This window comes from Chionomys nivalis, chromosome 11 (genome assembly GCF_950005125.1).
Source record: "Chionomys nivalis chromosome 11, mChiNiv1.1, whole genome shotgun sequence".
NCBI lineage: Eukaryota > Metazoa > Chordata > Mammalia > Rodentia > Cricetidae > Chionomys > Chionomys nivalis.
The window spans coordinates 56,228,596-56,300,684 of NC_080096.1; the positions used below are offsets into that span (position 1 = coordinate 56,228,596).

General features: G+C 44.1%; 1 protein-coding gene and 1 pseudogene across 1 annotated transcript; one reads left to right on the forward strand and one right to left on the reverse strand.

The window, feature by feature from the left end:
• The first annotated feature begins 2,907 nt into the window (after nucleotides 1-2,907).
• LOC130884093 (40S ribosomal protein S2-like) lies at nucleotides 2,908-3,740 on the forward strand (annotated as a pseudogene).
• Nucleotides 3,741-15,085: 11,345 nt separating this feature from the next.
• On the reverse strand, nucleotides 15,086-57,182 carry Mtap (methylthioadenosine phosphorylase). The gene is made up of 8 exons (XM_057785493.1): nucleotides 57,050-57,182; nucleotides 46,078-46,164; nucleotides 44,990-45,048; nucleotides 40,009-40,176; nucleotides 26,554-26,656; nucleotides 25,502-25,741; nucleotides 20,058-20,180; nucleotides 15,086-17,852 (listed from the first exon to the last, which is right to left on the reverse strand). Exons 1-8 carry the CDS (start codon nucleotides 57,080-57,082, stop codon nucleotides 17,814-17,816), a joined length of 852 nt encoding a protein of 283 aa, XP_057641476.1. The 5' UTR covers nucleotides 57,083-57,182; the 3' UTR covers nucleotides 15,086-17,813.
• Between the last annotated feature and the right edge of the window lie 14,907 nt (nucleotides 57,183-72,089).

A 72,089-nucleotide genomic window follows, 5' to 3' on the forward strand; every position in this document is an offset into this window, starting at 1 on the left:
AACATAAACATATGAACAACACTAAATAAACTCAGAATGTTGTACTTATATATTTAAACATACATTTACATATATAAGAATATATAACAATAATAACCAAAGGAGAAAAGAGGACACGGGTGAGAAAGGATTGTAGGGATGGGAGGAAGGGGAGAAATAATGCAAAGACAGTACACATATATGAAATTAAATTTTAAAAAGCTAATTTTTTTTTGCTGCCTCCAAGTAACACATCAACCATCAATGTCAGATACCACCCTAGGGTAAAAAAGTAAACATGATCAGTACACCACTCAGCCTTTATCAGAGAAGCTTCTTCTTGTTGTAGATGGTGATTAACACAGACCCACAATTGAGCAGCAAGTATACAATACAATAATTCAGAATACTCAGCTCTAAATGAGATGTTCCTCCACACAAGGCTCAAGAAGCTGTATAGAAGAGGGGGCAGAAAGAATGGAAGAGCCAAAGGTGGTGGATGACTTCAAGGAAATAGATACACAACAGGGCTGATGTACATATGAACTTACACCTGTTGTGATAGCCTGCCCAAGATCTGTCCAAGATTAAGCCAAACAAAATTCCATCATTCAGGAGGGATGATGGGCATTAAGTACTCCTATAGCTTAAGAACTATTGGTTTTTGATTGCTGCTGGAAAAGGGAAAGTTAGTTGTTTTTTTTAATGGTGTGACACCTGATATATTGGCCATACTCCAGGGCAGGACTCACACTTAGGAGTAGTTGACCAACACAAACTGAACTGGGACTGTGTTGCAGGGGTTGGCCGCTTGTTCGTCCTGGCCACCCAGAACCGAAATAATCACACAAAAACTGTATTAATTAAATCACTGCTTGGGCCATTAGCTCTAGCTTCTTATTGGCTAACTCTTACATCTTAATTTAACCCATTTCTATTAACCTGTATATCGCCACATGGCAGTGGCTTACCAGCAAAGATCCACCTCAGGCAGTGGATCCATGATGTCTCTCTCACTCCACCCTTTTTCTTCCCAGCATACAGCCTAGATTTCCCTGCCTAGTTCTGATCTGTCCTGCCATAGCTCAAAGCAGTTCTTTATTAACCAATGAAAGCAACATGTAGACAGAAAGACCTCCTACACCAGGACTGGATGGGGGGGGGTAGAGGAGAAGAGAGATAAAGAGACAGAGAGACAGAGGCAAAGAGACAGTGACAGAGGGAGATAGACACACAGAGAGAAGTTAAGTGGTAAGGAAGGTGGGGGAGGTTCTGGGAAGAGTTGGAAGAAGATAATGAATATGCTCAAAATACACTGTAGAATGAGTTATCATATAGGGGAAACAGAAAGGGGGTTGCCTTAGGAAGTGGAAAAATGAGGTAAATACAGAAGACCGAGGAAAGAGGTTAAAAAATAACAATGAGGATGTCTAAAAAAAAAAAAAAAAGCCACAGGAAGTATTTTAAAAAACCCCAAACCTAAAACCAAGCCCATAACATACATAATTCTGTATATAAATATATAGTTCCAATGAACTTCTCTCATCTGGGCTGACAGTGCTCATCTCAAGAGCCAAAGACCACCTAAAAGAAATCCCTAATACCAGACATGAGAATCCATCTTTTGAGTTGTTGTCCAGGGCTATCCAAAGACTCCCAAAACATATAGCCTATTGCTATTGCCCTTGGTTGTCCCTAGAGGTAGATGGTAATTCGCTATTGCTGAAGACACTATGCATATCAGAGACAGGGCACAGGAAATCCTAGAACTGGAACTCCCTGAGCTGCCTCCTCCCTGTGATTGATACCAGAAGGTACCATGCAAGCTTCTGAAGGAGTCCTACCCAGACATAATGCCTCAGAACCACATCAATGACCATCATGGCACAATAACCTAAAGGGCGCAGTAGTGGCACACATACCTAGGCGGTAACCAATAGCTCTCTAATTGAACTTACGAACTTCTCAGTAAGAAGTAGACCATGCTTGGTATTGGAAAGTAATTAACTACTCAGTGCTAGTGAAGACATGGTTATTGAAGAATTTACAAGCACTAACTACTCAGCTAGCATAATACCTAACAATACATAAACATTTGTCTTTATATCTACAAGTAAGTGTAGTCTTAACCCCAAATCAAGGAAAGAGATGGAGATCATTAAAGAAAACCATAACCAAATGCAAAGATGTGAAGCCCAGTCCCCATGAAAACATCTACAAAACACTCCCTTATTTAAGGTAATGTCAGAAGCTACAACCATAAATCCTTATCAATATGACTGCCCCCAAATGAACTGAACAATGTCACCAGTGGACACGCCAAAGTAGACAAGGAAAAGTCCACGAGGTCTCAACTATACACAAAGAACTATAGAAAACTGGATAAAGCAAGAAGGTGGAAAGGTGGTCTTCACTGGGAAAACCATATCAATTGATTATCCACTGTTAAACAGTCCTAAAAACACACATATAAATAACACTGTATGGACTGAACAGGTTATATTCAGGAATACATGCATATACATATACTTATGCCATAACGATTAACAAAAAAAAAAAAAAAAGATGTCATGAGTTTGAAGGCGAGGACAGAAGAGTATGTGGTAGGTTTGAAAGGAGGAAAGGGAAGAGGAAAATATTGCAGTTATGGGAAAATATTGTAGTTATATTATAATTTCAAAAATTAAAAAAAAAAAAAGCTTCATTTTCTTCTGGAAAACACCAAATGGCGAGTGACGCCAGTGCAGTGGGAGGGCCCAGAGGACCCGGGGGCCCAGGATTAGGAGGCCATGGAGGCTTCCGCAGAGGATTCAGCAGCGATCTGAGGTGCCACGGCCATGGTCGAGGCCGCGTGGTCAAGGGTGAGGCTGCAGGGCTCGCGGAGGTAAAGCTGAAGACAAGGAGTGGATTCCCATCACCAAGCTGGGCCGCCTGGTTAAGGACATGAAAATCAAGTCTCTAGAGGAGCTCTACCTGTTCTCCCTGCCCATTAAGGAGTCTGAGATTATTGACTTTTTCCTGGGAGCTTCCCTAAAGGATGAGGTTCTGAAGATCATGCCCGGTGCAGAAGCAGACTAGGGCAGGCCAGCGGACCAGGTTCAAGGCTTTCGTGGCTATTGGGGAGTACAATCATCATGTAGGTCTCTGTGTTAAGTGCTCCAAAGAGGTAGCCACTGCCATCCGAGGGGCCATCATCTTGGCCAAGCTTTCCATTGTCCTTGTGTGGAGAGGCTACTGGGGGAACAAGATTGTCAAGCCCCACACTGTTCCCTGCAAAGTGACAGGCCGCTGTGGTTCTGTGCTGGTGCGTCTCATCCCTGCCCCCAGAGGCACTGGCATAGTCTCCGCTCCTGTGCCCAAGAAGCTGCTGATGATGGCTGGCATTGATAACTGCTACACATCAGCCAGGGGCTGCACTGCCACCCTGGGCAACTTTGCCAAGGCCACCTTTGATGCCATCTCTAAAACCTACAGCTACCTAACCCCTGTAAGGCACGAAATAATCCCACACCAGTTAGGATTTAAAGGGGTATTTATTTTGAGGGGTAAAACTCACGAAACATCAACCGTCAGGAAAGGAGCCTAGTCGCTGGAGTAGGAGCCGGAACCAAGCGCCGGAACCCCCCCCCCACTGCCCCCACCTCTAGAAAGAGACTGTGTTCACCAAGTCTCCTTATCAGGAATTCACTGACCATCTTGTGAAAACCCACACCAGAGTCTTTGTTCAGAGGACCCAGGCTCCAGCTGTGGCCACCACATAGGGTTTTTATACAAGAAAAATAAAAGTGAATTAAGTCTGTTAAAAAAAATAAAAAAAAATATTGCATAAAATTCTCAAAGGACTAATAAAAGCATTATTCTTTTAAAAATTATTACTGAGCATTAGTGTTGTGTGACAGACTTTTCCCAGGGTTATACAACACACATACACACACAAAACTGTATTCATCCAGAAAGGGAGCTTATGACACCAAAGAAGTAATAATTGCACCAGTCTCAAGATCAAGATCAAGAGTCTTTCTAGATTTTGTTCTTCTAAACATGTGACCTTTTGTTTACCTCCTGTTTACCAGGGGAGCTCATGGACCTCCTCTCCCCTCCTGGAGGAAATGTTTCAAGTTGGAGAGAATGTTGTAATGTGGAGGAACACGCTACACAACGAACGACTAAGCAATCTCATGCATCGGATAACTCTCTTGTTTTCATGATAGACAGTGACTCATGTACAGTGCCCGTGGCTCCTCGGGCAAGAGCAATGGAGAAAGGTGCAGAGAGGAGTCCTGAGTGCCCTGGGGAGGTGGCAGCAGTGAATACAGCTGTAAGGACTTTCCTTGCCTGGTGGTTCTGGTCAGGGCTCTTCACCTCTTCCCTATCCAGTTATTCATCTCAGGTCAGTTTTTAAATTCCATGTCTCATATTATCATCAAGAATATTCTAGATACTGGTGCAAAATTGGGGCTGAGATATATTCATTCTCCCTCTGACTTAAATGTTTCAGAATAACAACCATAACATCCAAACATTACCATTCTGAAGCAAGTCTACACATGCCTTCCTTACCTGTGATACCTGGCAATAACACTCGAAACATAGTTGAAAGGGTTTTTCCAGCATCTTGGCAGTTTGGAGCCAAGGGATACCAGGAAGTCACACCACACAACAAACGTCACACATGAAATTTACTGAAGAAAGGCACAGAATGACGGCTACCACTGAGACAGAAGAGAGATGGCAATGGGATGAGCAGAGGGGCGGGCGTTTACAGGGTCTTAGAACATGAGCTGGGAGCTACTGGAAAAGTACAACGTGGCCCGAAGTAATACTTGGCCATTAATGCTGAGTCAGAGGTGCAAGGATTCCCAAGTCTCCAGATCAGGGGCAGGCCAGGGGCAGGCCTGTTTCCCTATACTAACACCTTCTAAAATGGTGTATGATAGAAATCTAAGGCAGCAGGCAGCACCCAACACCTGAGAAACAGGCAGCACCCAAATCCACCATCCTTTTAGTCACTGTACTTGGGGAGAAAGCAGCAGAATCCTGTCTGAGGATATTTGTGCTTTAGTGAATTCATCTTCAGCATAGCTTTTCTATCATGCTTGCAGTTTACCATTTTAATTATCTGTCCATATGCATTTGTATCACTTACATTTTTATGTCTTGGCGCCTGAGAGATGACTCGGCAGTTAAGAGCGGCGCTGCTCTGTCAGGCGTCTTGGATAGATTCCCAGCACCCACATGGCGACTGACAACTGTGGCAGGATGAGGAAAAATCCAGAGACAGATATTGGGGTTCAACCTGAAGGGTCAGAAAAGCAAAACAGCCGGCCACTGGTTCTTACCTCTGCCTCAGTCTAAATGGTGATCCTGCTTCCAGAAATCTCAGAATGAGGCTGAGTCTGTGAGGTGTCTCCTTCAATCTTATATTCCTCTCCAGTGCTGGGAGTAAAGGCATGCACCACTACCGCCTGGTTTCTATGGCAAACTAGTGTGGCTACTGGGATTAAAGGTGTGTGTCACCACTGCCTGATCTGTAAGGCTGACCAGTGGGGCTGTTTTACTCTCTGATCTTCAGGAAAGCTTTATTTATTAAAATACAAATGAAATATCACTACAGACAACAGTCTTTAACTTCAGCTCCCGGGTTCCCAATGCCCTCTTCTGGCTTCTGCCCATCAGGCATATATGTGGTACAGACTCATATGCAGGCAAAATACCTATCTTAGAGTCATATTGCTGTGAAGAGACACCATGACTGCAGCCACTCTTATAAAGGAAAACATTTAATTACGTCTGACTTACAGTTTGGAGGTTAATTCCATTACTGTCATGGCGGGATACATGATGGTATACAGGCAGACATGGTGCTGGAGAAGGAGCTGAAAGTTCTTCATCTGGACTGTAGGCAGCAGGAAGAGACAGCCCCTAGGCCTGGCTTGAGTTTGAGCTTCTGAGACCTCAAAGCCCACCCCCATAGTGACACACTTTCTCCAAAAAAGCCATACCTACTCTAACAAGGCCACACCTTCTAATAGCATCATCCCCTGTGGACCTATGTGGGCCATGTTCAAACACCACAGTACCCATATACATAAAATAAAGATTAAGAAATACTTTTGGTGGGAATTTAAATGTGTACTCATGTCATAGATAATTTATTTTAAAGTAAGTAGGGTGTGTTATGCTTTTTTTTTCTTAGCCCTAATCATTTGCTGTTCTAGATGATGAATTCGGAAAGAATTTTTACTCTACCCACTCGTGCAAATATTTAAATTGATCCCAGAAACCTGTTTTAAATGCTATTGCTAAAACTAGACGATAAATACAAGGTTATTACTATGTGACTGGCTAAAATATAGTTAGGTTCAAAAGTCCATATTTGTACAAGTAACAGTTTGTAATCCCAACTCACTTCATTGATTATATAACCCACCTAGAAGTGAATTATGTATGTATGGTAATTATCAGGACATTTGTCATGCATTTTGAGTGCTCTATAAATACATTACATGTCTGGGAAATTTCTCAGAGCAGAGTGCTATCCCGATTAGCTTTTGAGATCAGATGAGGCCAGGTGCATTCAAACCTAACAAATTTGTTAAGCTTCTCATCTTACAAATATCAGTGTATACATCAGCTGTCCTGTGTGCGCTTCCGTGTTGAACACTTGGTCCCAGCTGATGGTGCTATTTGGGAAGATTGTGCAATTGTTAGGTGTGGAGCCTAACAGGAAGAAGTAAGTCACAGGGGGTGGGTCTTGAATTTTTATAGCCTGTCCCCATGTCCCATTCACTCTCTGCTTCCTGAGTGTGGATAAAATGGAACCAGAGCTTCCTGCTCTTACCACTATGCCTGCCTTCCACAGTGGCTGCCATGAAGAACTCTATACCCTAGGAAGAATAAGCCAAAACCACCCGTGTCCCCTAAGTTCTTTGTTAGGGTAATTTACCAAAGCCAATACAGGTACCGGCACACGGTTTAATCTTGCCTGCCAGTAACTGGCAGGTGGGATTTGACCATCCAGCAACATGGAAAAGAATTTGAAAGACTATCAGGCATAGCAGTGGGGATGGCAGTTTCTGTTTGCACCAGGGGGACTAACTTTATCTCAAGACCAACCCTGAAAGAGGCTCCAGTGAATGTCCCCAGGGGCTTAGCCTGAGTCTGTCTGTATTTCTTCTGGTGGATTCTGTAAAATTTCAAATGATAAGACTTACCTACATTTTTTTTTTCATTTTTAAAGTTTAGTTTGTATTGTGGTTAGAAAATAAATATAGCACAAATTCTATTGGTCTTAATAAAAACCCAGAGTCAGATACAGGGGTTAATGTTGAAAGATCAGAGAAGCACCCAGTCATAAGTTCTTACCTCTGCTGAATCCTTAGGCCAAAGGGGAGATCCTGTGCCTAAAAATTCTTAGACTGAATATTCTCTCGTTGAATCCTCAGACTCTCTCTCTCTCTCCAAAACTTCAGACTGAATCTGAGGTCATGTCCCCAATGTCTTATATTTCTTTTTCTACCCAGTCATATCACGCCTGTCGCCACCTCCCTAGTGCTGGGATTAAAGACATGTGATCCCAAGTGCTGGGATCACCTTTGTGTGATCTCTGTTTCTCTTTTAGACAGATTCAGTCTAGCCCAGGGTGGCCTTGAACAATACAAGTGACAGAGCACAAGACCACTGTCCCACAGCATCCTGCCCTGTTTGAGTTCCTGTCCTGACTTCCTTCAGTAGTTAAACAGCAATGTGGAAGTGTAACCTAAAGAAACCCTTTTCTCCTTAACTTCCTTTATGGTCATGCTGTTTCTTCACAGCAATAGAAATCCTAAGACAACTAATATCCTCGAATTCTTTTTAAAAAAAATCAAGCTAAGTTAACCATCACACCATCTAAGATGTATCTTTATGTTTCTGTGTGAGTGTGCACCATATGTGGGAAGTCATCTGTAGCACTCACAAGAGGGTGTCCGATCTCCTGGAAGCAGAGGCACAGGAGGTTGTAAGTCACCTGAAGTGCATGCTGGGAATCAAACTCTTAACTACTGAGGCATTTCTCCAGCCCCATTATATCACCCCCCCATTTAAAGTATTTTAATTAAAATATAAAAAAAAAAAGAAAAAGAAATAGGATTACATTTCCTTTCCTCCTCCAGCTCCTCTTAGCTGCTGTCCCTCCAACCTCTCTGTTTCCCCCAATTCTCAAACCTCCTTTCATTGTTGCTATATACATTTATATGCATGTAGGTATGTATACGTACAAGTATATATAAATACAGTCTGTTGAGTTCATTTGTGTTGTTTGTGGGTATATAGTTTCAGGACTCACCACTGTCACTACTCTGTACTGGACAACAAGGAGTCTCATCCCTGTGTGGGGCTCATTCTTCCTCCCTTAGCAGTCACTAGCTGCCTGTAATTCCTTGTCTCGGGCTGGTATCCGTCCACAGATTCTCTTCTGTCCACATTAATATGTCTGTTGATGTTGCCATTGCTGTTTCCTTTGTTCTCCGTTTTGTTTTGTTTTAGGAGAGACTGTTTCACAGCAGACTTTCTGCCATTCTGGCTCTTATAATTTTTCCACCTGTGCTTGCTAGTTCATTGTCAACTTGACAACCTATAGTCATCTGAGAGGAGAGAACCTCAGGTGGGAAGATGCTTCCGTAAGATTTGGCTATAGGGGTCTTCCTGGTGCCGTCTGGCTCAGGCAAGTGAAAGACTCATGATCCAGTCTGGGCCCTTGCACTCCGGGCTGGCTGAAGGCCTCCACAGACTCAGAGCCTCGTGACATGGGGGTGGGAAGGTGCCGTCAGAATGAACAATGGAGAAACGGGAGGGAAAAGAGAAGCGGAATAGTTCCTGTGCTGTTGTAAGAGGCAGAACTGAAGAAGTGAGGGTGATATCGGGTCCTGAACTCCAGCCAAGGGCCATGTCTGGGTCCCTGATCCTACAGCAGCCAGGATCTGTGCTGACACACCAAAGGCCACAAGGATGCCTGGGGCCTGGGCTGCCACCTGCGGCCATGTTAGTATCTAAGGGCTGTGCTGCTACCGGGGCCAGGCTGATTATGAGTGGCTTGTGCTGCCATCTAGGGCCTTGATGATATCAAGACCCAAGCTGCTGCCAATGGCCATGTCTGGGTCCGTGACTCTATTGCAGGCAAGGTCTGTATTGATGTATGTGCCTCCTGTTACCACCAAAGGCTGTGCAAATACCTGGGGTCTGGGCAATCACCTGAGGCTAGGTGGGTGTCTGAGGATCACATTGCAGCCAGGGCCATACACATTTCAGTGGCCTGGGCTGCTGCAAGATGCCATGGTGACATCCAGGCCTGGACTGCAACTGAGGGCCATGTCTGGGTCCATGGCCCCTACCACAGCCAGGGTCTGTGTTGATGTCTATGATTCATGCTGCCACCAAAAGCCACACAGAAGCCCAGGATCTAGGCCATAACCTGTGGCCATGTTGGTGTCCAAGGACCATGCCACCACCAGAGCCATGCTGATCTGAGTGGCTTGTACTGCCACCAGGGGCTACAGTGCTGTCTGGGCCTGGGCTACTGCCAAAGGTCAAGTCTGTGGCCTTACCATAGCCAGGGTCTGTGGCTCCTGATACCATCGAAGGTTTTGGCCAGTCACCTGAAATCATGTTGTTGTTCAAAAGCCACGCTGCTGCTGAGGCCATACTGATCTAGGTGTCCTGCACTGCCACTGGGGTCATGGTGACATCTGGGCCTGAGCTGCTGCCAAGGTCTGTAGCTGGGTCCATGGTTCTGCTGCAGCTGTGGTCTGTGTTGATGCCCATGGCCTCTGTTACCACAGGGCGTCATAGGAAGCATGCATGTTGAAATTGGAGGACCATGCTGAGCCTGCCCCACCCTTCACTGGCCCTGGGATACCCGGCCTTTTCCCTCACTGGACACCACAGTGGGAGGCTGGCCCTGCCTTTCATGGGGAAGTTCCCTCTCCACCTCAGCACTCTGGGGAGTTGGCCTCGCCCCTTACCGTGTGAGAGCTGACCCCTGATGACAGGGGCCTGGGAGAGCTGGTTCCACCCCTTACCTGAGTGGGGCAGTTTTAGTATCCCAGAATGACCAGCTCGGCTACCACCTGGGCCTCAGGTGAGGGCCCACCCTAATATCTCCCCCATCGATGACCTGCTGTAGCTTGTGAGGGGAGCGGCCCTGTGGAACAACAGCTGATAGCCGCGTGATCCCCATGACTCAGGGCAACAGCCAGATATCCGAGAGGAGTTTCAGTGAGGGTCTGGTGATGACGTGTGCCAGAGAGGCCAGAGGCCCTGAACCATTGCTAATGATGCATAGCAATGAACATTTGTGGGTGGGCCGATTGGACAAAAGAGAATATATACTGCGTGACATTCTGCAGCTCCCGATGACACAGAATGAATAAAGACGTGTTGGAGAGATGGTGTAAGGTCTCTTTTTTTTGGTTTATTTTGTTTTGAATTAAATTTGGGGACATTCTTTTGGGAGAGATGCTGCTGGGGTGAGGGGTGGATATGGAGGGACTGGGAGGTGAGTGGGATTGGGGTGTAATGTGAAATTTCCATAGAATCAATAAATATATATATTGTATATATATGTATATGTATATATGTGTGTGTATATACAGATCTGGCTGTAGGCAAGCCTGTAAGGCATTTTTTATTGTTGAATTTTTATTTAATTTTTTATTCATTTTACATACCAACCAGTTTCCCTTCCCACCTCTCCCAACTACTCCTTTAAAAGGGTAAGGCCTCCCATGGAGAGTAAACAAAGCAAGCCAGGTAGATTAAGTTGATGCAGGATCAAGCCCCTCCTCCCTGCATCAAGGTGGAGTAAGACATCCTAAAGTAGCAAACGGGCTCCAAAAAGCCAGCTCATAAACCAGGGATAGCTCCTGGTCCCACAGCCAGGGGCCCCTCAAACAGAGCAAGCTATACAACTGTTTCCCACATGCAAGGGGCCTAGTTTGGTCCCTTGCAGGCTCCACAGCTGTTGGTCTAGAGTTCATGAGTTTTTACAAGCGTGGCTCAGTTGTCTCTGCAGATTTCCCCATGATCTTTTTTTTTTTGTTTTTTTGTTTTTCGAGACAGGGTTTCTCTGTGGTTTTGGAGCCTGTCCTGGAACTAGCTCTTGTAGACCAGGCTGGACTTGAACTCACAGAGATTCGCCTGCCTCTGCCTCCCGAGTGCTGGGATTAAAGGCGTGTGCCACCAACGCCCGGCAAGGCCCCCATCGTGATCTTGACCCCTCCTTGCTCATATAATCCCTCCATCCTTCGACTGGACTCCCAGAGCTCAGCCTGGTGCTTGGCTGTGGAAATTTGCATCTGTTTCCATCAGTTACTGGATAAAGGCTCTATGATGACAGTTAGGGTAGTCAACAATCTGATTAGAGGGGAGGGCCAGTTCAGGCACCTTCTTCACTACTGCTACAAGTCTTAGCTTGGGTCATCCTTGTGGATTCCTAGGAATTTTCCTAGCCCCAGGTTTCCCCCTAACCCCTTAAAGACTCCCTTTATCCAGCTCTCATTGCTCTCCCACTGTCCTTCCTGCAGCTCAACCATTCCATTCCCTCATGTTCTCATCTCCATTGCCTCCCCTCAACCTTCCCCACCCCCAGTTTACTCAGGAGATCTCATCCATTTCCCCTTCCCAGGGATATCAATGCATGCCCTTCTTAGGGTCCCCCTTGATACCTAGCGTCTCTGGGGCTGTGGGTTGTAGTCTGGTTATCCTTTGCTTTGCATCTAGTATCCACTTATGAGTAATACTGTGTTTGTCTTTTCCAGTCTGGGTTACCTCACTTAGGATGATTTTTTTTTTCTAGTTCCATCCATTTGCCTGTAAACGTCATGATGTTATTGGTTTTATAATCTAAATAGGAAGTACTCCATTGTGTAAATGTATCACACTTTCTTTATCCATTCTTCGGTTGAGGAACATCTAGGTTCTGGCTATTATGAATAATGCTGCTAGGAACATAGTTGAGTAGGTGTCTTTGTGGTAGGATTGAGCATCCTTTGGGTATATGCTCAAGAATGGTATTGTTGGGTCTCGAGGTAAGTAATTCCCGATTTTCTGAAAAGCTGCCACGCTGATTTGCAAAGTGGCTGTACAAGTTTGCATTCCTACCAGCATTGGAGGAGTGTTCTGCTTACTCCACATCCTGTCTAACATAAGCTGCCACTTGTGTTTTTGATCTTAGCAATTAAGACTGGTGTAAGACTCGGTGTCATTTTGGTTTGCATTTCCCTGGTGACTAAGGATATTGGGGGAATTCCTTCAATGTCTTTTAGCCAATTGAGATCTTTCCTTTGAGAATTCTGTTTAGATCTGTACCCATTTTTAAATTGGATTGCTTGGTATTTCGATGTCTAGTTTCTTAAGTTCTTTTTCAGTTCCCTGTTTGCAGGGTTCTCCAGCAGATAGGGCTGAGCGGGATAGTGAATGTCGAGGACCCATATTCTTCACCCCCTCCAGAAACACACTGGAGAGTCAGGATCTCGTTTCATTGCTTCAGGCAGGAATTTATATAGGGCTGAGATAGGAGGTGGGAGTCTTGGGATGGGGTGAGGTGGAGAAAGGAATAAGGGCCAATAATGTCCTGCCACATTACTGGTGATTGGGCAGAGGCGGGTTTAGGTAGGGCTGTGCTGAGTCACCCATATGTGGAAGTTCTGGCCAGAGACTGGTAGTCAAACTCGAGTTAGGCTCAGGAAGTTACACTGTGCCTCATGAGGCCAACACCTGATGAATTCTGTGAAACAGGACTGTAACTACAGCTCTATTTCTTTCCATGACTATTCAGATTAAACTGACTGATGTGCAACTTTTTTGTTGGCTGCTGGATTCGTCCATTTGGGCTGTTATAACAAAATACTGCACATGAGAACACAAATAAAAGTGTATTGCTCATAGTTTTGGAGAGGTGAAGACCAATATCAAGATTCTTGTTGCTTCATAAAATGGAGTCTTCTAGCCATGTTCTCACAGGGTTGAAGGGGGCATTTAGAGCCCTTTGGGGTGTCTAAGGACCTTCATGACCTAACATCTCTTCATTCCTTGATACCACTGAACAATGAATTAACTTTCTACACGTGCATTTTGGGAGGACTCATTTTCAAAATTTAACAGTTGTTCTTAAGACTAATGCATATGTTGGACAACTCAAAATCTAATAACTGGAAACCCCAGTTTGTTCTATTCTGGGTACTTCATGAACACAAATACTATTTTTTACTCTGTAACTCTACCAAATTAACAAGATACAAATTGAAAAAAAAGAATAGGGTTCTGGCAAACAGTAAGATACCAACATGAACAACTGGCTAATGTGAAGAGACCGAACATACTGGAAAAGATGAATTTTTGGTTTCTGTCACACCAGGGCACCATTATAACCTTTATTGAATTTGTTGACAATTTCATACACATAAAGTACGTTCTGATCACTGTACCCCCAACTTCTCCAATCTGCCTCTCATCACCTTTCGCTCCACTCCTATAAAACTATGGCCTCCTTTTTGGTCTGAGAGCCAGGATTTAATCAGAATCATCAATATGATGATGAGCTTTGAGATATTCAACTGGGTCAGGCTCAAGGTACTGAGAAGTGACAGTTGAACGTTCAGCCCCAAAGAGAACACTTACATCACACATCACTATCTCTAAGGCTCAGGGATAATTGTGTTAGAAGGGTGGGGAAATGTGGACCAACACAAGACTGGACCCATCAACAGTCAGCTATGGATTGGTGAGAGATCAAAGGGGCTCTATGCCTCTCCACTGAAGTATCCACCATAATCTCTTGTCATGAATTGAATTGTCACCGAGAGCAGGCACATCCTGGACTGCCTCCAAGCCTATTGTTGAGACTCTGGTTCCTACTCAATCACTGTCTTCAAATATGTAAGAGAGACAGGAGAAAAAGTGGTTAATGCTCACTGCATACTGCACAGGGCAGCTTCTGAAAGCAGTTTACCCTTTTCTTCTTTAGCTTAACAACAAAAGAGGCCAAACAAAACATGCCAAAACCAAAGAGTTTTTCTTAAAGAATTACTTAAGATCTGGCTCATACGTAAAAATGACAGAAGTGAGGCCTGTGATTAACATTTGGTGAAGGTTGAGGATAGAGACTTTCCCTGTATCAAAGGGATAGACAACCAACTAAATGAAGCTGAAGATACATGTGACAGGCCATGTCTGACCGCCTGAGTCTGATCCCTGGAATCCACATGATAGGAGAACTGGCTCTTCTCTGACTCTACATGCTTGCTGTGGCATGTGTGCACCTGCACACACACTAAAGTCTACATGCATGTGCGTGGAGGTGAATGTATAAACACACAAATGACATTCTGATGATCCACTATGGGCACAAGAGGCCAACAAGGCCTTCAAGAAGGAGGGTTTTTTCTTTTTTAAAAATAATGATCAAAACCTATAACCAAAGGATTAAGAACAGTTTTAAACATCAGAGTTTGAAAAGGAAGAAAATGCTTCATCCATTTATTGCAGGACAATATTAGTAGGCACAAAACTCAAAATCAGGGAATATATAAAATAACTCATTGAGTTTTTATTACTTAATACTTAAGCCATTTTCTTTTTCAGAATTCCTGTTTTTCCAATTTTTCATTATCTACTTGGAAGACAGAATATGTACATAGCTTTATGTTGTACATTATGACAAATGGTTCTTGGGTAACACAGACTCCAGGTGGCCTGAAAATGCACAGGATGAACTATTTACTCTGGGCACACCTGATCAGGGTTCTGGAACCAGTGATTCCAGCTGGAAATGGAAGGACGGCTGAAATATGATCAGGCTGAAATTTCATAGACTTGCACAATTATTTATGAAGTACAAAAAGTACCGCTTCTGCGTTAGTCACTGTGTCAAGAATCTATGGATACAGCCGGGCGGTGGTGGCGCACGCCTTTAATCCCAGCACTCGGGAGGCAGAGGCAGGTGGATCTCTGTGAGTTTGAGACCAGCCTGGTCTACAGAGCTAGTTCCAGGACAGGAACCAAAAAAGCTACGGAGAAACCCTGTCTCAGGGCAAAAAAAAAAAAAAAAAAAAGAGAGAGAGAGAGAGAATCTATGGATATGAAAGTGAAGATAGCCACACCAAAGGACAATGAAACAGGAAAGTGTAACAGTGTGACAAGAGAAGGAAGTGTTTGGGAAGGACAGAGGATGGGCTGTCAGAGAGTGAGCAGATTAGATAAAGGGGAAGGTAGAACAAAGGAGGGGGGGATGGTGTCAAAACCTGAATAGAATCTAAAAATAGAAGCTAAAGAATGGAGAACAGGTATAGCTGTGATGCTTAACGTTAGTTGTCAATTGATGAGATCTAGAGTCGCCCAGGAGATGAACTCTGGGCATGTTAAAGATTATACTGATTGGGTTTACAGAGGCGGGAAGACACACTCACTGTGTGTGTGTGTGTGTGGGGGGGGCATCCTTATGCTGGGATCCCGGACTGTGTAAAAATGATAAAGTGAGCAAACTCTCCACTCTTCATTGTAGATGCAATTGTGTGCCGGAATGACGTAACAAAGAGCAAGGAATAGTTGAGATAAAAGCACAATGGATCAAGTAATAAATGTCCTTGATGAAGTCCGAGGGCTAGAATCTGTCTAAAGGACAACCAGACAGAAATGGTTCAGGTGGAGGTTTCCCAAATGGAGTTTCTATACTAATAGCAATAGCCAAGACCCAACCCAAGAGCAGGAGCATACTTTGGTCATTTGAGAAGTCTGCAAACACATGTTTATTGAAACACTATTCAGAACGGCCAAAATCAGGAATCAGCCAACATGTGCATCAACAATGATGGATAAAGGAATTGGTATGCATACACATTGGGATTTTACTTAGTCAGAAAAAAGAGAAGAATTATCTCAACCTGTAGGAAAATGGATGGAGCTGGAGAGCACCATGCTAAGACAGACAGACTTAGAAAGGCAAACACATTTCTCTCATATACAGAATATAGATTAGATGACATTAAAGTACGGGGAGCATTATTTGGGAGGTGGAGCACAAGAGAATATAACGTGGGATAAATGACGATGCATATGATATGTATATAAAAATGACAGAATAAAACCCATTGTTTTGTATTGAATACACCCGAAAAGACAATACAAATGTATTTTCAGCGACACTTAAGTAGCTAAGAAGGTAGATAGTGTAAGTTTATATGCAATTCCAATCGCAGAGAAGGATTCAGGAAGAAGCAGCCTGCTTATGACGATGCTGGAAAAGGCCACTGAGGAAAAGCACTCTTCCACACCAGAGGCGACAAGAAAAACGTCCACTCCCCAACTCGACAACCGGGCACACCCCAGGGAAGTAAAAACTACCAAGAGCCCGGTCAGGACCCGCGAAGTTTCTATGCATTGTTAATAACCAGAGCAGGAAGCTCCGCAACATGGGCCCGAAGTTACAATGGCACTTACCAGGGGCTCAACATGACGGCTAGAGCAACTGGTTCATTTATACCTTACAATCAGCTGCATACTTTCCTGAAGTCAGCGTCAGACACAAGCACACTCACTTTAAAAGAGCCGCAGGGCACCTGTAACAGCGGTAACTTGAGGAAAACACTATGATTGCCCATGTATCCTACAACAAAACACTTGGCTTCCAGTTCCTTCCTTTTTTTCAAAATACAGCACTGCCAACTGATAATGTGTCAACTCTCAAAACGGAGTAGAAAGAAACGGCAGTGTAAAAATGATCTGACATACGGCAATGAGGCACACGAGCCATCCTTGAAGCAGTTTGCCTTTGACATACCGTAGCAGTGAATACCAGCCTCCTCAGTCACAGTCCCGAGTGGTTGTATCTGTGGTGATCTTAAACAAAGACCTATGTTTCTCACACAGCAAGTTTTGGTTTCTTTGTATTTTTTTTTGAGTGCAGGCATGCAGGAGTGTGCGTGCTATCTGGATTGTAGATCCTACATTCACACGGCGCTTCTTTTGTAAACATCTTTTGTTTCCCCACCAAGAGTTTCAAAGAGTTTGATTTCTCTAAGTCCACTTTAAGTGTTACAACTTTATTATTTGATTATACTCACTTTTAAAAAAAGTAGAGAAAAAGATCAAAAGAAAGTAAGAATTATCCAGCATCTCTTCACAAATACAGTAGCAGGATTATATATATTCCCTTGTAGTCTTTTTTTGTACATTTACACACCATTTAAAACAAAAAACCGTATCACAAATGTTTATACCTTTCCCCCTCATTTTACAGTATGAAGTGACCATTTCTTTATGAGAAAATATGATTTCTACTTGATTGCTTCATAGCTTAAGTATAACAGGAACATGGTACATCTAATTTTTCCATATTGTTTAGAATATTTTGCCTTCTTTACATGATTCTTTGAATGAATCTCCCATAACTTCTTAAAGAGAAATCCCAGCATACCAAAGTGCATTCAGTATTTTTAAGCCCGAGATGCAATGTACCGAACTGCCTCCCAGAAGGATGGTGCCAATTTACAACCAGTCCCATTCCAAGCTCACAGTCATCAGCAGTGTGGGGAAAAGGACATCCTCGCCAGTCTTCATGGTTGCCAGTGTAGTAGGAGAAATGATTGACAAGGTTTTTGGCTTTGTTCCCTTACATTTCTGCAGGCTGTTGTTAAGGAGTCCATATCTCAGTGGAGTCTTTGAGATACATGTCTCTTTCTTACCACATGCTCTTCTTTCCCGGAAAAGGAACGAAGGCCACGTATCGTTCCCATTTTTTGTTTAAGCAAAATCTCCCAAAGACTAGAAGTAGTAAGTCTCCTCGTGGTGGCCATGCCGTTTCAATGTCTTGGTGGTAAAACAGAACACTGGACCATGTTCTGAAAGGAAGAAAGTCAGCAGAGATGATGAGCTACAGGCAGTAGAGATCATGCCAATTACCAAGGCTTCCTAACAAGTCAAAACAATAAGAAGAAAAAGCACTGAGATTCTCCAAGTGAAAACAACAACGAGAAGGAGCCTTGAGATTCGGAGTTTAGTAAGGATTCACAGGACACATACTTCTTAAACTCTCCAGGTAATTTCCATGCTCACCAAAATTTAAAAACCACTAACTGGGGAGGGCGGAATGGCTGAGGGGGTAAAGGTCTTTGCCACCAAGCCTGCAAGCTTGACTTCAATCACTGGGACCCATGTGGTGGAAAGATAATCAGCTCCTACAAGATGGCCTTGAGCCTCCATGCGCTCACCGTGGCAAGTGTACCTCTGACTACACACACGCATAAATAAATTTTTAGAAAAGTCGTTAACAAAACAAAACAGCAACAACGCTAACCAGATATGGGACTTGAGCAGTGACTCTCAATTCTTGGCTCTTCCTTTTCTTGCTGACAGGTGAGGTCAGTACTGCACATCTCAAGAGACGGCTCTGAGAATCACACATGTCCCTCCACTGCATTGGGCATCAGGACACTGTATACACCTCTCCCAGCTTCAGCTGTTATTCAGGCAAGCCCACTCCTTATCCTTATGCCACTGCGAAGTCAGTGAAGCTTTAATGTGTCTCAGCTGGCAACACGATGGGCTCTTCAGCATCACTGGGAGTCTCTGGGTATTTTTCTGAGTTTTGTCTCTTTTGCAGATAGGATTTCACTGTCACCCTGGGTGGCCTGAAACTCACTATGTAGACCAGGTTGGCCCTGAACTCACAGAGCTTTCTCTTCCTCTGCCTCCCAACTGCTGGCATTAAAGGCATGTACTGCCACGCCCTACAGCTGAGTTTTATTCTAATCTAGAGCTTGACACACAATGAGTAAACTGACTGATGTTTCTGACATGAACTAGTAAGGGAAAGGTACACATTTCAGATATGATTCAGGGTAAGAATCATTAGTACTGGGTTCCTCACTATTCCAGAATGGAGACCACAGCACTCGATTTTGTCCACAGGCAATTCTTCAGTTATTCAGCTCTCGTCCGACACCTAATGAACGCCACACCTATTAACCCACTTTAAGTGCGCATTCACAAAACCACACACCTTCATCTTCGGAAGATCACTGATTTTTACTGTCCAAGCCTGCCTCAGGTTTCTTTTTAAGGAAGGTTCACGACTGGATATCATGTGAGTTCAACACTGAATCAGAACTGGCCACGGAGGAACCCAGTCAGGTGGCTAGAACCAGGTTGGTCTGTTAGAACCTGTGTAGTTCAAACCACCAGCTTGTAACTGGTAGATTGTTTTTTATCTTGTGCCTCTCCCCACCCCCGTTAGAATAGTCACAAGATCTTTTTTTTTCACGTCAACTGTGGCAGAACACTTTCTGGGAGGAAAATTTATGTAGTCATTAGATAAACATTTATCTCCCAGGTATCCAGTGTTGAAACTAGCGGGGGCGTCTCCTCTCAGGGAAGACACTATGAATTAGAACATTCTTGACTTTCCCATCCCTAACGTCTGAGACCCTACGGTCACAGTAGGTCATAGTAGCATGCTGCAACCTGTTTGTATCAGTTCACAGGTGCCACTTTCCAGCTGCAGGGTGGCTTCATGTTGGCTGCCCTGACGCCTTCCATGCAAGACAGAAAACACTTATAAAAATGTCACCTTTCAAGCTTCCTGGTCAGTTTAAATGACATCCTTGATGAGCTCGGAATCTACCACTTGTCGCCTGCTTATCACAATTAATTGTCTTGGTTGTAACATCATTGTTATTGATATAGAAGTACTGGCTGCAAAGGCCTGTCTACACTCGGTACAAACCTACCTAAGAGTAACACACTGAAAAACACCGGAAACCATATACAGCGAGCACACTAGCCTTCTGAACCAAGACATAAAGATAACACCAGGACCGTGTAGAGAACCCGGGATACTAGGTAACAAAACTCTCACCCCAGGTTCAGGCTTTCAGGTGAAGGACAGGGAACAGGTACTGACTGAAGGCGTGAAAGTCTGCCGAAAACAGAACAAGCTGTCTTGTGTAAACTACGCGAGGAGACGGACCAAATTCAAAGTGAAAGCCAGGGGAAAGATGGTTAGAGCCACAGATTGTCTGCTTACAGGCCTAAGGCCACTGACTTACCTTCAGATTTCGCAGCGTTTCTGACCACTCCATAGACCCTATCTGTGGAATCGTAGTAAGCAGTAAGCTCTTGGCTTTGTTGGCATTTTCTTTCATGGTCTTTAAAACCCCATCCACTGACACCTTGAGGAAGAAGAACACGGGATTTAACTGGCACGAACTGCTTCTTGCAGAATAACCTACCCTGTTTCGCTGTATGGTATCAATGTTTATATCCCTTCCGAATTCATCTTTAGGAACTTAGTCCTTGGTTGTAACATCATTGTTATCTGTGTGAGTGTCAGGAAGGGGGACTTGGGAGCTGAATAGGTCAGGGAGTGCTCTGAGGAATGGGGTCTGGTACCCCAGTGAGCCCCACAGGCCCATATATTAGAATGTTTGGTTCCCAGTTGGAAGTATTTGGGTTAGAATAGGTGTGGCCTTGCTGAGGAAGGCGTGGCCGACACTGGGGGCACTGCAGCTCTCTGCCTCACTCTTGCAAACCAGGATGGATGTTCTCAGCCCCTCTTCCAGTGCCTGCCTTCCTGGGACTCACCCTCTCAGCTGTATAAACTCTTGTTTATTATGCAGCTTGTGAAAGTATCTAAGACGTGCCTTGCGTCTACTTTTAATGGGATTTTCTTATAGCTGCCTAAACAGACAAAAGAACCTGTGTTGTAAAGTCTGCTTACTCCAAATGCTACTCCCCAACTCCCCGCCGGCCCAAACAACATTCTCCACCTTAGGGGAAAGGCCTTCCAGCTGCTCAACTCTATTTCTGGAAAGCTGAGAAAATGTCACATATGCCAAGCAGCAGCCACCAACACCACCCTTCCTGGTCCACAGAAAAATAAATTCCAGCCTAACACTTGCTATACTGGATAACCAAACAGGAGCTAAATATTCTAAAAGCACTTTTTAACAAAAAAAAAAAAAAAAAAAAAAAAAAAAAAAAAAAAAAAAAAAGAATCAAAGTACCATCACTGGCATGACTCCTAGTTAGTGGACTGGAAGTTAACACTACCACCTAAACCCAAGAGGTCAAAAACTAAACAAACCAGGACAAACCACCTCGGAAAATTGTTTCCTGTAACAAAACACCCTTCTATATACGTAGACCCAGCTTCCAATATGGAAGACAGACACACCTGCTATCAAGATGAAGTCTTAGAAACCCAGAGTGTGGGAGACCCAACAGGATGAGGCCTTGGCCTCGGTCTTCTTTTTCCCTGTTCTGTTTAGTCGTTTTAATTTAAAATTTTTATTTTTCAAGGTGGGCCCTCACCATGTAGCCCACACTGGTTTCAAACTCAGGATTCTCCTGCTTCTGCCCCACCAGGTGCTGCTATTCACATGGACCAACTATGCTTGGCATCTTAGTCTCTTTACAAGAAAAAAGAATTACTTTGGGTTCTAGGGATGTATCTCAGTGGTAGAATGCTAACCCGGAGTAAATCGGATCCTGAACTGGATTTCAGAAACGTGTGTGTGTTGTATATGTATGAGCATGCTGCTTATGATATTTAACTAGGAACCACAATTCTGCTTGAGCATATTAAATAACATAATTATAATTTAAGTAGCCTACAACTACTTCCTACAACGTTTCTGGATTACAACTATGGAAGTACAGATGAACATTACTGGGCATAAGCTGGCATGACGACTGGAGAGTGGCTGGGCTCCTGCGTGCTCATGCTAACATCTACCTCTGTGTATGAACGACTGACTCACATGGGAAGCTGACCCTCAGGCCCAGAGTCCCTCCCTGCCTTGCTTTCTTCCACTTACAAGAAAGCCAAGATCCAGGGACACATGACTCTCCACCTTGTGTCTCCTCATCCAGATGGCTTCTACGAACATGGGAGAAGATGAGGGGCCCGACAGCAGAAGCCCTGCTACAGCATGGCACACACAAAGCATGCGTTTAAGCTGAGTCTTTAAACGCAGGGGCTTAGGGCTGCTGGAGACTGACCTTTTATTTCCACGAAAATTTCCAAACTCTGACCTCTTTTTTTTTGTTCCCGTTGTTAACTTTAATTCAAAATACTCTTCCTACTACTGACCCAGTGGTGACTCACAGAAACAGCCTAAAAGGCGGAGCTCAAACCTAAAAGGCTATTATAGTACTTTCTTTGCCCTCACTCCATGCAGTTACTGGTAATAACAAACAAGGTACTTTCTTTGCACTCACTCCATGCAGTCATCGGTTACACTCCCTTGAGTCAGCACTACCCCACTTCTAATCTGAATGGCATGCCCACAGGCTCACGTTTTGGGAGATCATGGGTTCTTTAAGTGATGAGTTGTGGTGGCCTCCAATCATAAAGCTAGTTTGTGCTACTTCATAACTGTAATTTGCTACCATTATGAATCACTATGCAAATATCTGGTCTTAGGCAACCCTGGTGAAAAGACAGTTTACCTCCCAAAGAGGTCGCAAACTAGTGCTTTGGAAGGTTGGGCCTGATGGGCTACTGTAGGTACCTGGGATACCAGCCTTGGAGAGGTACTGCTCCATCTTTGTTCAGTCTAGGTCTCCGCTTCATGCAGACTGTTATGGCAGTCTTGCCTGCCACATGAACTAGCTGGGATCTTTCTTCCCATAAGCTCTTCTATCAGATGTTTTGGTCCATTCTCCCAGTGAGCCGCCAAATGTCAAGAGTAATAACTAAGTCACCACCCCACTCCATGCCCTGGCTTCGTTTCAGAGAAAACAAGTTCAGTTACTTGTTGAGCATCAGACTTTAGCCTACTCCAGAACCTTGTCATCTGTTTAAAGTACAATGACACGAATGGTTGTTTGAGTGGATGTCATGTCTATGCATGTCTTTCTTGTGGCGCTTGACATGACTTGCCTTTCTGCACTTGCCCTCTGCTTTGCGGTCCTCATCTAGCATAAAGCACCTTAGAGGAGGCTTGAGACTGAGCAGGGCATTTCTGGCAGGAAGCAAACTGCAGTCAGGAAGTGACGCGAGCTAATGTTTCCCACTAATTGAAAGCAGCTTCTTCACATCAGGAAGCTGGGGTAGCCCACGGAGCTGCCAAACCAGATACAGGCATCTAACAAATAAAGCTTGCCTGGAGATCAGAGTACAGAGCTAGGCCACTAGGTAGCCATAGAGGCCAGGCAGTGCGGTGCCACACACCTTTAATCCCAGCACTTGCAAGACAGGGGTAGAGGGATCTCTGAGTTCAAGGGATCCTGGGCTACCCGGGATTGATCCAGTCTCAAAGAGAAACAGCCAGGGTAGTGTTGGCTCACACCTTTAATCCCAGCACTACGGAGAAGGAGACAGGAGCTCAGACGCAGTCTAAGCACGCAGTCTGAAGATTCTTAGAGACAGGATCCCTCTTCGGTCTGAGCATTGGTAGAGGTGAGAACTCCAGTGGCTGAGGGCTCTGCTTCTCGGATCTTCCAGCTCTCACCCCGATAGCTGACTCCGAGATTTTATTATTAAGAGCCTCAAAACTCTCTCCTATAAATACACAGCGATAAAACCAAAGAATAGGGATTCATTTATGTTACCCAACAAGTACACATGGGCAGAGAGATGAGAAGACCACGTGGAGCTCTGTTGTGTATAACTAGATGGAGAAACAGGAGCTCTCTGAGACACAGCCCTCTATGTGCGCACGCGCCTCTATACCTCTTCCAACACTCTTTCAGATTTTCCTTTCCTTCTCTACTCTAAGATTAGATGAGAGACAGGCAAACGAGCTTGTGTCTCTCAGGTGAAACAAAACACTTTTAAGAAAAGTATGGAGCTAAGGATAAAAGAGCCCAGCAGGGCCTGGTGACTTGAGCCTGTAATCCCAACTACTTGGGAGGCGGAGGCAGGGGGACTGCCAAATTCAAATCAGTATCCAGGAAAAGATACCTAAACAAAGGATTTTACAGGCCTATCATTAACATACAACACAGGTTTATAAGGGGCTTGATTTGACCAAACTGCTAAAAAATTACGTGATTAAAGACAAATGACAATAGTCTAGAGATTCAGTAAGAAATATCATTTCTTTGTACAAATTGTGGTACGAGTTACGTTTTTTTTGCTTTTGAATTAAGAGGCCTGGGGCTGGAGAGATGGCTCAGAGGTTAAGAGCACGGGCTGCTCTTCCAGAGGTCCTGAACCACATGGTGGCTCACAACCATCTGTACTGAGATCTGGCGCCCTCCTCTGGCGTGTGGGCATACATCGAGGCAGAATGTTGTATACATAATAAATAAATCTTAAAAAAAAAAAAAAAAAAAAAAAAGAGGCCTTTTAGAAAATGTTTACCTTCAAAAGAGGGTGGGGAGGGAGGGGGAGATAGAGCCCTGTGTGACGAGGGCTGGTAACTGCAGATCCTGGGTGACCCATTCACAGAAGGTCAAGCTTCCAACAATGAAATCGCAGCCTTTGAAGGCTTCAGTGCTCCAGCTAGGCCTTGCTGGGCTCCCTGTCTAGTACCCTTACTGACCTGTCTGTAATCTTTATCACAGTCTAAAGCCTGGTCACAGCTCATCCTGCCCTCTCCCCTCTTCTGCTATGTGTGTCTCTCAATCCTGCCCATTATCCTCATCACACTCCTAAATAGTACTCACAGACTTTAAATATTTGGTCCAGGCAACTCATAAAACTCAGTGCTATTCCTTTATAACCCTTTGCTTAGCCTCTGTGGGGATTTAAGTAAAAATTGCCCCCATAGGCTACTGAATGGTTGATCATCAGGGAGTGGAATTTGAGAGGAATGAGGAGGTTTGGCCTTGTTAGAAGAAGTGTATCACTAGAGGTGGCTTTGAAGTTTCAGGAGCCCAAGTCAGGCCCAGTGGCTCTCTCTTCCTATTGCTTGGAGACCAACGTGTATCTGCCAGTAACGTATCTGCCTGTGTACCGCCATTCTCCCTACCTCAATGACAATGGACAAAACTCCTCAAACTGTAAGTAAGCCCCCAAGTAAACGCTTTCTTTTCTAAGAGTAGTTTTGGTCATGGTCTTTTCATAGCAATAGAAGACTAAGATAACCTCCATCTTCCTCAAACAGAATGCTGGCTTCTTAAAGAGCACGTCTTTCCATCTAGACACAGTTCGCTCAACAGGACAGGGACTCAGGGTTTTCTTACTGGGGTTTCTTTCTCCATGAAAATAAACATAATAGTCACTGGTACAAGGAAAGCACACTCAACGCACACCCTTACCTTTAGAGTAAGGTCCAAGTCTCAGTGATTCTCAACACATCTACATGCCTACGATGCCAAACATTATTGATTCTCAGATAAGCACCCCCTACCCTCCATGGAAGATCTTATCTTCCAATAGGAACTATAGGAAATATCTTATAAAGCCTAATGAAAGCTTAAAAATGCTGTAGAAAGGCCCTTTCCAAGATAAAGCCAAAGACAATCAACAGGATGTTCTCAGCAGCTCGTGACAATCAGAAGCCCAGCCCACACCTCACGTGATCAGGAGATTCCCACTTACCGCTTCTTCATGCTCCTTCCAACAATCATAATCGGTTGCCATGGCAATGCTTGCATAGCAAATGCCAGCCTCCTTAGCAAGCACCACCTCTGGAACCGTGGTCATATTGATAACATCTGCTCCCCAAGTACGGAATACAAAACTTTCTGCCCGAGAGCTGAAACGAGGCCCCTCAATTGTGACTATTGTCCCCTTTGAATGGCATCGAAGACCAAGCTTCTTAGCTGTTTCTATGAGGACCTGCAAAAAGGAAGACCCAGTCTCAAATCATATAAACCTATGTGCAGTACAAGACTTTGTTTATCTATGATGTCTAGCAAAGTCCTAGAGCAGACTTGTACTACAAAGCCCGTACAGGAAGCCTAGCTCCCTGAAAGACAGCATCTGGCTATGTACTCACACATCCCTGCTGTCCAGGTCCCCTGCACTCATAGCTCACAGCTTTTAGAGAAAACAGATTTATGTATCTGAATCTCATTCAGTTTTTATCCGGACTTGTGTTGTAGGTCTTGACCCATTGCACTTGCTCGGCTAAGGCGTCACTTGTCACGCCCTGATCAAAGTGCCCACCAAGTGCCTTTTTCCAAAGGGCCGTTCAGTCACGGACTCTGTGGCCTTTTGGAAAGCCTTGTAGAAAGTACTTTTCGTTAGCTTGCTGCCCCTCTAAGGGCATATGGGGAAATGAGAACGGCTGTCCTGATTTATTCTGTTCAGAGACCAACTTATCTGGGCATTCATTACTCGTTTTTGCAGGGCCATGTGTAGGTTTTTGTTCCGTTTCTTTTTATAAAAAAAGGAAACATTAAAGTTTTATCAGAAACAGTTCTGGGGCTGAAGAGATAGCTCAGTAGGTAAAATGTTTATGCTAAAAATATCCGAGAATAGAGTTGTTATTATCAAGGGGAAAAACTCCCGGTGAAACTACAACATTTCAAAACAAAAGCTGAGGGAGGAAAAGTGATTGATACCTACTCAGCAAACTGATATACCTGCAGATACCAGCCCAAGACTGTATACTCTATTCTAGTAAGTCTGTCAGACACACTACAAACCTCTCTTGTTTTGGGGCAAAACGGTTCAGCCATTGGGATATGGCACACTCCTCTGGCGCTGCCATGACTTCCATCATAGAAGGTCTGAGGCCTCAGGGATGTCCTAGAAAGAGAAAGTGGTAAGGTTTTGACTTCCATTACAGCATCATCTCTGTCCTCTGAGGGTCAATGAATCCACTGTATCTGGACCACTCCACACCCAACAGCTGTAGATAAATGAAGGGAACTGTCACAGATCATTTGCAGGTTTGAACTGAGCTCTTCTAGCTCTGGGTTGGTTGCAAGCATGCTCCTAACCAGGAACAAAAGTGTACCCATTTGAGAAGGTTAATTACACCTTACCGGGACCTGGGGGAGGGCGGGTGATGCCCCAGGACAATCCAAAACATTCGCCACAACACAGATGCCATCAGTTCTATTTGTCAGATTCTGAATAAATGTAAGTTGTACATATTGACTCAAACCATGGTCTCCCTAAACCATCAAACTAGATCTCCCCAAAATCTTAAAATACTTTTTAAACCATTGCTTCGATCAGTCCATACAATGTCCTTACCCACATTCGACTGTCGTTATCTTAAAATAAAAATAATTCCTGTTTTAACCCTCGTCACATTTTCCAGGCCATTGACCCACTGAGGAAAGCAGCGGGATTGTCCTGCTCCACAGGGAATCGTCTCCTTGCTCAGCTTGCTTCTCCACCTGCTTTCCCTAGATCTCAAGTGTTTCCAAGGGTTCCGCTAAAATGTGTTTTGGAATTCACAAAAGACAGGTAAAATCGAATTCACTGTCCACTTATTCTACTTCTTCCTGGAAGTTTTCAGAAAAAAAACCAAAAAACAAAAAACTACCTTTTATGTACATTGATTTCTCTAAACTTAACTACTGAGTAACTCAGGGAAATCGTACCCTTCCCGCCCCTGGCGCTTTTCTACAGAGAAGGTGAGGGAGTTGGGTAGAATGGATTTCTTTTTCCTGGTTCCATTTACACAGCTGGCTCCTTGGGCTATGTCACACTCAGTGACTCCAGCGGGCATCAAAGTCACCTCTCTTGGAGATGAAGAAGCGTGGAAGAACGTACAACTCATCTCTACAATTCCTGAGTCTTTCCCAAGCACCTGGAGGAGGCAGTTAAGCCCTCAGCAAATCCAGCCGAGGCTGAAGAACAGGTCAAGTGACAGCTTTGGCCTACGTCAAATGTCATCACCTCCAGATCTGCCTGGTCTCAGTCTCTGAGGCGCCAAGCTGCCTCCATGTCCACACTTGCAAATGGGACTGTAAAGCAGAGACACACGAAAACTTCCAGTAGTAACAGGTGTCCAAAGAACAAACAAACCAAACCCACCAAACATACAAACAACAACAAACCCAGAGTGCTCACCCCTTCATGTATAAAGGCAGGAGGAGAAATAAGACAATCAAGATGCCCTGATACCCCAGAGTAGAGATAGCTTAGAGTCAGCTGCAGGCCGAGGACACAGAGAACTCGACCCTGCAAGGGACCCCACAAAAGAGAGAAAAAGCAGTATTAAAGCCACTGTTTCATCCCCCAATGAAGATACACCTGCTTGTGGCATCTGCACCACTAACTTCAACGCCACTGTGTTCAGTGAAATGGGGAATGATCACAACCTCAACTGTGATAAATACAATTCTTTACACTAAATGAGCTGACAGAGCAAGACCACAGCCTTGAACCACAGTCGAGAAAGGTGCAAGGCAACCCCCGAAAACATTTACCAACATGTGTGTCATCTGTGGAACACGTGACTTCTTCTGAGAACCTGTCAGAGAAACTGCATCTTCTAGGATTGAGCCAATGATGAAGAGAGACTGCTACCAAAGCCGAAAGGTCACTTCCTGCTTCCAAGAAAACCAGCTCATCTAGATTCACAATTACAGCGTGTGGTTCAATCACTAGCTGAGTGATATGGGCAGGAGATGTAATATATCCTTTGGTTTGATTTGTTTTTTAAAAAACAAAACAAAAATCAGTATATCTTGTACAAGCTCCATAACACCTGAGTTTCTATCTTTGTACATTTAAACGTTTGTATAACTTTTAAATTTCTATGTTGAAATCCTACCCCTTAAATGCCTAACAGAAATTTAAGACCAAGTCATGAGGAGCAGGTACCCAGTCTGACTGGTACTAGGGCCCTTACAAAAAAGGCTCTAGAGAACTAAGTAGTACTTCCCTATTTACTACACAGGACACAGCAAGAAGATGCCAAGAAGGCCAGCTGTTCTCAGACACCAGATCTCTTGATACCTTTCCTCCATCTTTCCTGTGGTCCAAAACTGAGAAATTTCTGTTTAGAAGCGAATAAGCCTACAATATTTTCTTCTATCAGCTGAAACAGACTAAAATACCCACTTGCACCCTTACTTAAAGATGGAAAAAACAGTAAAAACTTCAGTGGCTACCTCTCAGATGCAATATACACTCAGATGCAATCACACCTCAATGTCACATTCGGGTAATGCCTACCCCACACCACGCTCATCCCTAGAAGCTATGATTCCGCTATTTTATGTGGCAAAGGGAGACAAAGCCAGCAGATGGCCAGAATGAAGCTGACTTTATTCTGGATTAATTTTGCGGCAACAATGGCATCATCAGAAGAGTCCTTACACATGGCAAGCGGGCAGCAGACGTGTAGATGTCAGAGAGATGACAAGAACTTCATCCATCATTGCTGGCACTGGATGGACGTGGGCCATAAACCAGAGTGTGGGGGACAAAGGTCAGGAAATGGACTCTATCTTAACTGCACCCCAGAAAGCAACAGGCCCTTGCCAAAAGCTTTTTTTAAAAAAAAGGTCCAGTGAGCTATTAAACTACGAACCAAATAATAATAAGACAATTAATTTGAGGTAAGCCCCAACGTTTGTAATTAACATTTGTAATTACTGTTATAGCAGTGATAAAAATCGACACGCTCATTATTTCTGTAGTTTGACACATGATCAACCCAGTTACAGCTTCTATAGCAGTAAAGAAGTACTGTCGAAGGCCTGCTCCCTCTACCAAAGTCAAGAGACTCACTGTGCCTCCTGATTAAACACAGATTTCAGGAAATGACTAATAGGGTACTACGAAAGTCACTCTGATCTCTGCACCTTAGATCCTCCTGTATTTAAAGGGGGGGGGCGACAAAGCCACTCACCCCAAACGGGCTATGTGAGGATGGAATGAGATACTATAAGACAAGGGCCTGGCACTGGCCCCCGCCACACATGGACACCTGGTTCTGCGCTCTCTTCTCTCAACATGGGAGCTGGGAATTTGATGGGCCTCAAATCAAGGAAACCTTTAAAACTACTTGACGCTGCGGAGCAGGAATACAGATGCTATGCTAGCTTTGTTTCTGTTGCTGACAAAATACCCTGACTAAGACCAACTTAGGAGAGACGGGGTGTCAGTCACAATCCCAGGTTACAGTCCATCACTGTGGGGAAGTGATGGAGGAGTTACTTTCATTTAATAAAGAAACTGCCTAGGCCCATTTATAGGCCAGCCCTTAGGTGGGTGGAGTAAACAGACAGAATGCTGGGAGAAAGAAGCTGAGTCAGGAGTCGCCATGATTCTCCCACTCCAGACAGACGCAGGTTAAGATCTTCCCTGGTAAGCCAACTCGTTGTGCTACACAGAATATTAGAAATGGGTTAGATCAATATGTAAGAGCTAGCCAATAAGAGGCTGGAACTAATGGGCCAGGCAGTGATTAAAAGAGTACAGTTTCCGTGTAATTATTTCGGGGCATAAGCTAGCCATGCGGGCGGCTGGGTGCCGGGGATGCAACTCTGCTGCTCCTATTACAACAGGGAAGTCAAAGTAACAGAGGCTTGAGAAAGCTGGCCATATTGTAGCCATGGAATAATGCCGAGAGAGAATGCATGCCTACTAGCTTGCTCCCAGGCGGCTGTCCCCTCTCATATTATTCAGGACCCCTGCCTAGGGAACGGTGTTGCCCACAAGGGACTAGTTCTCCCTTCATAAATTAACAATCAGGAAAACCACCCACAGGCCAACCTAACCTTGATAATACAGTCCTGAGACTCTCTTCCCGGATAAGGCTCTAAGTTGTGTTGACAGTAAAACTAAACTAACCATCACAGGTGTAACAACAACAACAACAAAAATCAACAACTAACCATTCACCAACCAACAACCAAAAAAATGCCCAAACAAAACATCAACCGGAAAGAGTGAAGGAGACAAATAAGCTTGCACTGCCAAGAGATATGAGGTCACGGCACTCTTTCAGACACAGACCAGGAGAAAAACCCAGAGAAAAACTGACCGCAAGGTTGTTGGTTAAGTAGGATACCCTTGAATTAGTTGGAAGGCTCATTTGTTAGATAATGAGCTGGGTGGTGGTGGCAGCACTCAGAGGCAGTGGGGCAGTGGAGGGCACGGAAGTAAAACTGTGTTCTCTTAGGAAGTAAATCTCTCTGAATGAAACCTCTGTGCCTAGCAAGCCCCAGCGTGAGTGCACGTGAGGTATGAGTCTGCAAACTTGGTGCAATGCAACACGGTTTTGTTCGCAAGGATGGTTTCTTGGGAAGGGATTCTCCCAGCTCAGCTCCAATCAGGAGTACTCCTAATTGATTATATTAATAACAATAACAACAAAAGGAAGAAAAAAAAAACAACCAATGGATGCTTATACCTCACTATGAGAGACTCTTCAATTCTTCTTTATTCTGTGTTGTATCTTGAGATGTGGCTGTGGTACAAGGAGCAACAGTGTAAGAACAGAAATTCTAACCGTGGGAGCTGAACAGTTGGCCCAGCAGTTAAGAACACTTGTTGCTCTTACAGAAGACTCAGTTTGGTTTCCGGAGACAATATGGAGGCTTGCAACCATCTACAACTCTGGTTCCAGGAGATCCACTCCTTCTGACCACTGAGGGCACCAGACATGCATGTGGTACACACACACGGACACACAGGCAAAACATCCATACACATAAAATAAAATCTTAAAAACAAACAAAAAAAAAAACACAACAGCAACAAAAATCTTAACTCCGATCAAGGTAGCAAAAGAAATCTGTTACCACCTCCTTAAGGGTTAGGATTTCAACACAAGAGTTTGGGGTCATAAATAGACTACAGCAAGGATTTTGCTCAAGGCTCAGATAGACAGTGATTTAATCTCCATCTGCACACTCTATGGAGAACAACAAGGAAAGAGGAATGTATTTGCTAATACTGTTAGTGTTTCCCAAATGTACCAGTGGAGGCTCAGGTCAAAGTGAGTATTTTATCAGGTTGTGTAACTGCTCCAGGCTGTTGACCCAGAAACAATAGCCACACCTAGGTAGACTGGCAGAGAAAAGTTCCACTCTTCCCCTTAGGATGGCAGACTGTGAAAGTAGAAAAAAGCTGGCTGGAAAGGCTTTGGCATTTTAAACTCCACTAATGGGTCAGATTACTTTTTTAAAAGGTCCATTTCAATAGCAATGATTATATTTCAGTAACTGTCATCCTACGAGCAGGACGTGAACACTTTCTTTCACATGGAATTACTTACAGGTAACCTGACAAACGTTCACAAGACAAGAGGCAACCACATCATAATCATTGCCGTTCCTCCGGAGAGAGGGGACAAGCAGAGGTTCAGGGCTCTCTAACTAGAAACTTAGGGAGGAAATCATTCCTCCAAATGTGCCAGAGATCACGCAGCACACACCCACTAGTTGGAACAAGTGACATCAAATGACAAGAAGGGCTGTGGTCTATGAACATAGCTCACCAGAACGTCATTTCCCCTGGTTGAACACCAGCTGCTCAGTGCCCTGAGGAGATCCCCAGGCCCAGGGACTCTTCTTGGTTTATGTCACTTACAGGAAGTAGCTAAAGGGCTGGTTGGCTGGAGAAGGGGGAACACCGTGCAGGAGAGCGGGAGGGCTCAAGCGCGCAGAGACAACAAGATGCAGTTGACGTAGACTCAATGATGTGACGAGGGTCCCAGCAAGGATCGAGGATGGCACTAGCAGAAGACAACATCTGAGGTGTTTGGGTGTGGGAGGAGTAGGGAGAGGCGGAAGCACGAGGATGAGGGGCAGCTGAGGGGACAGGCTTGAGTCTTGAGAGTCGCCTGAGCACAAATCCCCCAGGCCTCACTTGCTAGCACGCTAACAGTCATCTCTTTGAGCTAGGTCTCCTCATGCATAACGGCGTGAAGGATCACTGTGTGCCTGCAATTAACTGACGAAGGCACCTAACACGACAGCAGCTGTGTTTACCACAGGACATGTGGTAATGCTGTGAAGAGCTAGAACTAAACTAGGTTCCGGAGCAGAATATAAAGACAAACTACTTCTGGGGGGAGGGCGCGGTGACCTCACTTGAAACACATCTAGGTAAAGGAGAACTCGGGACACATGTTAGGGATGAAAGAAAGTGTAAAGACAGGGAGGGAGGGAGTGTATGTCCAGTAGTATGTGCTTCTGTACAAAATCGAAAGTGACACTCTCAGCACGAGAAGGATTGGAACAGGACGGTCCTGTCTGCCCTTGCCTCTGAGAGGAGGGGCACCGCGCAATGCAAAGGCTCCCTGAGAAACTCTTCATCACGAATCTCTATTCCTTCCTTTTTTGCTTCAGACAGGGTCTGTCTCGTGATGTAATCCAGGTACCTAGACCGTCCTCAGATTCACACTCTTTCAGCTGTGGCCTCCTGAGGACTGAGGTCACACATGTGAGCTGCCATGCTCAACTCAGGAGTCTCTGTGTCTAATCAGAGACCCTACCTACACTTACGATGAGAGCATAGCCCCATAAGAGCACAGCCATCACCAATGACATCATGGGGGAAGGCCAGGGAAGGGCTGTATCTCTGGGAGGGGGAAACGAACAGGCATAATCTCTCGGCCCATTTGTCTACGGCGGGACTTTCCTATGAGTCAGGATGCAATGGCAAACCCAGGCCTCTCCCATTCTTCCTGAAAGAGGATAAACTGGAAAAGAAAAAAAAAAATTCTTGAGAGCACAGCAGAATCCAACACCCTTAGAACTCTGAAGCAGATGAGGATACTGAAGGACAAAGGCATCGAGGGAAGAGCCAGCCAAAAGCTGGGCATCTCCACTGCTCGCTGGGCAGCTCTTTGCATTCTTTAAGCAGTGCCTAATCAGGGTCCAGAAGTCCTGAAAAGCCACATGATACTCCACATCACGCTTTATTTTCTTCAATCTTTGGGACTTGGGGCTGCATCATTTTTCATTGTAAAACAAAATGTTGCTGATAAAGGTTGGCATTAAAAAAACAAAACAACCCCCCCCCCAAAAAAAACACTACCTCATCTTCCTCCTCACTGGCATCCTTGTTTCACCTGGTATTTTGAGTCACAGAAGTTGATGGCACAGGGATGAAAGGGTATGTGTAGAAATTGCTGGAAGTCCCCATCCCCGGGCCCCTCGAAGAACTCCTGAATGGCACGACTGTATTATATTTCTTCTAGCCAGACAACAGAACCTGTAATAGTATCTAACAGTGATTAGTTTAGAAAGTGGAGGGAACATGTGTCACAAGTAACAGAGGAAGAGACAATAGAATGTCTCAGGCTTTGAGGACACTGGGGAGGGGCCATCAGAGTCCTCAGGAGAAGCCATCCCTGTGCAACACTTTACAGCCTTAAGAAGTATCAGCTACAAAGCTGAGGAGCAACCACAGGACAAAGACTAAGTAAGTGCATAACGATGCTTCTAAATTTGTCTAAGTCTCTTCTGAGAAATGTGCTTTGTTTACACAAGGCCCTGGCCAAGCCACAAGTAGGGAGGGGGAATCTACATATGCTGGGCTTCCTGAGAGGCCTCATCATAGATACTATTGGGCTTAGGACACTGCATCTCCAAAGACATCTGTAAAAAGAACTGTTACCAGGGGCAGGAGAGATGGCTCAGCGGTTAAGAGCACTGATAGCTCTTCCAGAGGAACCAGGTTCAATTCCTGGAACCCAGGTGGCAGCTAACAACTGTCTATAACTCCAAGATCGGACACCCTCACACAGACATACATGCAGGCAAAACACCAATGCACATAAAATTAAAAAAAAAAAAATTGAATGGCTACATGTAGTGAGGAAGTAACTACAGAACCCATCCCTGAGTAAGTGTAGTTCATACAACTGCTCCTTGAACTCTATGTGGCAAAGTGATACTAAAGATCAGAAGATACTGGGATGAAAGCACATATTAAATTCAAGGAAGAAAACCATAAAGCCCAACTGGAGCCCAGAGAGAAGCTAAGTCATCTCTATCCATATGTCAAAGCTGGAGGGCTCCTGTGTGACAGCTACCCACCGCCACTCACACAGCTGCTTTGGTTTCTCACAGGTGGCAGATGAAAGACAAAGGTACCCACCCACCCACGAAGGTGTACCCACCCACCCACGAAGGTGTACCCACCCACCCATGAAGGTGTACCCACCCACACATGAAGGTGTGCACTATAGGAGACAAGTCTGAAATTACAAATGGTGGAAGCCCTGTAAGGTCCTTCTAAAATAGAAACGCCTAACAAGATTCTCTTAGAGCAAGTAAAAGGTCCAGTTCTTTCCCTTTCAAATGGACTATTTAGTGACCATCAAGAAAAAGAAAACAGCACCATGGGTATGCCAAAGATCACGGTGGGACTGGCTACATGCACCATTCCACGAGACAGGCTACCAATAGTGCACACAATGCCTCTGATGTCCTTGATCAACTCCCTAAAAATCTACCATCTAGAACAGATTATAAGCTAGGCATGCTCAGGGCAGAACCAGATGTTAAAAACCAAGACCACCAGTGTGAAGATGGCTAAACAAGAAGAGGCCTGGCAAGAAAAACTTACAATAGAAATCATGGGAGCCATGAGTAGAAAAGGCCAACCCCAACTTTTGGTACTGGCCAATATAGTCAAATGTCTTTGATGACCTGAAGGGAATCAGATATAGTTAAATGTTCTGAGAAAAAGAAAGAGAAAGAAAAAGAAAGAAAGAGAGAGAGAAAGAAAGAAAGAAAGAAAGAAAGGGAGAGAGAAGGGAGAGAAAGAAAAAAAGAAGTAGAACAAATCCCAGCTTGAACTGTACTGTTTTCAATGGTCTAATCACTTATGGTTCTGACACTTATTGGCAGAAGAAATGGATTCATCAAACTGAAGACAGCAGGAAGCTGTCACCATGGAAACCTACTGGGAAAAAGACTTGTATGGGTTCTTAATATGATCAATATGAACCCCCGTTTCCAGGCTTTGGTTTATGAGGAACTTTCAACAAGAGTTGCGCCATGTACGCATCAGAGGACTTGGATGCAAGGATGTGAGGTTGACTCACTGTGAGTCTTCCCTTAAAGCATTAGATTTCTGCTCTAATAAGAAAACATACATCCTTGACAGACATTGACAGGTTAGGAGCCCTCGTCAGAAGAAGAGGTCATTCTTTTCCAAAACTCCTTTCTCACCCTCACAGACAATATTTTAACCAACAGAGTTGAAAATCTGGGAGGAGAGAAGGGGAGTCGTGAGTGAGAGCAGGAGAGCTGGAGTGTGCCTGGGTTGGGCGGTCAGTCCAGGCTCCTATCACATCCGAGAGGTGCTTCAGGCATTTACAGGGAAGACAAGCATCTTCAGTTGTCACTAAGGTGATCATAGAAAGCAAAACATTTGTCTAGAACTTTAATATCAAAGAAACCTACTACCTCCTTATTTCCCATGCTCGACAGTGAAGTCCAAGTCAAGTTCCCGATTCTTCCCCCGCCCTGAGCAAGCTCTGGCCCATACCCACCAGGTAGTTCCGACAAATTGAGGATATGGGCGTGAATGGTTCCTAGAAGTCAGATGTGAGTCTCATATTAATTCTGAAATTTCCGTGGCCACATAAAAAGAAAGCCTTATCAAACTTTACATACTTAAAATTTTAACCACTTGAGATTTCACTGTAAATCAGTCTCTGATGTTTGCTAGACTCTTTTTACCAATATTCCACCTTCGTAACAAATGGTTGCAGAGACTGGAGAGCAGTTATGAAAGGCTCTACGTATTTCCCAGCACTTTCACTGGGTTGACACGAAAACTCCAAGAAGTGTGGTGTTGTAGAGAGGCACAGCAATACAGCAGTAGAGTTGGGGACCACATGCAACCCCAAAATACTGGATTGTAAAACTGTAAGAGAAACCAGGAGCCTGGTATCAGAGAGTGTGGCTGCATGGTAGGATGAGGGGAGGGTCTTCCAGAAGGGAAGATGGCGGGAGCTCCAAGGCGTGGATTCTAGAACCTGGCAGCAATACAGTGTCAGGCAAGCCACGTGTGCTCTGCAAGGAGGAAACTGGAGGGTCGTCAGCTCTTCCCAGCATAGTCAGAGGTGTTACAATGGGGAGACACCCTAAGAGGAGGCTGCTATCTTCATGGCTGGGCACACCAAAAGCGCCTTCATTTTATACCTCAAGTTCCTATGTTTTTTTCTTTTATTGATTCAGCAGATGCCCAGCCTCTGAAAGTGTACAGGTCCAGGAAACCAGCTGTGACTTGCATAAGTTTGAAAATGTACAAGTTCAATATCTATAATTTTAACAACCAATATAGAAGCAATATAAAATGAGACTCCATGGTAAAATAACACTCCCTAACGTTAGCTACTGACGCAAGGCACGACGATTTGCATTGTACAGGAAAGCAGGAAACAATTCTATTCAAAAGCAGTGTTGGATCTTGGAGGCCTGAGATGAACCGTGTGAAGACTCACGTGTGCATTAGGGTTGAGACTGGTGTGCCCAGGGTTGGCAAAGCATTCAATGCCTTGCTGGCACTGGTTTCTCTCTCACACAGGTACACTGAAAAGGGTTAGGCCTTGAATGTGAAGGGTGAACTGAGCGGCCCACAGTTGTGGCGAGCTGTGGACTGCAGCCTACCTCCCAGGGTCCACACACCAAGGCTACTGGCATGAACAGAACCCTGAATTCATATTCCCTAGCTCTGATATACAAAGGTGGAGTAAACTTAGCCTCCACATCTCCCACACAATCTAAATCTTCCCCTTCTGCCCCAAACCCAGAAAGACCTCACCTCCTCAGCAAGGAACAGTATGACTTCTTTGATCTGCAGTCCTATGCAGTGCTCAGTGTCTAGTTTGAGTCAGGGGCAAAAAAATCCATGTCAAGGATAGAAAAACAAAGGCGTGTATGTGACTCAAACTAGACACTGAGCGCTGCAGAGGAGCGCCCACGGAGGACTCGAACAAGCGGACATGCCTTTGCCAACAGGCAATAAACACGAAATAGATGACAAAGACAAATCACTGTGACAAAATGAAGGACCCCGGAGGAAGTCTGTGATATGTAAAATAAGACAGAAAGACGGTGGCAGGAATTCACACGAAGTCTATGCTGCAAACTCGGAGGCAGAGGATGAAATGTCTACCAGAAGCTCACCACATACTGACGAAGGACACAACCCAAGAAGAAAACTTGGACGACTGTGAATAGGTCAGCATTGAGTGTGGGTGCAGCCACCCTCATAGCACAAACACCGGACATAAACAACAGGTCAATCCAGAGATACAAACAGCAGACGGTGTGAACAGTTTCATCAATGGACATCGTCCAGGCCCCCACCCCGAAAAAAAAAAATCTACAAAGAAACTTCAGGATTGATTATGCTACGGATCAAACAGACTTTATAGGGAATTGCAGGACATCTGACCCAAAAGCTGAGGAATTCTTCCCAGAATTGTCGCCCCAAGAACCACATTTCAAACCACAGAGCAACTGTTCCCCAAGTACCAAGGAAGTGAACTAATCCTTTGTATCTTATCGGCTCATAATGGGAAAAAAATATTAGAAACCAAGAAGAGAAAATGCAGAAACAATATATACAGAGATGGAACGTACTTTTCAACAACCAGGGATCATGGAAGGAACTGAAATTTAAAATATATAAAGAACTAAAAAAAAAAAAATCAAAATAATAAACAATCCAATCTATAAATGGGGAAGCGAACTGCTTCGAGTCTTCTCTGAAGTAGAAACAACCAATAAACACATGTTCAACGTCTTTAGCCACTAGGGAAACGTCAATCAAAAGCACGGTGAGATTCCATCTTACCTTAATCAGAACGGCTCTCTTCAAGTAAACAGGCAACAAGGTTGGTAGCAACACAGAAGGAAGACAATAAGCCCTCACTAGCTGTTGGTGAGACTGTAAATTAGTCCAGCCCGTAAGAAAATCAGGTTCCTCAAAGAAAGTGACTGCAGCAAGACCTACCCTGCCGCGCACCGCGGCCCAGGTCTGCGCTCTATGCGCTAGACCCCAGTTTGTGAGCTTCGGGCAAGGGGCTGGAGGTTGAGAACACAGACGCAGAGACAGACAGGCACGCAGACCTTTAAACACTGATACCAAAAGCCCTTCTTTAATAGCACCATGGAGGCTAAAATACACTGCAGTCAATGGCCAACAGGTGAAAATCCCATTCTCTGATGCTCTAAGCTAGGCACAGCTTCTAGTAACTTTAATTAGAAGGTTCTAGGAGGGAAGAGCAACTGAAGGCCAGGAGTCATTAATCCCAACACTACCGGGTCTTGGGCATACACCTGAAGTGTCTCCATAAGCGTATTACAGAGATTCTTTCACACCTAGTTTTACTATTAGCTATAGCCAAGTCACAGAACCTACTCTGATGCCTACCCACAGATCGAGAAAATCTGATGCACTGACAACCGACAATTGCCAACCATAAAGAAGACAATGAACATTTGCAGCAAAATTGAGTGACCCTGGAGGAGTTTTGTGTGGTAAAATAAGCAAGACACTGAAAGACAACGCACAACCTCCCAGTGCAATCCAAAGCACAGAAGCAGAAGAAGAGCATTTACCAGATGCTTGGGAGACAACTGGCCAAAGGGTATCAAATTTCGGTTAAGCAGAAACAGTAAGTTTCTGAGATCTCCTGTATGGCTTGGTGATGTGGTGTATCTATTATATACTGAAAATCAATGTTTGCTGATGGGGAACTTCAGCCAATCACATTCTGTTTAGGGTTTATCCCCTGGGGGCCACAGAAAAACAGACAAAACATCCAGGTGTGCTTGCCTATTCCTCTCTTTTGTTCCCTGCGCTCCTGGATCGCTGGAACCCTGGGTTTGTAAGTTCTCTTTCTTCCGTTTATTAAAAGCTGAATCTCTTATATTAAACTGGTCTGGTTAATTCTAAATACCGATCGACCACACCCCTTCAGTTTGCATCCAAACTGATCTGTGAGGCGATAGGTGAACATGTACATATAAATCACCATGCAATGCCCACATATCAATTATGTTCATAATCACTATTTGTCAGTTCAGTTAAAAAATACAAGCCTACAATGGAAAGCTTACAGCGATTCTACGACCTGCTCGCCCCGCTCCCCACATTGCGCCCACATCATCCCGCACAGCTGGAAACGGAGAACTCCAAGGCCACTTACCCCTTACCTGTCAATGAACTGATCGATGATGACCATGTCACCAGGCTGGATCTCGTCTCTCAAGGACCCGCAGGCTGTGGTCACTATGACATGTGTACAACCCTCTTCCTTCAAAGCCCAGATGTTGGCCTGGTAGTTGACTTTCGAGGGCATGATGGTGTGCTGTCTCCCATGTCTACAGAAGGAGATGGCAGGAGGACCACAGTCACAAGGAAACAGAGACCCCGCCCACCCCTTCAGCCTACCAGAGTAAACTATGAAAACTGTTCATTCAACCAAGGAGCTCCTGCTGCCTTTGGATAGCAGACCAGCTCTTTCATGGCTAGTGTTATAGGCGGAACGAAATCAAAGTTCTTTTTTTTTTTTTTTTTTGAGAAAGGAATTCTGTGTAGCACTGGCCATCCTGGAACTTCATTTGCAGACCAGGATGGCCTCAAACTTAGCAGATCTGCCTGCCTCTGTTTCCTGAGTGCTGGGATTAAAGGTATGCACCATGGCCCAGCCCTGAGTCAAAGTTCTTGAATTGTAGATCTAACCCCATCTTGGACCACAGGATGTGGCATGTACTTAGAGACAGGGTTCTTTGTATTTTTTTTTTTTAAAAGAAAAATTTACTTTGATTGATTTTTCAATCGAACAATAGTTCAATCTAATGTCAGTTTGTAATGGGAAAGTCTTTGGTTCCACTGACACTTGGGAATGCTACAGAGAGCTACTACTTTGCCCAGGAAGTAGTAAAGACAGGAAGGGAAAGCACAGCTTTCTAGAAGCATGGCAGCATAAACCACAGGTCCAGAAGCCACAGCTTTTCTACTGAACATGGCAGGGACATTTCTTAGCTGATAACAGAAAAGAGAAATGGGGAACAAGACTTGAGGACACCAAATGGAACACCATAACAACAGTGGACAAAAGGGTTTAAGAAGAGCTGTAGAAAAGGGAACTGGGGGGGGTGGTGGCACACACCCTTTATCTAAACTACCTCTGAAGTCTCCCTAAGGAGGATGGGGCCCCACGATGGCTCCTCCATCACTATGATAACACCACTAAGCTAAAAACACCTAAGAACTGCCTTTGAACTACAAACTGCGCAGAATAATTTGAGGTGGCTAGCTGAGATGACTCAGCTTAACAGACTACTCTAGCTAGGACTCGAGACACACCCTACATTTTCCCACTATGCAAAGACTGGACAAAAAAAATAATACAGCTTACCTCTCCCAGGACTTGACAATTAACCCACATTTTTCTTTTCAGGATCCCCTAAAGATACCATTGCCCCCAGACAGTAGGAAGTAAATTTAAGAACACGATGTCCACATCGTGGACAGGTGGGGTAGGTGGTTTTTGGTCATTCAATGGACTATAGGTATTTGTCACTGTTTAGGGAGGCTAGTTACAAGTTATTATTGGGGTAATGGTCAGAAAAAAGCTAAGCAAAGAAAATCAGATTCAAGGCTCTTGTTTTGAAAAGGAAAAAGGGGGATATGGATATGACTGGATAGATTAAGACAAAAAGGTAGATTGTTGAATCTACCTTTAAAAAAGAAACTACTAGTTTATAACTCATTCAACGATGTAATGCAAACTTTCTAGTCCTTGAAAATTATTATTACCAAATGTTCGAGATAATAAGGAAATAAAGGTTTGTAGTTAGTCACCTAGTACAATTTAGGTATGTTTTCAAGGACAAACAAAGATATATTTTAGATAGACAGGTCATCTTCAAACACTTAAGAGATCTACAGAATAAGGCATTTAAGGTATTTTAATAACCTAGGTTCTTCTTTTTTATGACAATGAGACATCTGCTCCTGGCAGCACCATTATCAGAGAAGATAATGGGTACCAAAGAAACTCCATTTGGAGTTTACTTTCTTTTGTGGCAAAAGTAAGTCACTGGGTAAGAAAATGTCCTTGCCCTAACTGCTGACATTATGCTGTCCTAATGGGACAAGTAGGACACAAAAGAAAGTGACTGCCAAGCATTGTCAAGACAAGGTGAGACAGCCCCTCAGAATATACTGTTTCACAGAAAAGTCTGTTGGAAATTCTAGGCCGATAGGCTGAAGACAGATGCCCCAATGTTGCAGAGGAACTTTGGGTCCAGGCAGCCAGCTGTTTTTGTCATTACTCACATTTTTTTGGAAGTTGCTTGCTCACACTTCCTGCTTACTTGGCTAATATTATTTCTTTCTTGGATCTCCGAGGGAATTGAAGACTAGATAGTTATCATTTTCCTTGTTTACCAGATGTAGAAACCAAGTTATGATAAAAAGTAAATTAGGTACAAGACTTTGTACTCACCAAAGATAGGATAGACACTGAATACTTTCTCTGAATTTGTCAAGTGCAAATGGATTAGATGTATTGCCTACCTATAGTATATACAGTTACTGTACTTACTGTATAGTTTTTCTTTTATGTTCTAATAAATAAAGCTTGCCTAAAGATCAGAAGGGCAAAGCTAAGCCACTAGAGGTCAAGCAGTGGTGGCACATACCTTTAAACCCAGGATTTGGGAGACAGCAGCAGATGGATCTCTGTTAGTACAAGACTACCCTGGGCTACACAAGATCAATGCAGAAACAAGTACAGGTGTTGGTGGCCTACACCTTTAATCCTAGTTCTAGGGAGTTATGCCTTTAGAGGTAGAAGGTAGATATTTCTGAGTTCAAGGCCAGCCAGAGATGCACAGGGAAACCCTGTCTAGAAAAACAACAAAACAAAAAGACCAACAAAAAAAGGGGAGGGGGAGAGAAGGGAACCATTATTTTACTCAAATGTTCTTTAGACTCTTTCTCTAGATTATATGTTTATGCAAAAATGTTTTAAACACGTTTCTCAATTAAAGATGCACTCAGAGTCATAGTATAACATAAAGCCTTTCTTCTGTGAAGACTATTCATCTCAACTTTCAATTTCCTTAAAGTTAGTGCATTAGTTTTCCAAACATAATAACCTGACATCTTTTTTATAGCTACAAATCAAATAGGCATTACTTTTTCAATGGGTTTACAGGTTAAATGCCACTTCATTAAGATGGTATGCACATCACACCTATGACAAGCCCCATGAAGAATTATTTCTAAACACATCAAAAGGGGCTATGAGATCTCCCACAACTCCCAGGGAACCAAATCCTTGATCTCAGAGATCTAGCTTCCAGAGCTGCAAGAAACCATTTTCTGTTTATTTAGGCCTTCCTCCCTGGCCTTCAAGCCCTTGACTTTTTCCAATCTTAGCTCCAATGTCAAAAAGCATCTACCTTAATCACTGCATTTACGCCATACCTAACTACCACACTCATGTTTACTGTAACTGTCTATGTCTATTGGGTGCCCATCTCTACAACTATAATTTGCCCCAAGGAAGAAGTAAGTCCTTGTGTGTCTTCCTCAGTAGCACCCTTCATGTAAGGAGTTCACTCCGCTGGAAAAACATGCATTTGGTTAAAATTATGCACTTGAAACACATAAGCATGAACCTGCGTATCCACACCTGTGGGGAGGAACTCCAGTCAACAGCTGTAAAGTGTTTCATTTCTAAAATTAATTTTAAAATTCACATTGGTCACATGGCTTTCTTATGTTCTTATATGCAATATTTCACAGAGAAGCGCACAACTATCTGGGCCCCCTGAAAAACTAGGACATGTGATGTTCTAGCACAGTTGCCTCGGTCGAGAGTTCATTTACTGACCTCTGATAAAACAGAAATGCGCTGGCAGCTATGTCACACAGCCTTACTTTGTGGTAATATCTCCAAGCATTGACATAAAAACTTTGGGCTTTAGAGTGTGGCCGTTTGGGTTCAAAGCTCTCTTAGATACCTCCCCTGAAGTTATCCAACCCACTCAGAGCTCGGATTTCCCCCTCATTAGTAAAACCTAATGAAGTATCTACCTGCTCCTCAGGGCTGTTAAGTGCGACCTCACTATCATCCTGTTTGTGTTTAAAAAGAATCTGTGATGTCTTCTCTTGATAGCAAACTGTGACCCACAGACACTAAGGTTTTCCATCCTGAGTTCACAGACAGCCTCTAAGAGAGCAGAAGCCCTTACTATCCAGAGATGCATGTATTTTCCTGGGACTGGCCTCTAAAGCGCTCAGCAGGTTTTACAGAAGAAATTAAACATCTGTGTAATTTAAACAATTGTTTTTTCCCCAAGCTTGAAAAAACAAACACCAACCAACCAAACTACCAGGCATTTCTCTAGCAATGACTTTAGGCCAAGGTAGGAGACTTGTAAAAAGGACTGTTTAAAACTACATTTTAGTTTTGCTGGCTCCCAAGAACCTATTTTCCACATGACTGTGGCAGACAAAGCTTTGTTAGGTCCGCCTTTCATGTCCTATATAATCCACATATCTCGTCTGGGTCAGCCTGAGACTTGTTCCCGAACACTAGACTATGTACGGATTTTAGAAGTCCCTCCCGTGACTAGGTAGCTCCTTGCTGGCAGGAGAACCTGTTTGCTGTTGCATTAACTGCAGTGGTGGCCGTTTGTGGTCAGGGGACTTTCTAACTATGCTGCTTTCTGTGCAGCAGCTGACGCCACTAACCCTGTTTAGGGAACAAGGGTATAAGCACAAGAGGTATTCTGGGTTAGTTCAGGGACTGAGACCTCCTCCCCGAAAAACGTAACTGCTACTGGACAAGGCTTCGTCATGAACAAAACATCTGATTTATTTGATAATTGGAAGAAAGAAAATTAACAAAGAAAATACTGGGGCTTCTGTGTCAGACAACAGATCCATTTTCCACACACAAGTGAGGAAAGAGATCCTTGATCTCCTAAATATTTATAATCCAAGCTTGGCTCAGAGCCATCTCAGTAAATAAAGGGACTGCTATATTCTGACTCTACGGACACCTATCTCACACCCACATCAGTACCTATTTCTGGACGTTAAGTTTAAATTCTCCTGCGGTAGCAATATTAAACAACAACAACAACAACAACAACAAAACTTAAAATACTTTACCTTGCAAGAAGTACACAATCAACGTTCTTTATCTTCCCCAAAATTAAGGCGTCGGATGGCTTCGTGCAATAAAAAATAAACAGCCACAGTTTAGTATTTTTAAACCATCTATAATCAGTTCGTTAAACCACAACAAACTGGTGGAAATCTGGTGTTTGAAGATTCAGTTTAGGGAAGGACTTTAGGATTTACTCATCACCATTATCACCCAGAAGTAGTGACCGAGCTCTCTGCCAGCATGGACTCCGCAAGTGTTCCGGGACCCTCTGATGGGGGCCCAATCAAACTGACACGTGTCAGGGGGCATTTGGAAGGTTTCAGAAATGTTGAGTCAAAAGCAGAAAGGAGAGGAGAGGGCTGTGGGGCACCAAGAGCTGAGTAATGGAACCACCTGCTTATGGTAACCAGGCTTCAAGATGGCCACGGGGATGAGTTGGAGTCACAGGGAAAACCCCAGAGTGAACATTATTAAGGAAGCCCGAGGCTAACGGTGAGGTGGGAAAGGACTTGGAAAACCCCAGGTCAGGCTAAGAACTTAGCTGAAAAGGAGGGTTGGGCAGGGATGCAAGTTCTTCTCAGAGGGACAAATGCCAGCCAGTGTTTGGAAGAGGCAATGTGGGGTTAGGAATGTAAATAACTCACCCGGCCCGGGTCGAAAAATAAGCAGCCTTCCCTAGAATCCATGTCTTCCCAATTCTAACATGTGTCCCTGATCCCAGGACTCATCTGGGTCAGAAAATGTCACTTCATAAAGAGTCCTTATGCTACCAGCCACCATGCTGTGACCAGGGCTCTAAATTACACACATATTTGAATTTAAAATGAGCATCTTGACTTCTAGCAATGCAAACCCGAGATGCCGCCCGGTATGTGTGAAAGCTGTGTCATCAAAACAGCAGCCTTGGGCACCCTTCTGGTCAACTCAGCAAGTGAACCCCGCGGCAGCACCGCTGGCCCTCTGCCTGGGCCAGTCTTTAGGTTTTCCACACAAAACCAACTGTTCTTGACTTAAAAAAAAGACAAAACAAAACAAATCAAGCCAGTAATAAGCCATGCCAAAGCCAACATTTGGTCAGCTGGACACTGACCTTGCCAAATGGAGTATCCACATATTTTTCAGTCCTTCCTTCTAAAATTTCTGGATCATCCAAGCCTGTTCCACCAATTATTCCAATCTAAGGGAGAAAAGAAAGTAAATTGTCATATCTGCTTCATTTTAAGGAAATATATTTATCCATATTCACAGGCTCTTTTCCACTCCTACCAAACCCCAAAGGAAAGCGGTTCTGAAAATGACTGACGAACAGTAAGCATTTAAAAGCCCTCTATTAAAGAGAAATAAAGAATCAAAACAGAAAACCTCAAGCAAAACAACAAAACCTGACGGTCTTTTAGAATTGAGAAATAGCCAGACTTAGGCCTCTATTCTCAACTGCATCGTATTTACTCCCACCATAAAGTTGCTTTTAGGTTAGAAATTGAGCCCAAACGTCGCTGGAGAAAGAGCTTTCTGACCAAGGTTGTTTCTTTACCACATTTACTACGGTGTCAAGAAAGCGTGATACAAAAACTTAGGTCTGCTTATTTGGTAATGGTTCCTTCTGACTACACCACCATATAAAACAAGAAGTTTTCTTTCTGTACCACCGCGGTCGCAGAACTGGGAGGGATTGCAGGCAAGAGATGAGAGACATGACAAGCCCTCGCTCGTGTATGCCCTTACTAAGTCAGACCGCTGTTCACGTGCACACATATACAGCAGACAGTAGCTCACACACCGCACAATTCAGATGTGCATAAAAATAGCAATGTACACATACACAGTAGCTCACACGCTGCACAATTCAAATGTGCATAAAAACAAGCGATTCAAAAGCAGTTAAAAATGTTAAGGTCAAGCATTTTATTTCAGTTTCCTGATTATCTAGAAACCCATGCTCTTGGAAAAAGTAGAGAAAGTTAATTAAGAGTTGATCTAGGGCCGGAGAGATGGTTGAGCAATTAAGAGGGTTAAGAGCTGGCTGTTGTTCCAAAGTTCCTGAGTTCAATTCCCAGCAATCACATGGTAGCCACAACCATCTATAATGAGATCTGGTGCCCTCTTCTGGTGTGCAGGCACAATACTACATACATAATAAACACATAAATATTTAAAATACCAAAACATTATCGTTAGGAAGTTTTTCCTGTGTGGACCCCCTATAGGAACTAGGATTTAAACAGGTCAGTGGCTAGGTATAATGTGGGACTTAAGGAGAAACCTCATGGAAAACAACCCCAGCACCTCATAAAATTTAAAGGTGCAAACATATTGTCACTGAGTCAGATTTCTACAAAGTAAAACAGAAACTTCTAACTCCAGAAAAGAAAGTTCCAAAATAAAGAATTTGTGAGATTTTGCTATAGAATAGCAGGACGACTTTCACTTCCTGGTAGCTAAGACAGTTGACATTGGTGCCACCTTGTGGTACATTACTGAAATTACAACAGGTTTTGTATTTCACATCAACTAAACACTATAGGTAAAAAATTAACTGATACATTGGTATTTCAAATCAACATTTATTTGTTCAATACACTTAAGTTACTTAAATTCTTCAGTTCAACACACACACACACACACACACAAATCATGCTTTACAACAAACCCCCAGCACTTCTGCTGGTGTGGTCTACTTGATCTTTACATAGCTGGGCCAGCAGACTGTCCAGCCCATGTCCTCACAGTGGGCAAGAGAAAAAGCAGCATATGAAATGAACATCACCCAACTCTTAAGGAATTTAGCTACTTGATGCACAAAGGGAGCTGGAAGGCAGGAGGACCCAAAGTTTAAGGTTGTCTTCAGCTGAACAGGGAGTTTGCGGCCAGCCTGAGCTACACGACATGAAACAAAAACCATCAAACAAATAAAAACTTTCAGACCTTTTATTTAGGACCACTTTGCTCCATCCTTTCAAGATGCTCTCTGGGTCACAGCATCTCAGATTCTGAGGCAACACTGACCCTTCAGGCTTGAAGGTAAAACAGATCTCATTTTGTTGTGCAGTCGTACTCAGCATGAAGCCAGGCTAGCAAGGCAGGAAAGCAGCAACCGGAACAGGCTGCCTCCTGACACTCATCCGCCTTTAGTAAGCAGCCTGAACTGCAGTCCAAACCCACCCAGCTGCATGATGTCCCTGCGCTAGGTAGCTGGCAGCTCAGCCCTCAGCAAGGAGTAACAGTATCAGAACAAAAGCAAATGACCAAGAAGCTACAGCAGTCTACAGACAAGCCCAGTCATTCAGCTGGCTCACACTGTTAATGGAAACCTACACCCCACAGGGAACCAGAGTGGCAATTGAATACAACTGTGATGAGAACCTTGAGGTTCAATATGTGGCCAATGTCACCACCTGCTGGCCGTACAGGCAAAGTACAACTCAGGCTAGTGCAGTGTTTCACGGGTCTCTGGTTTTCACAGCCACTCTCTCAGACAGGCCCCATGGTATCAGCCCCACTTTACAACTGATGGAAGAGAAGCACCATGGTTTTCCAATGTAAGCACTGTGTGCTAACTCCCAATATCTTCTGGGTTTTTCCAGGAGCTCAGTCTACAGAAAGAGCCACTGTCTCTAACGGGTTTCTTTGGTCAAGTCAAGCTTTGGCCCAAGGTGACAGAACGCACTACAAAACACACCACACAGAGCCTCTGGATAGCCAGCTGAGCATCTAAGGCAGTGATTCTCAACCTTCCTAATGCTGTGGTGGCCCTCAACCATATGATCACTTCCTTGCTACTTCATAACTGTAGTTTTGCTACTACTCTGAATCGTAATATAAATATCGGATATGCAACCCCAGGGGTCATGACCCACAGGTTGAGAAGCACTGGTACAATCCCTCATCTGGGATTTCAGTCCCGCAGCTCTGGTTACCACCAACAAATATGGCAGGTGTTGCTGACTGAAGCCTTCACCACTGCGCCAAACCCCATAGAACCCAGGAAGTTCAGATTCATGGGGACAAAGAGGTCAAATGTCTCAGCCTGGAAGGTCTGTACAAAACCTGCAAAACGAACCAAAGCGATCACGGCATGGGTAGCTCTACCTCTGGGTCAAATTGTGCTCCAGTCCAAATTTATATGTGGATGTTGTGATGCTCGGTGCTTCGGTGACTGTATTTGGAGAGAGGGGAAATCGAAATCAAACAAAACAAATCAAACCAACAAAAAACACTGGTGTACTTACAAGAACCGTCACAGTTACACCCAGAAGGAAGACCACGAGAAGCCTGGGAACTAGAGTGCTCAGAAAAAGAGGCCATTCCTAGTTAAAGACTCTACAATGCTGACAGTAAAGTGTTTATCTAATTATTCTTTACCAATAAAAAATCGGGAGTCACGTACTGGGGTAAGAACCTGAATGATCAAAGAAGCTATGAAGAAGCTACCAGTGACCTCCTACCTCTTCTGTGCCCTCCTCAGAAAGGGCCCAGCTCCCTCTAAGTCCTGCCTTATTACTTCTTCAGTCCTCCAGAACCTCTACGGTTGATTTTGGCCAGCTAGTGGCTAGCTCTGCCCTCTGACTCAAAACCAACTTTATCGTCAGAATGCAATCAAAACACGGCACAGCTGTAAAGAGCTGGAATGTTGCAGATCCGGAGTTAAATTTCAGCCCACACCTTTGGTTCTCTTGCTCACCTGTGTCTTACCCGCTACCCTAGCTACCAGCAGGAAGGGCCTTCTGGAATCTATTCATTCAGCAGACCACTATGTTCTACCAGTTTGAAGCTAAAAATGTCAGAGAGAATCTGAGAGACTTCCTGCTCTGCTGTAAGCAGTCGAATCTGAGCTCCCACCAAAGTATTCCAAAAATGCCTTGATTTATGTCTTCATTTTATTTTATATTGTGAAATAAACTTCACAAAACCATTTATACATTTTCTTTGGGGCAACGTGAACCCATGTTCCTAGGATACAGCTCAGCTTACCTCAAATACCTCATATTTTCTTTAAGGATTTTTTTTATGTCAAAATAAGTGAAAAATGTGGCCATCCAAAATCCAAGGAGGGTTACTACAGAAAAAACCCAACACTCTTGGCACATTATCTACGTACGACAAGTAGCCCCCAGGACTTGGTACTGAGATAGTGTCTGTTGGTCAGGCTTTTCTGCCTGCCGAGCTCCGTTGAGGCCATCCTAGGAGCCTAATCCTGGTATTAGAGTCAGAGAACCAAGGATGGCCTGGACGATCAGAACAGCCTTGGCTTTAAAGTCACAAGGCTCTAGACACCCTGACAACATACATTTCCCCCTGAAATCAACTATTAGTTTCTGAGGAGCCTTTTCCTCAAAACTCACTCTTCTCACCCCAACTCTCCTTTGCTTGCGGAACCAGGGCAGGACATGGCCTAAGTTCCTCGCTACTCAGCTGATGGTTATCAGTAGCCCCAAATGTCCAAAGTCGGGTTCCAAACTGCAGGGGATCTGACCAATAGGCAAGCCACACACTGTATTCAAAGCTTGTGGGTTGTTTCTAGTGTGTGGTTCTGCTTAGAACACAAGCTTCTAAAATGTGAGCGAGCTGAGGACGGCCGGCTTTAAAATGACCCCTCCGCTGCTTGGCCGGCTTTCTGTCAGTGGGAGACAAACATGTGAGAAAACCCAACCTTGAGGAGAAGTTTACTTTGGCTCTAAGTTTTAGTCTGTGGTCAGCTGGCCCCACAGCTGAGCCCGTGGTGAGGTGGAGTATTTAAGTGCAGGGGACAGAGTCAAACTGCTCAAACCACGGCAGCAAGGAAGCAAAATGGGAAGGTCTGTAGTTCCAATGCCCGCCGTGGCAGCATGCCTTCCGTGACTTAACTTCCAGAACAAGGCTGACCTCCTATGCGCTCCATCTCCATAACTGGCTGTAACCTTTATCATGAGGCTTCAAGAGGGATGTTTAGGATCCAAACTCTAAGAGCCCCCCCCTTACTTACACCCCAGCCCTTAGAACTTATAAACATTATTCCATGTAAATAAACCAAGATGAGAGGGGAGACTACCTACCCTGGACTATCAGGATGGGTCCTAAATGGATGGCAGAGGGTTCCAGTAACAGGAAGTCAAGAGGGAGGTCATGTGATGAGGAGATTGTGACTATAGGTCTAGTAGACAAGTATGAGTCTCTAGAAGCTACAGAGCCAATGAGTTCTTCCTACCTGAGATCCTGCAAGAGGAGCCAGCCCTACGGACTTCTTGATCTAAGACTCATTATGGACTTGTGGCCCCTGGAACTATGAGAACAATTCATTGTCATTTGAAGGCACTCAGCTCGAACTAATTCTCCTTGCAGCCACAGAGAAGGAACACAATGAGAAGGAACCACCTCCATACTTTCCAGTTCCCTGACGTCAGTGCTGTCAGCCAGGGAACGTCTAATCTCCTGGGCTAGTTAGCACCAGATTGCTGGGCCACAAATTTACAGTTCAGCAGGACTGGACCAAGGCCCAGGACTCTGCATTTCTGACAAGGTGTCAGATGAAGCAGATACACTGCATGGCTTTGAAAACCACTGAGGTTGCCGCACGGTGGTGGCACACACCTTTGATCCCAGCACTCAGGAGGCGGATCTCTGTGAGTTTGAGACCAGCCTGGTCTACAAGAGCTAGTTCAAGGACAGGCTCCAAAGCTACAGAGAACCTTGTCTCAAAACAAAACAAAACCAAAAACAAAAAAGAAAGAAAAAGAAAAGGGGGAACAAAAAGAGAAAACTACTGAGGTACAGATTAGAATATAGTTAAAACCACAGCTAAGGATCTAGGGACCATCACATTCAAATACTTACTAGTCTGCTTTCTCAGCTCTTCCGATGTGGGTCAGGTTTTTATTTACCTTATGGAACCAGCACGGAAGTCAAATGCAGTACCGCATCCTAACAATTCCTGCTCCCTACTCTACGAAGACCAGCAAAGCATACCAGAACTTCCTCAAGGAAAATCAGGTTCCCTATTTCCCTGCTTTTCTTTGCAGGCAGGTACATCAGGCAGACTCTCAGACAGTGGCCCAGGAGGCTTTAACCAAATATGAACTAGCTTTCCTGGGGGCATCTGAAGAGCACGCAATGGTTGCCACAGTGACGGCGAGGAGGCAGCGTTGGTACTTTGTGGGGAGGGAGTGAGGATGTATTCTGTGTGCTGCAGAGGTTAGGACAATCTGACAGAAGAACTGTGCCACCCATGCTGGGGACAGCTCAAAGGAGAGGTTTAATGGCCATCTTCCAACCTAGGACACTTGACTTGGTGTCACTGTCTGAAGCCCACTAGTGATCTCCAGAGGGGGCCATATTCTCTCTCCACCCCTCTAATGCGATTAACATTATTTCCTAATCTCCTGGAGTGGAAGCTAGCCAGAGGCATTACAGATCACCAAAGCAGCTCTCCAGCCCCCCTCCCCCCACAGTCTCTGGATGCCAAAGATCTGCTTTGCCTTCCGTACAGTCAAGCACTCCACCAGCGCAGGGCTGAAGCTGGACAATGTTCCCCTGAAGTCTTCCTATACAATGGCAGCTATTGTCTAGGGCGGCTTCACATGGTACGCACACATGCAGGAACCATTAAGACATCTCCATTATTTTCTACCTCCCCCCCTCCGAATTTGGATGCCCCAGCAGCTACCCTGTCACCAGGGTAAAGAGGCCCCTCATAGTCCTTGCTTTAACCCTGATCAGAAAGGTCAGTGGGAGGAATCTTGAAATTACCCTCCCTGCTTTTGTTTGATTCCTCAGCACCTTTGGGGTTGGAAGTCAGATACAGAAGTCACCCTCTCCCTCTTGCTATTCTCCCCAAATTGTACCTCATTCTGCCTGCAGAGCCTCACTACCTATATGGCTGCCAGCTGAGACTGGAGCACAAGGGCCATGGCTCCTGGCCAGATGTAGTCCCTTGTCCAGTACAGGCCATTTTGTACAGAGCAGCCAGGCAACCACTTCAAAATATAAACCAGATGCTGCCGCTCGCCTCAGAGTCCTTAAGTGGCTTCCACAGCATTTAGGATCAAATCTGAATTCTTCTTTTATTTTGGAATAGGGTCTTACTATGCAGCCATGGTTGGGCGGGAACTCAGAGATCTGCCTGTGCCGGCCTCTGCCTTGGGGTGTTGGGTTTAAAGGCAATTGTAAATCCAAATTCTTTATCATGGTTTATATCCCGAAGGCCCACACCCAGAGAATTCTCATAATCACAGGCGCAGGGGTTCTATCTCGAGGCCACCATTCTGAGTTCCTCCCCAGACCTTCCCAAGTCCTGGCTAGCTACTACAACCTCAGGTTCCTGATCACCATTTCAACTACAGGTGTGTCTTCAATGTGCTCAAGTTGCTATTATAATAATCAGACTCAGAAACTTCCTTCTCACCATCTACAGACCCGGAGACCAATTCAGTGCCTGGGAGAAACTACTCTTTAGCTCATAGATGGTCTCTTCTATTGCAGAACCATGTGGCCCTAAAAGCCCGATGCCTTTCACAATGATGCTACTGCCATGCGGGAAGCTTTATGATCATGACTTAATCGCCTCCAACCATGCCATCTCCTTAAACAACCAGAGTAGCGGCAGAGCTTAAACACCACGCCCTAAAGGCTGTTTTGGCCCCTCTTCCCTGACTCTTACTAGCTCCATCCTATCAATCTCCCAGCCACAATACAAGACACACTTAGAAACATTATTTCACTCAAATACGATGTCTTCTCGGGGCTTGGCAGGTTTTCAATCAAGTATTTGTGGGTAGGATTCTGCCAGTAGACAGCTAGGTTTCACAGAGGTACCGAACATTATACCATCCATACAAAACCAGAGGCTTTCTGTCTACACGCTCTAATCTCTTAAACCGAGGGTAGTATTTCCATTTTACAAAGGAAGGTACCAGGGCTGGCAATAATGATACAAGAACTGGCTGGGAGTGCGACATGCTCTTGTATTTAAACCTAGCAACTCTTAAAGTAGGTGTGATCAGCTCTAAGAGACCACACTGCTGACAGAGGGAGGCAGCACTGGAACGGGAGGCTGGATCTCTTCAGCTCCCGTTTTTTTTGGTCCTCAACACAAATGTGAACACTCCTACTGCCGTACCTAATCCAACTGTTGCTTCTTAGTAACAGACGAAATGGCCCCGTGAGTCAGGCAGCCCGCCACCAGCCAGGCACAAACGTGCCTCCTACACCCGCACTTGGAGAAGGCTCAGCAGTTTTTGCAGAGGTGGCCTGTGTAGACACCCAGCCCACGCTCTCTGTTTCCTAAGGTAGAGTGCCCTCTTCACCCACACAGTAAAGCAACGGAGACAATGTTTCAAGTCTGAGCACTGTCTCACATCTACTTGATGAGAAGGCCAGATTTTAGGTCTGTTGTTATCTAGGCCAGGTTTTGTTGTGGGATAGTCAATCACACTGTGAACCCTGGGTTTGCCTTTGCATTAATTAAATAAAATTAACCTTGGGTTAAAAGTGGAGCCAGCAACAGCTGACAGAAAGTCAGAGGGAGTCCGGAAGATGGATAGAGATGCACAGGAAGTAGTAGGGAGGGACTTCGAAGAAGAGCTGAAGGACACTATTTCAGAGATACCAGCAAAGAGGGAAGGGCTTGATCTTCAGCATCCCTGAGCCAGCAGGCTTTCATCCCAGCCTCTGAGTCCTCAGTCTTACTGATAAATAGAATGAAAGAGATTTAGTTAAAAACTACATTTGGTGGCAGCAGCAGGAGGCGGATCCAGCGGGTCATAAAAGTCCTGCTGGGGCAGGCCAGTGACTGCAGAGTCCCCCAGTTCCTGGCTCGACCTGCAGTAGATGCAGGTGCAGGCACTGTGCCTGCGGCCACTTGACCTTTAAGGGCCTCAGGTCCACATCTGTAAGAACACTATTACCAGATGATATGCAGAGAAAATCGTTTGCATGGGGTGTTATGCTCATGTTCGCGCATGTGTCTGGTGTGAAGGGGCACACACAGAGGCCAGAGGTTGACATGGTGTCTTCCGCAGTTAATAGTAATCCGTCTTTCAAGGAGGCAGGCATTCTCACTGAATTGGGATCTCATCAATTTGGCTAGGCCAGCCAGTCTGCAAGTTCCAAGAGTCTGCCCACGTCTGCCTCTCTAGTGCCAGGACCATAGACATTTGCCTCAGCAACCAGCCTTCTCACCTCGCCCCCATGTGGGCGCCGAGGATCCAAACTCATTCTCACACACCTGGTAGCAAGCACCTCACTCGCCGGCCTTAACATATGTTTTTTTAATAGGTTATTTTGCTGTGGATGAGGGCACCTCATGTTTTCTAGACGAGACGCTGCTTGAGCTATTTGTAGAATATGCTGCGGGCATCACGAATTCTCACTTGTTCCAGTCTCAAGGAGAGCAATCAGCAGGCATTTCTAGCACCATTTATATCTCTTAAGTTTTATTTCAAAAGCTTGCCAAGTTAAAAAAAAATACATATCATTCAATATTTACATAGCTCTCTCTGCTCTTAAGTGTACCACATCCATTTTACAGGGAAACTGTGTGTCAGACAGAATACTAACCAGATTAAAGTAAATTCATTCTGTTGAGATATGCTCGCCCTTGCATGGATAGTATCACCCTGACTAGGCTCAGTGAGTGAGAAGCACCAGCCATTTTGGCTTTACTTATATTGTGGGTCAGAGATGAAAAAAATAAAAATAAAAAAGATATATACCCCAGTGAAGTTTCTTGAATTCATGTGCCAAGAAACCCCTTCCTCAGACAAGGTCAAATGATTACATCTGGCCCCTCCTAATATGGAGTTCAGGGAAAGGGGTAAAGCCTATGATACCTTTGGAAATAATTATCTCCACTCTTAATAATTCAACTATGCCCAATACAGACAGAATTCCAGCCTTCCCAGCCTCCACTTAGTAAAATGCCCACTTCATAAATACGTGGTGGACTGTACCTTGCACAAGACCCTTTCTGCTTATTTCCTGCAGTCAGGAAGCTTTCTATAAACGTACACAATCTTTTTCAAAATGTCAGAAAAGAAAAAAAAAAAAAAGGTTGGCCAGTAAGCCTGAGCGCAGCATCCCAATGTCTTCCTCTCTTCCTGGGTGGTTCACAAAGCCCTGCAAAGCCCCAGTATACGAAGCCCAGGTTGGCTGCATCCTAACTGCAGAGATTTGCTTCTTCCAACAGCCGCTGCGGGGAATCCAAGAGAAGCCTGGAGAAACCAGTGCACTTCCTGTGCCACCGGCCAGAAATTCCTAAACTCACCAAGTTAGCTGAGTTATTGGCTAATAATAAACAGCCTAGGAAGGACTCAGCCTTTCCCACCAGTTTTCCTGTTCTCTGCTGCAGTTCCACTTCCAATCTCTACTCTTCAATCGGGATTTATTTAAAAGACCCAGGGGAGGCTCACAGCAACTCTCAGAACTCTCTTCTGGCCAGCGGTTCCCTGAATACAAGAATCCCTTGTGTAAAGCTTTCTGGGGGCCCGAGGCTACAGAAAATAGCTCTGAACTCGCGTGGTGGCAAAGCAGTTTTAAAGACAGAGGCCTCCGGGCGGGGAGCGGCCCTAACACGAGGTCTGCACTCCTTTTCAGTATTTAGAAAAGTCTTGGAGCACCCACAGCTCGCGCTACCGGAGTGAAAAAAAGCGAAGAGAAATCTAAGTTTGGAGTGGGGGGTGGGGGAACCAGACGCGTGCAAAAGAGCAAGTGTACAGCTCTCCCACGTGGGACGAGTCAAGAGAGCGGAAGCACAAATCCCGCAAGGCAGGAGGGACAAGAGCCGCAGCCGGGCCACGTGTCAGCTCCCGCCTGGAGCATCTCCAGAGGGGAGTGGTACTGAGGAAGGGTGGTAGCGGGGAGCAGCCCATCCATCGCCCCCCACCAGACCACCGGCTACCACCATAAGTCTAAAGGCTGGGGGACACTGGAGTGCGCTGGGGGCGAATGCCGTGCCCCTGCGCCTCTCCGCCGCCGTGCGGGGGTTAGGGGTGTTCGGGTTGGGGGACACAGCCGGGAGGCGCGGCCGCTGCGGAGGGGCGAGAGGGAACCCGGCAGGGAGGGCCCATCTGCAGCTCGTAGGGTGATCTCACCTTCACCGGCGCGCAGGCGGCGCCCGAGGCCATGTCTGCACCAGGGGAGTCGTCTAAGAGCGGGAACGCTGAACCAGGAGAAGACTGCGGGGCCGGCGCCGCGCGGGAGTGAGCAGTGTGGGGGCCCTGGGGCCCTGGCTCCTCCTCTTCCTCCCGGAGAGCGTGGGATTGGCTGCTCTCCTGGTACCCTCCTCCTCAAACCAGGTTCCCGCCTCCCGACCCTTTTGCAGACTTTTCGGGTTCTCGGCGCTTCTCTTATCTTGCCGCGTGATGGCGGGTCCTTGATCAAGGTAGAAATGAAGCCACTTAGGACGTGCGTGGCACTTTGTCTTTTAACTCTTTCATAAGAACTCCGTGAGGTGGCGCATTACTTCAGCTCTGCACTGAATTGACTGCCTCGGTGACCTGGGCTGTAAAACCAGGCCCTGCCGCATTCCTGTCGCGCTTTTGGGTGGGCAAAGAGAGGCTGAAGGGTGCTAGCTGAGATTCCCGCCCCCTGCGCTCTGATTTACAAACTGGTTTATTCATCTTCAGTTTGGCGGGAGGCCTTTAAGGAGACAGGACTCTGCCCCAACACCAGGCAAGACGCATTCTTAATACTTCCTACAGCGCCTAGTGGTGCAGATTTGTAATCCCAGTCACTCGTGAGGTTGGAGCAGCAGTGTGGCAAATTCAAGGTCTGGCTTGGCTATAGAGTAAGCTCAAGGCCACCCTGAGCTATATTTGGAGACCTGACTGCATGAAGGAGGGGGAGGGAGCACAGGGGTATCTGGAGGCCCTGAGAGGGCTGCTAGCATTGGAGAGTTCAAGAAGTCGGTAGACTCTTGCATCTTGTTCCAGTTCTGTTCTCTGTGGACAGGAACTTTTATTCTTAGGATTAAAAAAATGTTTGGAGCCCGAAAAAACAACACATGCAGGATAAACCAAACTACTAAATCAAATGACATAACGTTACAATGACTTTAGAGGTATGGCCAGGTGGAAACATTAAGAGGAATCCAAGATAGTGATGGTGGTTAATACACGTATTCAAATCAGGCCGAGAGAGAGAATATTTGTCTCAAAGTTGAGGTAAATGACAAAGTCACTACAAAGTATGAAATAGAGCTCTCTAACTGGTAAAACTCTGGAAAGACTCTACGCCTCCATGTGTGACATGGATGAAATCACTCATGTAGTACCCAGGGGCTGTGTCCTCGCTAAAATCTCCATATAACCAGATAGTGACCGAGAACCATTGACTGAGGAAATTCTGTTCCCCTTACAAATGAATCTCTATGCTAGGAAAATCGTGGGATTACCATCAGTCTAGTTTGGGACAGCTCTGGTTTGTTCCCAGTAGTGATAAATGAACATACTTAAAAATCCGAATATCTTTAAATTATTTTTATTAATTCTTTGATAATTCCCTACAGTGTGTTTTGATCATGTTCACTTCTCCCCAGCTCCTCCCAGGCCTGCTTCCGCCTCCCTACCCCACAACTTCATGCTATCTCTTTTATTTGTTAGTTATCACCTCCAGTTTGTGCTGCCCATATAATCTTGGGCGTGAGGCCGCCCACTGGAGTGTATTCAACCTGCCAGGAACCATATCCTTAAAGAAAACTGACTGTCTCCCCCAGACGCTATTAGCTATCCCTAGATCCTCAGGTGTCAGTGGGGGATCGTAACACCCTCCCTGCTCCATGCTCGATGTGGACTGGCTTGATCACATAATGCAGGCCTTATGCAGCCAGCCGCAGCTGCTGTGAGCTCATGACTGCAGTGTTCCTGTCATTGTCCAGGAGACATTGCTTTGCTTTGGTCCTTCCTGACCTCTGACTGTTCTAATCCTTCCTTTCCCTCTCTCTCTCTCTCTTTTTTTTTTAAAGATTTATTTATTATGTATACAGTATTCTCAGTATTCTGTCTGCATACCAGCAGAGGGCACCAGACCCCATTACAGATGGTTGTAAGTCACCATGTGGTTGCTGGGAATTGAACTCAGGACCTTTGGAAGAACAGGCAGTGCTCTTAACCACTGAGCCATCTCTCCAGCCCCCTTCCTTTCCCTCTTCTGTGATAGACCCTGGGCCTTGGGGAGAGGATTTAATATAGGCGTCCCATTAGTAACTAAGTACTCCCCTGACACTTGTCCTCTGTGCTTTGACCAAATTGCAAGTTTCCATGTTCATCAACACTCACCGCACAAAGACTCCCTACCAGGTCTTAGAGGGGCACTGGAGGACAGTTTGAATCTATGTTCAGGTAGCAGAAAGTAATTGGTTCTCCCCTGGGGCCTATAAGCTTCCCAAACATGGGTTCTTACAGATTCATGAATGTATTTCCTCCTGTGGAGTGGGCTTTGCATTCTACCAGAAAGTAGTTGGTTACCACCATAACACTGCGCCACCATTGCACTCATGGGCATGTTTTGTCATCAGTCATTCTTACATTTCACAGGGTTCACAGCAGAGACTGTTGATGACGACCTCCTGGTCCTATGAAAGCGAGCTGGCAGGGGGCAGGTTTCCTGATCACCAACAGCTTGATTTCTCCATGTCCTTCATGTGGAGTCTTCAGCAATAAGGTCGTAGGATCAAGTTCTGGTGAGCAATCCAAAGCAATGACCATAGTTTATATTATATAGTCACTGCGACATCTCTGAGAAACAACTCAAGGGGAGGTATCCTATAGCTGGCTTCGAGAGTTTTATTTGGCAACCCATGGTTCTTGGATGAGCTAAACCCCTTACGTAGGTAACTAATTAAACTCTTTATATGAACATATATATATATAAACTTATATATATGAACATATATATATATGTATGTATGTATGTTTAGGCTTACACATGACTTTCTCAAACATTCTCAGTGTTAATTAGCCCTTGTCTGCCCCCTTCTTTGCCCTACCCTCTCATCCCTCCACGTAGATATCCCTCCCCAGTATTCCTCTTTTCCCAGTTACATCACCTATGCTCTACTTTGCCCACTCCCTTAAGATCTTTCTTTACCCTCCCCACCAATGATCTCGTTCTAGTTTCCTGGATTCTACATACACTCCAAATGCAACATACAAATCTAAAGATTCTGTGATAAGATCCACACATGAGCGAGAATATGTGATGTTTGTCTTTCTGGATCTGTGTCTTATCACCTAGAATAATGTTTTCCCACCTCCACCCGTTTACCTGAAAATTTCATCATTTCATTTTTTTCTTTTTAGTTGAAAAGTTCAATTGATTATAAGAAGATTTTCAATTGATTAGTATTGAGCTCTACATTTTCCTCTGCTCCCCTCCCTACTTTTTCCCTCTCCTCAAACCCTCTCCTAAGGTCCCCATGCTTCTAATTTGCTCAGGAGATCTTGGCTTTTTCTACTTCCTATGTATGTCTCTCAGAGTCCTCATTGTTGTCTAAGTTCTCTGGGATTGTGATTTGTAGGTTGTTTTTTTTTCTTTTTTTTGTTGTTGTTTTTGTTTAAAAACCACTATGAGTGAGTACATATGAAATTGTCTTTCTGGGTCTGGGTTACCTCACTCAAAATAATGTTTTCTAGCTCCATCATTTGCAAATTTCAAGATGTTGTCTTTTTTTCCTGCAGTGTAGTACTCCATTGTGTAAATGTACATTTTCTTTATCCATTCTTTGGTTGAGGGACATTTAGGTTGTTTCCAGGTTCTGACTATACAAACAATGCTGCTATGAACATAGTTGAGTATATGTCCTTGTGGCATGGTTGAACATCCTTTGAATATATACCCAAAGGTGGTATTGCTAGGTCTTGAGGAAGGTTATTTCCTAATTTTCTGAGAAATTGCCACACTGACATCCAAAGGGGCTGTACCAGCTTGCACTCCCACCAGCAATGCAAAAGTGTTCTCTTTTCCCCACAGCCTCTCCAGCATAAGTTGTCACTAGTGTTTTTGATCTGGGCCATTCTTACAGGTGTTAAGATGGAATCTCAGAGTTGTTTTGATTTGCATTTCTCTGATGACTAAGGATGTTGAACATTTCCTAAGTGTCTTTCAGCCATTTTAGATTCCTCTGTTTAGGTCTGTACCCCATTTTTATTGGATTATTTGTTCTTTTGATGACCATTTTCTTGAGTTCTTTGTATATTTTGGAGATCAGACCTCTTTCTGATGTGGGGTTGGTGAAGATCTTTTCCCATTCTGTAGGCTGTCGTTTTGTCTTGTTGACCATGTCCTTTGCTTTACAGAAGCTTTTCAATTTCAGGAGGTCCCATTTATTAATTGTTTCTCTCAGTGTCTTTCCTACTGGGGTTATATTTAGAAGTTGTCTCCTGTACCAATGCGGTGAAGTGTACTTCCCACTTTCTCTTCTATGTGGCTGGCTTTACATTGAGGTCTTTGATCCATCTGGACTTGAGTTTTGTGCATGGTGATAGATATGGATCTATTTTCATTCTTCTACATGTTGATTTCCAGTTATGCCAGCACCATTTGTTAAATATGCTTTCTTTATTTTATTTGATAATTTTTGCTTCATTGTCAAAAATCATGTGTTCGAAGATGTGTGGATTGATATCCAGGTCTTCTATTTGGTTCCATTGGTCTTCCTGTCTGTTTTTATGCCAGTACCAGGCTCTTTTCAGTACTGTAGCTCTGTAGTAGAGTTTGAAGTCAGGGATTGTGATGCCTCTTTTATTGTACAGGATTGTTTTGGCTATCCCGAGTTTTTTGCTTTTCCATATGAAGCTGAGCAGCGTTCTTTCAAGGTTGAAATTTTGTGAAGAATTTTGTTGGAATTTTGAAGGGCAGTGCATTGAATCTCTTGGGTGAGTTTCCTTCTTTTTGTTCTAAAGGTTTCAAATGTTCTGTTAATTCACTAGTATGGGATTTTTTTCCAGCTTTTTTATGTAGGCATTTAATGCTACAAACTTTCTTCTTAACACTGCTTTCATTGTGTCCCATAAATTTGGGTATGTTGTGTAGTCATTTTCATTAAATTTTAGAAAGTCTTTAATTTCTCCCTTTATTTCTTCCTTGATCCATTGCTTATTCAGGTGAGTATTGTTTAATTTCCATGTGTTTGGGGGCTTTCTGGAATTAGTATTACTCTTTACTTCTAGTTTTAAACCATGGTGATCTGATAAGATACGTGGGGTTATTCCATTTTTTTTTTGTATCTGTTGAGGTTTGTTTTGTTACCAAATATGTGGTCAATTTTTGAGAAGTTCCATGAGGTGCTAAGAAGAAGGTATATTCTTTTATGTTTGGATGGAATCTTCTATAGTTGTCTGTAAGTCCGTTTGAGTCATAACATCTGTTAGTTCCCTATTTCTCTGTTAATTTTTTGTGTGACTGACCTGTCCAGTGGTGAGAGTGGAGTGTTGAAGTCTCCTGTGTCTAATATGAAATGTCCTTCTTTGTCTCTTTTTATTGATTTTAGTTTGAAGTCTATTTTGTTAGATAGTAGGATAGTTATACCAGCTTGTTTCTTAGGTCCATTTGATTGGAAATTTTTTCCCAACCCTTTACTCTGAGGTGATGTCTGTCTTTGAGGTTGAGATGTGTTTCTTGTATGCAACAGAAGGATGTATTCTGTTTTCGTATCCAATCTGTTAGTCTGTGCCTTTCTATAGGTGAGTTGAGACCATTTATATTAAGGGATATTAATGACCAGTGATTGCTATCTCCTATTAATTTAGTTTTTGTTGTTGGTGATGTTATTTCATGTGTTTTTTCCTTCTTTGGGATTTGTGGCTGTGAGATCATCAATTGTTTGTGTTTTTGTTGATATAGTCAACTTCTTTGGGTTGGAGTTTTCTTTTTAGTATTTTGTGTAGGGCTGGGTTTGTGGCTAGCTATTGGTTAAGTCTGGTTTTATTATGGACTATCTTGTTTTTTCCTATGGTAATTGAAAGTTTTCCTGGGTATAGTAGTCTGGGCTGGCATCCCTGGTCTCTTAATGTCTGCATAATGCTTGACCACAACATTTTCTGGCTTTCATTGTCTCCAGTGAGAATTCAGGTGTAATTCTGATAGATCTGCCTTTATATGTTACTTGGCCATTTTCCTTTGCAGCTTTTAATAGTCTTTCTTTATTCTGTATGTTTAGTGTTTTGATTGTTATTTGGTGAGGGTACAGGTTTTTGTTTTTTTTTTTGATTCAGTTTATTTGGTGTTCTGTAAGCTTCTTGTATCTTCATAGGTGTATCTTTCTTTAGGTTGGGAAAGCTTTCTTCTATGAGTTTGCTAAATATATTTTATGTGCTTTTGGGTTGAACTTCTCCTTCTTCTATACCTATTATTCTTAGGTTTGGTCTTCATGGTGTCCCCTATTTCCTGGATATTTTGGGTTAAGCTTTTGTTAGATTTAATGTTTTCTTTGACTTATGAGTCTATTTCCTCTATTGTATCTTCAGTGCTTGAGATTCTCTCTTCCATATCTTGTATTCTGCTGTTTATATTTGCATTTGTGGTTCCTGATCATTTTCTCATGATTTCTGTTTCTATAATTTCCTCAAATTGTGTTTTCTTTATTGTCACTATTTCAGTTTTCAAGTCTTGAATAGTTTCTTTCATATGTTTGATTACTTTTTTATTGGTTTTCTTTTTTTAAAATATTTATTTATTTATTTATTTATTTATTTATTATGTATACAATATTCTGTCTGTGTGTATGCCTGCAGACCAGAAGAGGGCACCATACCCCATTACAGATGGTTGTGAGCCACCATGTGGTTGCTGGGGATTGAACTCAGGACCTCTAGGAAGAGAGGCAATGCTCTTAACCTCTGAGCCATCTCTCCAGACCTTTATTGGTTTTCTTTAAGGGATTTTTTTCTTTAAGGGATTTTTTTCTTTAAGGGATTTTTTTCTTTAAGGGATTTATGTCTTTCAATTTTTTTTGTCTTTTCCTTCATTTCTTTGAGAGAATTTCTTATTTCCTCTTTAAGAGTCTCAAACATTCTCCTGAAGTTTTTTTTTTAGGTCATTTTCTTCTGCTTCATCTATATTTGGTTGTTCAAGTCTTGCTGTTATAGGGTCTCTAGATTTTACTGCTGTCGTTTTGCTCTTTGTGGTGTTGCATGTGTTCTTACTTTGTCTACTCATCTTTTTTTTTTCTAATTGGTGTACTTGGGGCTGTCTGTGACTCTGGTGAATAATCTTCTAGGTGCCAGTGGATCCAAGGCTCAGATGGTTGTTCCTCATCTACAGTCAGTACCACAGTTCTAGTTATCCTGTTGGTCACTCCGTGTTCCTGGAGGTCACTCAGTGCTCCCAGGGTTTGCCTCACTCCTGCGGAGTTTGCTGTCTCAGGTCTGCTCTGGTCTAGGTTGCTGTCTCAGACCTGTTTCTGTAAATGTCCCTGGTCTGGATCTGTTCCTGTGGAGGTCCCTGGCTTGGGGTTGGTCATGAAAAGGTCTCTGGCTCTGATCTTCTCCCTCAGAGGTCCCAGACTTGGGTGTGCTGGGACCCACAGAGGACCTGGCTCAGGCCTACTTCCTCAGAGGTCCCAGACTCATGCCCAGACCTGCAGGGGTCCTGGCTCAAGTCTACTCCTTCCAAGGTCCCAGATTCACACCAGGACCCACAGTGGTCTCTGTCTCTGGCCCACTTGCTCAGCAACTGCTCCCCTGTACCTGCTCCTGTGGAGTTTACTGTCTCAGGTCTGTTTCTGCCCAGGTGGATGACTCAGTCCTGCCTCCACAAATGTCCCTGGTCTGCATCCACTCCTTCTCTGTGGAGCTTGCTGTCTCAGGCCTGTTGTGGCCTGGGTTGCTGGCCCAGTCCTGCTTCCACAAATGTCCCTGGTCTGGATCTGCCCTGGCTCTCCATCCCAGGCCTGCTCCAACCCAGGTCGCTGGCTCAGTCCTGCTCTTGCGGAGTTTACTGCCTCGGGTCTGCTCTGGCCCTATAAGGAGATTTTTATATATAAATCCATTTTTTTTATACAAATGTTTATATGTGTACTATATCCTCATTATCCATTATTCATGTGATGGACATCTAGACTGTTTCCACATTATAGATATTGTGAGCAGAGCAGCTACAAACTCAGATGAGCATGTGTCTCTGGAGTAGGAAATAGTCTTCTGGCCATATGTCCAGGAGTGGTATATTTGAGTCATGGTGTAGATCTATTTCTAGTTTTCCAAGGAACCACTACCCTGATTTTCATCCTATCTTCACCAACTTGAACTCTTCATGCCAAAGTGCATGGGGGTTCTCTATTTCCTTTATTTTTATTTTACTATTATTTTTGTTGGTTTGGTTTAAAATTTTAGCCATTCTGACAGGGGTAAGAAAAATAATCTCAGAGTAGTTTTTATTTGCATTTCCCTGATGGTTAAGGGTGAGAATATCTTTTCAAATATTTTTTAGTCATTTATATTTTTCTTTTGAGAACTCTGTGTTCAGTTCCATAAAATTTAATTGGGTTGTTTGTTTTCTTCATGGTGTTTAACTTTGGAGTTCCTAGTATATTCTAGACTCTGGCCATCTGTCAGGTGTATAGTTGGCAAAGATTGTTATCTTCCTCCATTCTGTAGGCTGCCTTAACAGTTACCTTTGCAGCACAGAAGCATTTTAGTGTTCTGAAATTCCACTTGTTGATTGTTGATCTTATATCTGGGTCACCTGGAGTCTATTCAGAAAGTCCTTACCTGAGTGTACATTGTGACCTGTACCCCCCTACTTTTCCTTCTAGAAATTTAAGAGTTGACTTTGAGATCTTTAATCCCTATGGAACCAACCTGTGTAAGGCTGAGAAAGAAGGATCAAGTTTCATTTTTCTACATGTAGATAGTTTTCTTAATATCATTTGTTAAAGATTCTATCTTTTCTCTTAACGATGATTTTGGCATCTTTATATATAAGAAATCATTCCCTATCAAAGGAAAAAAGAAATCAGGCGGCTGTAGGCGTGTGGACTGACATCTGGGTCCTCACTTCTATTCCATTGACCAACATGTCTAGTTTTTGTGCCAATATAATGCTATTTTTACTACTATCCTTCTGGAGTATCATTTGCAATCAGGTATGATGATACCTCCAGCAGAGTTTTTTTTTTTTTTTTTTTTTTTTTTTGATTTTTGAGGCAGGGTTTCTCCGTAGCTTTTTGGTTCCTGTCCTGGAACTAGCTCTTGTAGACCAGGCTGGCCTCGAACTCACAGAGATCTGCCTGCCTCTGCCTCCCGATCCAGCAGAGTTTTTATTGTTCAGGCTTGTTTGCCTCTCTGGGCTCTTTTCTGCTTCTATACATATTTCATGATTGTTTTTTAAAATTTTTTTTGTGAAGTATTGTGTTAGGATTTGATGAGGGTTAAGTCTGTAGATTGCATTTGGTAGAATGACCACTTTCATAATATTAATTCTTCCAGTCCATGGACATGGGAGGGCTGTCTGTCTCTCTGTCTGTTTTCTTTACTATCTTTCTTTGTTGTTTTAAATTTTATATTTTAGAGGGTCCCCCCTCCCCCTTGGCTAGGCATATTCCAAGCTATTTATTTACTTGAGGCTATTGTGAAAGGTGTTGATTTCCTTATTTCTGTCTCAGTCCTTTTCTCTTTGGCATATAGAAAGGCTACTAAACCCAAACATCTTTATTCTTTTTACTTTTAAATGTATGAGTGCTTTGCCTGCATGGGACTGGAGTTACAGGGAGTTGGTGGCCACTATGTGAGTGCAGGGAACCAAACCTGGGTCCTTTGGAAGAGGAGTAAGTACCCTTAACCACTGAGACATCTTTCCATGTATAGCCCAGATATTTTTTTTTTTTTTGAAAAAAAAATTTTCCGCCTCCTCCCCGCCTCCCATTTCCCTCCCCATCTTCCCGCCCCTCTCCCCCTCCCCCCACTCCTCTTTTCCTCCCTCTCCAGTCCCAGGAGCAGTCAGAGTTCCCTGCCCTGTGGAAAGTCCAAGGTCCTCCCCCATCCATCCAGATCTAGGAAGGTGAACATCCAAACTGTCTAGGCTCCCACAAAGCCAGAACCTGAAGTAGGATCAAAACCCCGTGCCATTGTCCTTGGCCTCTCGTCAGCTCTCATTGTCCGCCATGTTCAGAGAGTCCGGTTTTATCCCATGCTTTTTCAGTCACAGTCCAACTGGCCTTGGTGAGCTCCCAATAGATCGGCCCCACTGTCTCAGTGGGTGGGTGCACCCCTCGTGGTCCTGACTTCGTTGTTCATGTTCTCCCTCCTTCTGCTCCTCATTAGGACCTTGGGAGCTCAGTCCGGTGCTCCAGTGTGGGTCTCTGTCTCTATCTCCATCCATCACTAGATGAAGGTTCTATGGCGATATGCAAGATATTCATCAGTATGATTATAGGATAGGTTCATTTCAGGTTCCCTATCGTCAGGTGCCCAAGGAACTAACTGGGGACATTGCCCTGGGCATCTGGTAGCCACTCCAAGTTCAAGTCTCTTGCCAACCCTTAGGTGGCTCCCTTAACTAAGATATGAGTTTCCCTGCTCCCCTATCCAACCTTCCTATATCCCCAATCATCCCGTTTCCCCAAGTTCCCCTCATCCTCTCCTTCACACTTTTCTCTCTCCATCTCCCCTTACCCCCATCCCACCCCACCCCCAAGATTCCAATTTTTTGCCCGGCAATCTTGTCTATTTCCCATAGCCAGGAGGATAACTATATGTTTTTCCTTGGGTTTGCCCTCTTGTTTAGCTTCTTTAGGACCACAAATTATAGACTCAGTGGCCCCCTATCCATGGCTAGAAACCAATTATGAGTGAGTACATCCCATGATCTTCTTTTTGTAGCCCAGATATTTTTAAATACTTCTTTATGCATCCAGACTCCTTTCTATATAGTTTTAATAAAAAGAGAGGATATTAGGATATGACCAGAAGATAGGGAGTCAGTGGGATGGAATCCCCTTTCAGTCATCAGAGTTTCAAACATATTTGTATGCATGAAGGAATAAACCTATGGAGGAAAAATTATATAAAACCAACCTGGAGGTATGATTAATAAGCTGAGATCCCAGAGAACCCCAGAAAAAAGGAATCAGAAGCAATTTTGGAGATCACTGTCTTATATCCAGACAGAGACTTGGAAAAGAAGTCAAATTGTAACACAGATTCTAATTGGTCTAATAATAAAAACTCAGAGTCAGCTATCAGGGGTGAAAACTGAAGGATCAGAGGAGAGCAGCCAACCGCTAGAGAGTTCTTCCCTCTGCCAATGCTCAGACCGAAGGGGCGATCCTGTCTCTTCAAATCCTCAAGCTAAATCTCTCTAGAAACTTCAGACCGAATCCTGTCTCACTGAAACCTCAGACTGCTCTGAGTTTTTGTTTCCTCCCATGTTATACTCCTCAGGCTCCACCAGTGAAGTGCACGTGGACAAGTAGTGGAGAAGTAGCTCTGGGCTGCCGGGAGCAGATCTCTTCAGTACTTGTAAGGCATGGTATAAACAGGCTTATGGGACAGAAGCCACCTAATGGTTCAATAGGGACAGGAGAGGCCGTTGACAGAGTTCAAAATACCTTCCCGACAGAAGCACTGAAGAAGCTAGGAATAGAAGAGACATCTCAGCGTGGCAGAGTCTGCATCCAAGATGCTTTATACTATATAGTGAACAAGTGAGAGCATTTCCTCTGAAATCAGGAAGGGAAGGGTGTCATTCTCCACTCTTATTCAGTATAATGTTCAGAGTCTTACCGATAGCAATCAGACGAGAAAGAGAAGGAAAGGAAGAAAGCAACGTGTGATCCCATACTCAATAGACATGACTGTACTGGAAAGCTCTCAGATTTGATAAATACTTTCAGGCCAAGGTTCAAGATACAAATAAACACACGGAAGTCAACTATATACCAATAATGAATTTGCTGAAGGAAAAAAAAAACAGGAAAAATTTCTGTTCATAATGGCTAAAAAATAAAATACCTAGGAATAAACCTAACCAAGAAGTCAAAAGGTCCCTATGATGAACACTAAAACACCAAAACAAGAAACTGAGGAAGATAGAAAGACTTTTATGCATGGATTGATAGACTATATTATAAAAATAGATATATTACTGAAAGTGATATACTAATTCAATAAAGTCCTATCAAAAATTCCACTGACTTTTCTTTGGAGAAATTGAAAAAAAATATGAATTATTACAAAGCAGAAAACCCAGAATAGCCAAAGTAATCCAAAGCAGAAAGAAAAGTGCTTGAAAGTGTTATACTTGATTTTGAAATAGAGTACAAAGCCATAGACAAAGACAGCATGGTACCGATACACAGACAAGCAATAGTATAGAACCTACAGTCTTCTCATTCATGTCCATGCAATCCTGAGGACCACAGTTCAGATTTCCAGGGCCCACATACAACCTGAGCATGTGTGATGACTTCCTACACTCAGAAAGAGAGATGGACTCCCCAAAGCAAATCTAGCTAGCTGAACCAGTGCGTTCTGGGCTCAAGTGAGAGATCTTGCCTCCGAATGTCAGTTGAAGAGAGATCAAGGAAAGCACCCAACCTCTGGCTTGCATATGTGCATGCTGGCATGAGCACACACATAGACTCCCAACATATACCTGCATTGGCCATAATTAAATTAAAATATTAGGCAGATCTTGCTCTCATTATCCCTGTCTAGTCCTTATTTTAAGACTTTCACGCATTTAATGCACTTACTTTAAAAAGAAGCATCAAGTGGTCCTCTCCATGACTGACACATGATGTCTTACCCTTCCCCGCTCCTCCTCTTTCCTGCCACCTCCTTCCTTTCTTCTCCCCATCTTATTTCTTCCTATCCTCTTTCCTGTCTCCAGGCACTGAATGGGTCACTCTAGGAACTCTTGAATCCTAGCTCCATGTAATCCTATCTTGAATTTTTTCCTTTTTTTTTTCCACATTGACCCCAATTTTGAAATTCAGTCATCATGAATGGTTCAGAGACTCAGCATAATTTATATTCATTTTTTATAATTTATATTTATAATTTCATTTCATAATTTATATTCAAATGAATAACTGAGAAGATGAAAACACCCATTGAATATTTTGGTTTTGGTTTAAAGAAAATGTGTAGAGGGGTGCAGATGGTTTGGAGAAATGGCTTCTGATGTTCTACAACACAATAGGGTAATGAATCAAATAATTCAGAACTGCTTCGAGAGAGGACTTTAAATGTCCTTAACAGAGAAATGACAAATGTCGGCGTGGTAGGCACGTCAGTCATACTGATATGATCACTACCCCTGTACTGCTGCATTGACACATCACACACTGTAGCTCCAAACACGCAATTACTTCACGTCAGTCAAAAATAAAGAATGGGAAATGCTAAGGGGCCTGAACAGCAGGGGGCGGTAAAGCGTGCTTTTTTTTTTTTCCTCCTCTCAGTAATGGGCTTTCAACATAGTCTAGCACTTCATTAATATTGGCTTCCTGTGTGAACGAGAGAGGAAGATAGATAGAAAGCGTGTGAAAAGTGATAAACCTAAAGGCTGGTTCTAAAGCGGTAAATGTTATGTAAGCTTTGTAATGTACTTAAGCTAGTTGTAGAATGATGCTCCAGTACACGGGTCTTTACCCAGCCTGACCGAAGGTCATAAGGCGCTATATACCAGTGGTCAGCAGGTGGCAGCATTGCTCCCGAGCCAGGAATATAAAACCAGATTTTGAGGGAGAAATAAAACACAACTAGGGAATGAAACTATTGCATGTAATGGCTTTGTGGGAGCCCAGGTAGTTTGGATGCTCACCTTAATAGACCTGGATGGAGGTGGGTGGTCCTTGGACCTCCCACAGGGCAGAGAAACCTGCTTGCTCTTTGGGCTGAGGAGGAAGGAAGACTTGATTGGGGGAGGGGGAGGGAATGGGAGGTGGTGGCGGGGAAGAGGCAGAAATCTTTAATAATTAAATTAATTAATTAATAAAAAATCAGCAAGAAAAAAAAATAAATAGACAGCTGTTCTTTGGAGAAAAAAAAAATAAAATAAAAACTAGAGGAGTAAATCGAGAAACAGAAGATTAAACCTTTTATGTTGCAAGGGCAAAACAAAGAGATGTAGAATTTTAACCACAAGCACATAATTCGTTTTGAAGCAAGTGACAACGAAAATGGCAAAAGTCAAGTTTGATCCTTTTAAAAGATGACCTGTGATTGATGGGAGTCGTTTATGTTTTGCCACAAACATTTAGAACATTCATTTGTCAGATTGTCACCAGCTAGTTCACAGGCAAGAGCCAGAGAGAGACAATACACAGACACAATACTCTTGGACTGGTGATTAATAGTGTGGACTGACTTCCTCCTTGTCCCTGGCTATATTACTCAAGTGTCAACCGAGGACTCAACATTCTCAGGTCTTCACCTTCTCTAAACATTGAACTGCTTTAGTTGGATATTTGTAATCAGATAAAACAAGAACCACGTCTGAAGTACAAGCGCTCGTAGCGCAAAGGGAAGTGCAGACTCTCTGGTTTCTGAGAGTGACCGCCCTTGACCCGAAACTTCAAACTGCAGAGGCCAGACCTGCCCCGAGCTTCCTTTTATCTCCACCAGCCCTTAGTCATGTAGATAAGTAATACCTGCCTGAAAAGGAAGAAGGGCATGCAGTTGCATTTTTATGTATGACAAAAAACGGAACAAACAAACCCCCAAATCCCCAAACCTCCAAACCCTCAGCCTTCACTGGTTTCTCACGAGAAGCCGGACTTGAATGTCACTGCAATGACAAGGGCGCTAGAACAAACAAGAGGTCATGTTTGGTTAAACTGCTGTATGCATCAAAGCAACTGCCTAGTGGGGTTAGCAGAGGGTCAGGCCTCTCGGGTTTGTTTCCACTGAGTTTGAGTCAGGTGAGGGTGGATTCAGGAAGGCTAGCTGTGGTAGTCTTTGAACTCTATTGTCATGAAATCACTCCTGGGAAGACTGTTGCTGAGGTTTATATTGGATTATCAACTGAAAGACTGCAAGAAAGGTACTAACAATGTTGGAGAATGGCCAGGCACTAGGGAGTGTGCTTTGGATTGGATTGGATTCACTGGTCACGTGGGAGGAAGTATGTATGATGCGGAAGCCTGGCCTAGAACCGTGGTCTCTGATGCTGTCTGTGTGCTACTGAAGC

Coding starts and splice junctions, on each gene's coding strand:
- Mtap (XM_057785493.1), bottom strand. CDS start 57,082: ATGGCCTCGGGCGCCGCCTGCGCGCCGGTGAAG. Junction 46,165..57,049: donor CCGCCTGCGCGCCGGTGAAG/GTGAGATCACCC, acceptor TTTCTCCCTTAG/ATTGGAATAATTGGTGGAAC. Junction 20,181..25,501: donor GGAAGGAGCATGAAGAAGCG/GTAAGTGGGAAT, acceptor TTCTTCCTCAAG/GTGTCAGTGGATGGGGTTTT.